Source organism: Pezoporus occidentalis, unplaced genomic scaffold (genome assembly GCF_034315485.1).
Source record: "Pezoporus occidentalis ecotype Australia unplaced genomic scaffold, CSIRO_AGI_Poc_V1 ctg68, whole genome shotgun sequence".
NCBI classification, from domain to species: Eukaryota; Metazoa; Chordata; class Aves; order Psittaciformes; family Psittacidae; genus Pezoporus; species Pezoporus occidentalis.
In genome coordinates this window covers 3,943,142-4,015,230 of record NW_026916030.1, presented here as the reverse complement: position 1 = coordinate 4,015,230, position 72,089 = coordinate 3,943,142, and the positions used below count along the sequence as shown (strand labels likewise).

General features: G+C 42.1%; 1 long non-coding RNA gene across 1 annotated transcript; it reads left to right on the top strand.

The window, feature by feature from the left end:
• The first annotated feature begins 36,595 nt into the window (after nucleotides 1-36,595).
• On the top strand, nucleotides 36,596-66,501 carry LOC134175469 (uncharacterized). Its single transcript, XR_009969019.1, has 3 exons — nucleotides 36,596-36,699; nucleotides 43,253-43,388; nucleotides 65,557-66,501. It is a non-coding gene; the product is annotated as an uncharacterized LOC134175469 (long non-coding RNA).
• The last annotated feature ends 5,588 nt before the right edge of the window (nucleotides 66,502-72,089 follow it).

Here is a 72,089-nt window from a genome sequence, read left to right as displayed (position 1 = left end):
TGGGAGCAATCAGCACAGCTCCTCTTGTCCAGGGTCCCCGTTAGCCACTGGGAGCTGCTCAGGGTGTGGAGGAACTGAACTGTCCTTTGCTGATGAGTGAATATATGTTTGTATGTATGTATAAAAACTCAATGTGTTTGTCTGGGGGACATGTAGAGTGAAGTAGTCTTTCAGAGAGATGCCATAAGACTGACTTCAGAGAGAAGTCAAATAACAACCTCAGTTAGTCTGAATTTGGAAAACAGAATATGTGTTTGGTGTATGAAAATGGATCACTGTCAAGAAGCAAATACCACAAAGATCATACCATTATTTTTTGGTCACTGAAGAAAGTTATTTGGTACTTTGGAATAAATAAATTTGTCTTAAATGATGCAGCCCAAGGCAATCCTAACTAATAATTGTTTAAAAAGGTATATAAAATTCAACAAAAAGCTTTAAAGAGAGATATCTTAGACACAATATCAATGACAGGGGAGAATAAAATCGACTTTGAACTTGTTGCCAACTGCTAGTCACTTACTGAAGTTTTATAGCATTAGCTTAGTAGTGGCAGCTTTCTGTATCTGTCACATCTTGTTTTATTTGCATCAGAGGCTATAATTATATTCATGCAAACTTTACCTCATTTTAAAAGCTGAAAGCAGCCCCTGATTTATGCTCCCTACAAGGCAATTCTTTCTCTTCTGGATGTAATATGTCACAAAAAAGTGAAGCTGCAGCATTGCTGCTATCCCTCTGCCTCCTCCATGCATGCCTTCAGGATACTGCAGATCCATTAAACAGTGACAGCAAGCCCTGGCTTCTTTCCCCTCTCATGCAGTGCTCACACTCAGGGGTTGCTTGAGCCTTTGCAGTAGAATTTGTAAGTGATGACTTCTCAGAAATGCTAAAACATGTTCCTGAGAACCCATACATGCCTAGTCCTCTGTGCTCGCAGGAAACCCCCTAGGGGTACAGCAAGGCCTAAGAGAGTAACCATTTGTTCCATCTCATTAGCAGAAAGGTGAAGAAAATGAACAAACAGTAGCAAGAAGCACAGAATAAAAGCCAAGTGAAATGGTGTGCTTGACTGATCTGACAATGGCTTTGGGGACAGTTATCTCTCTGTACGTATGGATGCAAACTAATGGTATGGTGAGGACTGATCGGAGGGCTGTGAAAGAGCCCTGGTGGAGGCTGGGGACAGTGCTGTGATTGCAATGAGGCTGCAAGTGTAAATTTTAAGGTATGAGGAATGGGGAGGGCATGGGGCCATTGCAAACTCTTCTGCCCATACCCTGTCTGCTTTTGGCAAAAGCAATGACATCCTTGTTTGATCTGTAACTTTGTCGTGCTTTAAACCCAGTCAGGCAACTCGTTCACTCACTCCCCCCCCTTCTTTCCCTCCCCCTACTCCTGGAGGGACGGAGAGGAGAATCAAAAGAATGCAACTCCCACAGGTTGAGATAAGAACAGTTTAGTAACTAAGGTATAACACAAATCACTACGGCTACCACCAGTGATAATAATGATAAAGGAAATAACAAGGGAAGAGAATACAACACCTCAGCACCAGCCGACCGATAACTCGCCCTCCCAGCCCGACCAAGCACCGACTGATACCTCCTCCAACCCTGCAGTCTGCCAGCCCTTCTGGGTAACTCCCAGTTACATCCTGGGCATGAGGTGCTGTGGTATGGAATACCTCTTTGGTCAGTTTGGGTCAGGTGTCCTGTCTCTGCTTCTTCCCGGCTTCCCCTCCTCCCTGGCAGAGCATGAGGCTCACAAAGTCCTTGGCCAGACCAAAACATCCTTGTTATCAGCTCTGTTCCCAGGCCGAAAGTCAAAACACAGCACTGCACCAGCTACCAAGACAGAGAAAAATGACTGCTACTGCTGAACCCAGGACAAACTTCACTCATAAAACCTCTAAAATAAATTGCGGGCAATAAAGCTTTTCTCAGAGAGCAGATGCACGACACCATTGCTCCCCTTTCAGAGGTGCTGATATGAAGAATTTTGCCTCTAAACTACTGAATCTTCTTGCAGTATCTCTTACTTCTCTTTTACAGAAATTCAGCTGAACACCTGTCAAAATGCCATTAGCTGACTAAAAAGGAATAGCTTTTAGCTAAAAGATTAAAATGAAGATTTATGTCCCGTGATGCTTCTCCCTAGGGTCATTGCCCAAACTTCCATGCAGAAGTGGGGTGACACTCTCTCCTTTCCATATGTATGTTTTGACAACTCCTTCTTCAAGCTTGCTGCTTAAAGCTCCTTTAAAAACAACTTTCTGAAACCATTTACTGATGTCAGTAAACATGAAGACAGCTTCCAGTTGCTGAGCAAAGACTTGTCTGAGGTTGGCTGGTATGTAAGAAAGAAATATTCAAATAGGAAAGAAAAAAGAGCCTCTACAAAAAAAAAATCTGAGCTGAATAGTCACAGAATATATTTCCTATGCGTAAATATTGCATAGCTTGAAGTTTCCAAATGAATCAGGTTGTTACATTTCTGTAGAAACAACCAGAAAAGGAAAAAACAACCTTAGAAACTATCCCAGTTAGTTACAACACATGGAAATGCCAGGCTTTGTGACTTCTTGCTTCTTTTTTACATTGTTAACATGGATTAATGGCCTAATCACCTCTCAGAATACACAAGTAGCAATCATAATAAAAGAAGAATTCAGGGGCCCTGTCCAAGAAAGGGTCCTTGGATGTTTGTGACATGGGAATAGAAGGCAGTCCCTTGTCCTGAGGCGCACAGCTGAATAGATAAGACAAGGAGTGAGAGTACAACTGGTGTTGCTTGACTGAACAGGAACCAAGGATCGCAGAGTTTAAGGGCTTGAGACAACGTTAGCTGCAAGCAGGGTCAAACCCAGACAATTTCTTTCAAATGTGAATGACACCTGAAGTGATTGACCCAGTACTATGGAGAGGGGTGTTATTGGCCCCCCAGCAGAACTCTTAGCTGTCTCCCCTGTTCAGCACTTCTACCACAGAATGAGCCATGGTGTGTGCATGTGTGTGTGTATTTACTGGAAAATAGAGCTTTTCCAAGTGTGGAGGTAACTGGGAGGAAATTTCCAGCTTCGTTTTGAAGACAGTCTCTCACATGCTGCCTTCCAAAATCTCAGTAACTGGCATCTCCAAACTGTACAGCTCATCGGCTTGATCTGTATTTAAGAAGTTTCTGCCTTGTTTCTTCCTTAGCTGATATCCCTGTTTGGCATTTAAAGGACAGCAATTTCTTTGCTTTATATATTAGAATTAGAAACATCCCAAGCACCTGTCCTGTGACACTCAATGTCATTTTGGAGTGCAGCATCACTTCTCTGCTGCTGATAATGTTCTTTCTCACTGGAGTACATCCACATAAGCAATGTCTGCAGCAGTATCATAGAGTTAATATTCACTGAGTGACTCAGGAAACCTTAGAAGGATTAAACAGCAGAGAGTTTGCTGAATGTTTTGAAAGACTTGGGAACAGTTGTTAAATCTACATGATTCATCCTGTGCATCAGCTTTCCCTGCCTATATTTCCTATTAAATGTGACAAGCCTGATAAGGGCATGATTTTATCTGTGATTTTGGTGCATGTACAGAAGTGAACATATGGTTTCTTGTGGGTACACGTAGGGGTTAGTTAAACATTTACAAAGAGAAGGTGCTCACTGGGGAGAGTGTGGTGTGAGCAAACCCCCCAGGCTGGGCAGCGAGCCTGTGAAGCTGGGCCTGCACACTCCTATGTTACATTGACCCGTGCTCTTTGCGTAAGTCACTTGAATGTGCAAGAAGCATGGCCTTAACAGCAATGTTTAGATCCATTTGGCAGGTTTCTTCTGAGGTCTTGACAGATACCTTCAGAAAGGGAGCAGCACCGGCTGTGCATCAAACCCCTTGCATTTCTGAGCTCCCACTTGACCCGAATTCTCCAGCATCTCCCCAGGCAAAAATGTTCCCTTCTGAAATCCCCATTCCTGCTTCCAGTGTGTCATTTCCCAGCAGCTTCCCAGACCCTCCGTGGTTGTGGTGAGGTTTCTGAGGAAACATAGGTCATTCAGAGCTGCAAGAGGAGCAGGCCTCCAGAGCCGATGCCCAGCGAGTGGGGCTGAGGAATTTACAGCCCTTCTAATGCTCACACTTTATTTCTCCCCGCAGTTGTTGTTATTGTGCAGCCATGTGAGCCTTCTGTGTTGTGTCAGCCAGAGACCTCGGACACAGGAGGAGAGCACTTTCCAGTGCCTCGTTCATTGCTATTATTCTGAGTTCCCCATCTCTGAACTCGGGGGATATTTCAGCTCCCTCGCAGGGTGTATTGATGTCACGGGTTCAAGTGTTGTGGCTGCAGTGAGCGGGGGGCTTGTTCCGGGGGGGGTGAAGGTGTGTGCGGCTGCCATCCATCCTGCAGGGAGGCATAAACCAGAGCCAACCACCTCTGCAGCCTGTGCTTTCCTGCTCGCTGCTGACCTCGGGCCAGGGGGAGGGGGACTGACAGCCCTTTGCTGTTTGCCTCCACCGTCTTAAGACAATATGCATTTCTGCATTGCTCATAAACAAATGTATCTAAAACACCACACTTTATATCCACTTACAATTCTGAATACCTTTCCATTTATCTAAAGCTTGCTGAGGTGAGTTCCTATAAGGGAAGACTTATTTCATTTCCATGAAATGTTTATATTTTCTGGGAAGTTTCTCTCTCACCTCTTTAAATTTTACTGCAGTTGGCATGCAGCCTGCAGCAGGGTCCTCCCAAGGAAGCTGGTGAGGCAGGGAGGTTCAAGAGGGACTATAAATTTCAAACTCTCTGGGTTAGAATAATTTAAGTGCACCAAGTTCTTAACCTTAAAGGATCAATACTGAGTTAGTTTTTTTCTTGCAGTGCTGTAAAATTTGAGCTAAGGAAAAAAAAATCACAGAAAAAAAATTCCCAAACTAAAACCAACACCCCCCCCCCCCCCCCAAAAAAAAAAAACAACCCAAACCCAAAGTAAATAAAGATTGGACATGAACAGGGGATTGATCCTGAACTCTGATTCTGGAGTTTCAAATTATATTGTCAGAAGGATGTCTGTTTTGGCTGTTCCTGAGAATAACCATCTCAGGAAGGTTTTCTTTACAAAACAATATAAAGACCCGTGACCCAGTACTCATCCTTGCAAAATGGATGTAGTTCTCTTTCTGCGTCTGATTTCTTTGTTTAAAGCCCAGAAGGGACTTGGCCCTTTCAGCACTGATTTTTGGAGTGGATTAGGGCTGGCAGATATGATATGTCCCCATGGGTGATGGGGCTGTGGCTATACAGGCCACTTTTCCACATTTCACCCTGCTGCAATTACATTCTCTGGCTAGTTTGCTGAGTGTCCAACTTAATATCAAGCACATATACGCAGGTTTTATGTCTTCTATCCTCTCATATGGCATTCGTATTAAAGGAGGCACTGACTAACCTGTTTTCTTCTCAGAATATTAATGACTTGCCTCTGAAATCTCCAGCAGTATATTCAGGCATCCATATTTATTTTGGGGAAAAAAACCAATACCTTCAAATTTGGCTTTACACAAAGCATCCCCATGCAGTATAAAATCTCAGATGTTGTTTACCCAATAGACATGTAAGGTAAAAGCATCTTAAAAGAAAGATTTAAATACCATATCCTGTTTGCTATTTTAGCCAGAACCTGGGGTTAGAATTTTCCATATATTTACTGGTGACATCAGAGGCACCTAAACCAGCTTTTAAAATCTTATTTCAGCAGAATATGTGAGATCGTCAATCTAATATGGGAAATATAGGACCCTGAGGTCAATACCTGACAAGTCAGTACGGGAGAAGCTATTTTATAAAATACAAATTCATGTTTAACCTCTAACCCTACATACAATCTCCAATAATAATTTTCACTCTGAAACAGTTTGGTCCCACGGCACTCCCCCAGCCTCCAAAAAGCACACCCATCTTTTATGCTCACCAAATGCAAAGGTTCTTCATTGCAGATAGTATTAGACACCACAACATCAGCTATGTTGCAGACTTGAGTGCAGTGCTTGTGGTGGTACCTGCAGCTGCCTCTGGGGAGGATGGTGCTGAGTCCTCCCTTCCCCAGGGAAAAGTGACAGGGGTGCCAATTGGCAAGTGCCAATACAGGCTATATTCACAGCAGTATTTAAACACTTCATGGTGCTGGAATTCATTCATACCTATCCTTGAAGTGTTCCTTCCTGCCTACTCCTGTTTAGCATGGCTACTCCAACCCAAATGGGTCTTTGCTTGCTTTCCTATCTGGCACCACTGGAAAGCCCTTGATCAACCAGTCTTCCCAGTGGAAAGCTGCATGACATAAGAGACACTATTGTGAGTCTGACACAGCGGACTGAACTTGTGCTGTGGTGCTAAGTGGTTTACCCTCTTGTTCCTCACAGCCTGCCCCACAATAAAAAGGGGGACCTAAATAAGAAAGAGCAAACCAGAGTCACAGGGAGTGTTTTGGGTCTCTCCAGGAGCAGCTCTGTAGAGAAAATTCCTAAGTTAATCTTCTGGATGCCCTCACTTGATCTGGGATTAGAGAGATGAAGTTCATTTTGGCATTTTACCTAGAAACTCCATTGGTAGACGCCAAGAACTGCTCACAAGAAATAAAAGGATACCTTGTGTGATAGTGACAAGGCTTCCTCTATAGAAAGTATCATCTTTACAAAGTAGATCAGTGGCACAAAACCACCCAGTATGCACTCCACTGGGCATTTCACATAGTCTGCAGATCCACCTGCCTGGCTGCTGCTTTGTCTGGCAGCACTCAGGGCTGTACCCAGGGAAGACAGAAGGTATGCACCACCTCTCTGGCATGCTGGGCTGCAGGTGTGCAGTGATGATAGCTGCTGATCCTGCTTCCACTGCTGTCAGTCTCTGGAGGCTCAGGGCAGCCAGAAACACCATCTCAGAAAGGCACTTTATTTTCCATGACAATCCTGGCTTTGCAGGCTTTAAGAAGCATAACTGAATGCAATCCAATCTCTGTAAAAGGCTAGGAACAAACTGTACTGACACCTCCATCTTCTAAGTGCTTGGAATACAGGGTAGAAGTGGCAGTGTTTCTCCTGATAGAAACATTTAAATTGGAAGAATTCAGCTGGTGCTGAAAAGGGACAAAAGAAACCAGTGTATTAGATTTAGCTATTATCTAGTAATCCTATTCTGTATATTTTCTGCCAATTTTTTCTGGCATAGTTTGTAACTCCCAGAATCATCTCTGGGCAGTGAAACTACAAATTCATACTCAGAATCCCCCGTTGACCTCTGAATGGACTTTCTGAGGAGCCAAAAAATAGCAGAGGTAGAGCAGACTCAGTGTTTGTGGTGCTTCTGGTCATGTCAGTTTTAGGTGAGACTGGTCTTACCCATCATCAGCCAGAAACCAATGCTGAAACCAACAGGGGCCATTTACCACCAGCAGGATCCACAGCTGGCTCCCCAGTGCACGTGCGGTCACTGCCTGTGTGTTTTATCCATAAAAAAATACCCCAGACATGGTCTAGCTGAGCATATTCTATGATTCTGCATTCAAGCCTGCCACAGCCTTTCCAATAGCTGACTGACAGCATGGCAGGGCAAAGGTTTGCAAAACTGCAGCCTGCTGTTCTGCAGGAGCATGGCAGGAGCCAAAGCAGAGATCCATGCTAATGTAATTTGTCCTCCCATAGCTTTCAAGATAAGAAGGGAAATGTGGTATTGATTTACTTAGTAAAAGTTACACCCCCCAACATGCGGAATCCATCCCTGCTTGTCACTCAGTGCTGCTCTGCCTTTTTGGACAAGACCGCTTGTATGTGTGAAGTTATTAAGCAGAAACACATTGGCCAGCCTGACTATCTGAGCCAGCTTCATCAAGGGCAGGTATCACGCCAGTTCAAAGAGCATGTGAAAGTCCAAATGGCACTTGGCAGTAAGCTGCAAATCAGGCTGCAGGAATGTATACAGACACCTGAATCTAAAGAGACGTATTTCTATTCCTGGACATAAATCCCATAAGATGGTTTAATTAATGATTAATTCAAGCTGTTTCTAATCCATGGGTTGTTTTTTTTTTATCCAGCAAAGCTAAGGAGTGCTATGCTTATGAGCTTATACTATGGAGAAACCCTTAGAGAAGAAAAAGCTTAGGGTGTCTATCCACAGCTATGTCTGTGAATGTACCAGGAAGCAATGCAAGGAGGCTGCAGCTTGCTAAGGCTGAATAGCCACAGTAGGCTCTGTAGGGAAGCATCTGAAGGTAGATGCTAGTAAGCTATATGATAACACTGAAAGTAATAAATAAGTGGGATTAGTGAGACAATTTATAGGCCTGTGAGACTGACAATGGTCACAGGAATGATCTACATCAGCTGATATGAGATTCAATCAATAGGAAGGCAAAAGACAAAGCTGTTATTAATGCCAATCGCCTGGGTTATGAAAAATAATGTTTGTCAACTACCTGTGATTTTTTATTTTTATTATGAGAAAACATGGAAATCCATAATTGACAGTTGATGTGAAATGGGGATTTATCCTGGGGAAGGCTGGTCTTTGTATTTCCCCTTAGTATTTGCTGGTGCTCATGGCTGGGCAGGGGATGACAGAACAGCAAGAGTTGTAGTCTGCAGTAGTGAAACAGGAAGAACATCATCTGCTTTGGTACCATCTGCCATTTTGTTCAGGAAAGCAGAATGTCATGAGTGTGCACAACACAGCAGATATTGTACATGGAATCTGAAGTGGAAACGGGGAGTTTTTACTTTCCTTTTGTTTGGCATTGTAGCTGAGGCTGGATACCTTATTCGTGTGTCTTAGTTCAAAGAAAATATGTGAAAGAGCAACAGAGAAAATCACCCAGCTATGGAAGTGTTCTGAAAAGTGTGTCTTGAGCTTTTGCACACCAGTGCAATTGTCTTGCTGCCTTCCCTGCCTACAGGGTTTGCCTCTGCCTTGGCCAGCCCTTGGGGGATCAGCCTTTGGGCCAGGTCCTCTTGCAGAGCTCCACAACAGCAGTCCCACTGCAGGGAAGCTCCTTTGTCAATAGGATTTCCCTGATGTTCTACAATGAAACATAGTATTGGTGAAGAGACTTAAGATGGGACTTGTTCAGGTATTCCTCACCTTTCTCTTGCAGCTGCCATCTCCTGACACTGCTGTCATCTTAACCATGCAAAACCACAATTTGAAATCCTTTCTGTAAAAGAGATTTTCTAGGACAGTTAACAAAGGTGCTATTTGCAGAGGCCTTGCTTATGTGAATGCCTCTAGTGAGAAGGAGAAGAGAAAGGGACACGGAGGAAATACTACTGGGAGCACAGTTACTCTTAAACTGAATGGTTTTCACAATTACTCGGGGTCCAAGGATCATATATGAGCAACAGCTTAAATTTTCTTGCACACAACTTACTCTAACAGCAAAAATTTCCTTTGTAGTGGCAAATAATGTGAGCTCCAGAGCAAGATGCAGTGTTCTCTCAGGTTACCTCTGCTGTGTGATCTAGCATAGCAGAATGAGCAATGCAAACAATAAATAATGACAGAATCAAAAAGCATGGAAGCCCTTTTCCTGTAACAATATATATCTTTTAGTGAAACACTCTGATCTCACAGAAGTAGTGCACCATTATGCCCCTGAGGCCACTCCTCTGATTCCACATTTTATGGACTAGCTCTTTATTCCTGAATTCAGCAGATGCATGGCTTATAGCTGGTCCCAGCATGGAATGCATCACAAGCAGCTTGTCTATTACAAGTGACCTGCAAAAGAGAAGAATTAGTGTTTTTATCCTCTGTAGCATTTTTAAGGCTGAAAAAGAAGACTTGGAAGATTATTTTTTTTTCTGGATCCCTCTTATTGCTCAATATTGAGTATCTGGAATATAAAAAACCCCGAAGACCCATCATTCATTTATTTTTCTGGTGGAGGGGTGGAAACAGAGGATGATAGTGGAAATCCCTGGGAAGGACTCTGCTTGAACAGTAAGACAACTAGAAATTATCTACAACTGCTCTCTGGGATTTTGGCTGAATAATCCTCACATGGAATTTTAAAGGCTTTACTAACAGTATGATTTTTAAAATAATCTGCTTAAATTTATGTGGAAAGTTTGATAGGGTTTTTTTTCCCGTGATTTCTGTTCAAACAATCCTCAGTCTTTTCCTTTATAATATGAGATTATTGTATTGCTTGTTATTATAGCATAATATACACTAAGTAACCACAGGAGCCTTCTTATGTCCTTAAAAGTGGTCTATTGTACAGCTGTCCTGTTTGGAGTACATGGTCTATGTAACGGTTAGAAACACAAGCATTACAGACCAATGGAAACTAAAGGCCCACACTGTCCAAGGGGCTTTTCTTGTCTTGACTGACAAGCGTCTGTCTCCTATGGAAATGAATAAATGAATACAAGTTAGTTTCTGGTCACTTCTGGGTTGTGTTTCTGATAGTGAGTTGGCCATGAGCAGCAAAGCTAGTCTACTGTATGCAAGGTCATATTGCTTTTTGGCAGGTAATGCTGAACTGGCCACTGCCAGAAGCATAATAAACTCCAAGAGGACCTAAGCAGCATTACTTCAGCATCTTTCCACTTCCAATGTTTTTCATGTTGTTCCAATCGCAGAATCCTGCATCTTAGCCATAACAATATAGGTTGCTTTAATGGCTTTCTCCAAATTTGCTTCATCAACCCCTTGTCCATTTCTTTCCCAGAGCTTATTTACAGCTCAGCTTTCTCAGGGCTTTTGGACAAGTATTTCAAACAAGCATTCTGGGCCTGGTCAAAGCAGACACTGATGTGTGAGGGGGATGCTGAATGAAAGAGATTCCATGTATGCGTGTGCCCTAGCTAAACACCACCTGCATACTGTGTCATGTCTCAGCTGTGGCATTGTATGGGGACTCTGATTTCCACTGTAGACTGACTATTCTGTAACAAGACACCAAAGCATATGGCACAAAGCAGAGTTAATATTTTCTTTGTCTCTTGTTTTCCTTCTGCTGGCTCCAGCAGCCTTCTCTGGCCTACCCACAAAAGCCAGCTTTGTACATGAAGACACAGCAGTCCAGTGCCTCTATAATTCCTGCATGGAGATAAAATAAAAGGAGAAACAGTGGGAAGCTGTGAATTAAGGAAGACATTATACTGTGGTATATTTACTGAATGAATGTGTGCACCCTAATCAGGTGTATTCAGGTCTGATAGAAGACAGGCATAATAGAGAACTGATAGTTTTGATTCCTTCACGGAGAAGACTGGAGCTGTGTTCTGTAGTTAAGAAGTACTGATGACATGAATATTTAAAGAACAGATATGTACTTTTTGAAGTCAGGTTTCTTAACTCACATGTCCTTATGGAGAAGTCAAACCATTCTAAAAAGCTCTATATTACCAGATTGCCCACTTTGCTCAGAGTGCTACTAATATCAAAGAGTCTGAAATTCTCTCTTTGAGTGTTTGTTGCAGAATGCGTACTGCAGTTTACAAAACAATACTGTTTAAGAAAGATAACATGATGGGGAAGGGAGAAGGTGGTGAAAGAACTGGTTCCCAGGTTATGGAAGAGTCTGATCTTGGTTACCTGAAACCATATGGGCATCCAAACACAACAGAACTGCAGCAGGAAAAGGGAGGGAGAGCTCGTTTCTTCCCTGGAATGGAATGACATGTCTCAAACTAACACTTGGCCAAGAAGCTTTATTATTGTTGGTGTGATTTCAGAGTTATAAGGAAAGAGTTCTGAGTGCTGATGGGGAGGACTTGCACTCTTGCTTCGTGGTGCTTAGAATTTTAAACTAATCCCTTGAAAGAGGAGCACAATTGGAATCACAGTTCAATGTGTTGATTCTTCTCCCTGCAAAGTCTACAGAGAGCCTTACTAAAAGGGGGAAAATCGTCTGTGTGGCCTTGAAACCTTATATAATGTTTCTGTGTTGGGCCAATAAAAAATATCCTCACCGTTATTTTGTCTGAGCTCAAGTCTTGAAGGAAACGTTGGGCTGAGTAGGAAAAAAGTTCTACAGTTACAGCTCTTATAATTCTCAGAGCTTTCCCCCAAATACCCCCTACTTCCAAGCCCTGTCTCCAAACACTCAAACTGTGGAAGTGATAACCTGCAGACTTGGCAGTGTACATGACATTTTACTAAGGGAGCTTACACAAATATTATCTCAAGTGAAATGAGGGTTTAATTCTATTATCTGTGGCTTTTCTTTCCCTGGGGTCAAAAGTACAGAAAGTGGTCATGTTGTCTTTATAGCCCAAGAAACAAAAGACCTGTTTTTAAACCAAATAATTAGTCATCCAGAACTAATGTCCCACAGCACTAACCACTAAGGGGGTTTTAGAGTGATCTGAACCAGTTTGCAGTTCTCCAGACACATCATTTCAGAAGTGCTGGTAAGAACGCATTGCAGGGGATTCTCTGGAGATGGCTGACACTATAGTCAGGGAAACAAGGAGCAGGGACTCTGCAGGTACTGTGCAGAAACCCTACAATAGCTTGTTTTCTGGGACAGACAGAATGCTGTTCCTTATGTTACACTGACAAATTCCATTCCCTGTTGCTTTGTCTTTACTGTGCAGGTTGCAGGTGTGTGGCTGTACATGGCACAGCAATCCCGCTCAGATGTGAATAGTGTGTGGTCTGGCATTCTACAAGGCATCTTAAATTCTGCAACTGTGATCAGAGCTCTTTGGAAGAAGAAACCTTCCACTCTAGCACCCAGAATGGGGACTGGCATAGATCTTGCTCTTTGATTTTGACTATTCACTTGCTTTTAGCAGTTCTTGTGCAACACAAAAGGAGTCCAGAATCAGTTCTCTGCCTTTTAAACTGTTTGTGATCCAGATTTGGAAATTCTGGAGTTTGCAAAAGACTGCAAAGTACCAAGGGAGATTGTTTAGCTATGGAGTCCACACACTGATTATTATTGCTTAGAAGAATGACTCAAATATAGCCAAAGCTTTCATAATGCGTCCATCTCAGATATACATTGCAAGGCTAAGAGCTGGATCTTCTTGCTCACTGTAGGTTCTCAAGGAAGAGGTGCTTAGTTAGTTTCAAATTGCTTACTATTTTCTCTTAGAAATCCCTATTTTATTCCTAGCATCCACTGTGACTGCATACGACTGATCAACAAATTTTACAACTATGTTATTGTACTGGGTTGGCTGGGATGGAGTTACTATTCTTATAGTCACTGGTATGGTGCTGTGTTTTGGATTTGTGACCAAACCAGCCTTGATAAGTTCATGTTGCAGTTATTGTTGAGCAGCTCTTACGCAGCATCAAGCCCTGTTCCGTTAAACTGTCTTTATCTCAACCTATGAGTTTTTGCACTTTTGCCCTCCCCATTCTCTTCCCCATCCCACTGGGGTGGAGCTGTGAGTGGCTGCGTGCAGCTTAGCTGCCTACCAGGGATAACCAAGAACACTTATATGGCAACAACTGAGACTTTCAACTCATATCACTTGTCAGGTACAAACTGCAGTCCTCTCTCAGAGCTCAAGAGGTACTCTCTCCTACTCCCGAAGTCATCTCAGACCCAAAGCCATCTCAGAGCTTTCTTTCAGATTGTTTTTATCTCAACACTGCATTGGGAGCTCTGAATGAATGCAAAAAAATCTGTTTTAATGACAAAGAAACTGTAAAATATGTTTTGTTGACAGCATGTGCTAGAATAATGAGATCCAATGCTACTGCTATGGCAGTTACAAGCAAAATAGACCTTCACCCTAAAAGATATTATGCAGACTGTTTGTTCAGATGGCACACTGTCCTTTTGGTCTAAAGCTATTACTTAAATTTTCCACATAACAACTTCCCAAAGATGCCTTTGAAAATTTCTAAAGACAACATGTACTTAATACTTTAATATAAGCAGGTTTGATTCAATACAGATTGTTCAGAAGCACCAAATATCTGTGGATGTATCTTAGGTTGTATCTAAATCTGTACTTCCGTGCATAGTTTTGTGTCTGAAAGCAATCCCAAGCCACATGGTCTGTGAAACAGCACAATGAGCTTAGTAGAAATACGAACCATGTGAACTATGATGCCACTAAACCACAGATCTTCCTTTTGTCTGTTTTGATAGCCCTTGATCCTCCAAGGACGTGGAAGTATTTTTCAGTCCAGCAACTGAAAAATAAGGCCACTTTGGATTCTGGAAAGAAAAACATTCTGTTTAAATCCATCCCTCTATACTTTTGTTTTCAGACACTGTCTGTCAGTCTAGCCTTTGAAATTAGCACAAATACCCATGAGAAATATAATCCTGCTCAAGGCTCTGAATCAAATACATTGCAGCCGATAAATAGTTGCCCTTTGACTTCCAAATGATGTTTAATCTCTGAAGCAGGTACAGTAACCTTGGATAATCTGCTCATCAGTTTTCTAGGTTAAATAAATGGATATATTAGTTTCCTCTAGATTTCATTGTTCTGTAATAGCAATGGGAACATAAGATCAGCACCACAAAAAAGAACCAAAGATTGTCTGCTGTGCTTTGTGGAGTCTGTTAATGAGCCTCAGAAAAAAGGATCTTTATCACCCTTAAAGTGACTTTGTGATGCCCAGTGAGACAGTAGGCATTTCTGGGGTGAAGAAACTGCTACAGGAGTGTTATATCTGCCTTGATCAGATTTAACTTGCTAGAAGAATTGTTGACTGTTAGACTGAAATACCATGTGCTTAGTCTAGGGTCACAGGAGAAACTGAGGCTGGCACCTTTACTCTGCTTGAGGTGGAAATGGCATCACTAATTTCTCTCTTCAGGGTTTGCCTGTTCGATGTGTCTATGCTGGTGTCCCTGACTTTGCACAGTAACTTGCTGGAGATTAATTTACATGGAAGAAAGAACACTATCACTTCAGATGTTTAAAGAAGCATTATAAAGAATATTCATTAAAAGACACTTTTACATAACATTGGGCATGCTCAGTAGGGAGTTCTTAGTCAATCAAAATAATGTGAGCATATTTAGGTGAAAATACTTTGAAGACTCAGATTCAGTTCAGAATGAACTGCGTGGTTGACAGAACCCGTTATACAGTCTGTCGTACCCACACAGCACCCGATTTTAATGTTTGTGAGATTCTTCATTTTTATCAAGGAAAATCACGAAACACAAATGAAGCTCATCTAGTACAAAGTGTTCTTAATGAACCTTAAGGACACAGAAGTCCCAAACTGTGAGCCTTTGTGTTCCCGAGATGGTGTCCTACTGAATTATCTATTGGTATGACACTGTAACATATTGCTTTGAATGCAAGTGACAATAACCAGCTTGGCTTCCTTGTCATGCAAGTCATCAGAACAATTGGAGCATGTGCAATTACCTGCCTGAAATCCATACTTATGTAGGACAGTCAATGGGGAAACTGTGTAAAATTCTTTGTTTAATGCAATTTACAGATCATTTGGAGAGATGATTTATGGAATTATAAAGGTCTGACATTCACTGACCACTGAATTACCCTTTAAATTATTCAGTACTTTGGAGATTATTTGCTGACCTGCTGTGACCTAACTTGAGTTGACTATTGCAGCAATGAAGAGCACTGCGGGCTGCTGCAGTGCAAGCAGGTCACATGCAGATTTTACACCCTGTTGGTAGTAAAAACAATTCATTGAGTCCAAACTGGTTTTGCAATATAAAGCTATTAAAAAAAAAGCATTAAAGTCAAGGTCATATCAGGTCAAGAGTCCCCAAACCCTCTTCCAAAAAGAGAGCAAGCTTCCCACACCTCTATTTTATTGAAGCTGAAACCAAGTTAGTCCTTTTGCCAAATATAACAAGCAAAACCAGGCATTTTTCAAAAGGCAGCAGAGGTGCACCATGCTTCTATCAGCCTGAGCGGGCAGCAACCACCTTAACCTATTAAGGAGGTTTTGTGAGAAGGAAAGCAGATGGGATATGCTTAGTGGCAGTAAGAGTGGCACCAGCTCTCTGCTCCAGAAGCATGTGCTTGCTACAATAACAGGTAGCTATGGCATTTTTAAGTTCTTGGTTGACAAGTAGGTCTCTGAAGCCGAAGAAGAAAGCAACAGGAAATCTGAGCTGTTTTTGTCAGTGTGATACTCGGACATGAAATAGTCTTTCTGTATCTATAGAAAAAGACATTTGAAAGCTTTGTAATTAATTTCAGATTCTGGATGTTTACACACATTGGAAGCTTGACCAGAGGTAGACTTGCCCAGTTAGCATATGGAGAAGAGCTATTACTTTGATGAATACTTGCGAGGAACTGTAAAATAAATTCCTTCCTAGATAAGTTAGAAGAATGTGCTTTTTAGATTGTCTATTGCTCCCTATGCCACACTCTCCCTGTGTTTGAAACGGACTCTCCTGCTAAATATCTTGATGTGCATTATACTTACTCAGTTACAGTTTTGCAGGTCCTCCAAACTCATGATCTACAGGTATCTGGATTTCACAAAAGCAAAATACTCTTTCCTTCTCATCTCTTTCCATCCTTCTGTGCACAGTCTGCAGGGGAGATTGCTAACACTGTGAACAACAGTAAGGACTACAGAGTTCTTGGTCTATGCTGCTTGGGATGTTACAAGTAAACCCAGGCACAGAAGCAAAAGGGCTGGAAGCATTTGGGACAGTATGCTTTCTAATCATTATTTGTAATGACAGGCAGCTATTGCAAGAGCTTCTCAAGCTGCTGTGCTAGCCCAGCACTGAGAGGCAGAGCAGGCTCCTGGTTTGTGACAGAGTGACCTGTGACACTCAGGTACCAGTTACCCAGGGACCCAAAGCAGTATATGGCATTAGGCTGGCTTAGCTCCTGAGTTCCCCTTAGCTGCCTGTGTGATGATACAGTGAAAGTACCAGTTGCTTAACAAAAGTCAGGTACAGGGAAATGAAGGACTGATAACATTTTGTATGAAAAGCCACCCTGATCGATAGTCTTACCTTGAGAAAGGATGAGGTGTTAGAAAGCTTGTTAAGACACTTTGGAGAGTCTGGATGCTTACTTTCAATTTAAAGTTCCTTGGGGCAAGAACAGGATCTCACTAGGCATGCATACAGTATTTAGCAAGAGGAGCCTGCCTGATCCTGCCCAACCTGTAACAGCTTACTTAACCACATGTAGGTGGGTGGGTGTAAATGGGCTTTGACACTTGTAAGTACTGCATCTTGCTAAAAGCAAGCTTTTAAATCAGTTTATTCTGCTGTAGCCTGTGTATGGAGGAAGACAATAAAATGCAAATTTCTGCAGTGCCAGATCAGTTCTGATTGAAGGAACAAGAACTAGAGACCTCAGTGGTCTGCCTACAGACACAAAGCAAGGACTTCTAAACTTCTGGCTTCTACCGACCATTAATCAGTTTGGGCCACATTCTGTCCTTAGATATTCTGTAAAGTGAATGCTCTTTCTTTACCTCTCAGATTTGTACAGTTCATATGCAGGAATGTCAATCTGTCATAATGCAATACGGATATTTTGTTCTTTCATACTCGGTGACTTCGGTTACAGGTACTCTGATATGAACTCCTAAAACCTGGGCTGAGGGCTAAAATTTCCCTCTCTTTAATGATGTCTGATGATGTTACACAGTCTGAATTTGAAATACCTATGTTTCCTCACTGCTCCTAGCCTAAATGTAAACATCATAGACACTTGCATGCATGCATGTTTCATCCATAGTTTGAAATACAGCTGCATTTACTATAGAATGTTGTGATTATTTTTAACTCCACTCTTCCCTCAGTCTTAGGGAAGTGTGTAAAACAAACTTCTGCTAACTTCCTTCACATTGGTTATTTGATTTAAATTGTCACAGCTGTCATACGTAATTGGGATAATGTGGTTTTTTTCAAGTATATAGCTATAGAAGACTCTGAAAAACCTAAGATGTATATAAATAACATCATTACAGTTGAATTAAAATAAAAATATTCACTAATTCTTATATTTACTGAAGAATATTTTTCAAATTAAGTATTATTTGAATAATGAATCCAGTTTTTATTTGTTTAAATATTGCCTTTGTCCAACTTCACAGCCTGTCTTTGGTGGTTACCACATAGTCTATGTGCCCTTTCCCTCTCTCCACTTGCATTGATGAAGGGGGCACTGAGAAGCCGGGGTTGTCCATGGAGCTGTTACAGAGAGAAGGTTTATTTCACAAACTATCTTAGCCAGCATCTATGGTTGTGTTTTCTTATTTTTTAAACAACATATTGCAATTCTGGTTTGCTTGTACAGATTCCAGACTATGCTCAGGGCTTTTTATTCTCCTGCACTAGAATAACTTGGTTTCTAAGAAACTAAGTTTAATTTAACATACAGTTGGCATAAAACGCTCTTTGCTTTATTTTCTTTCTTAAGATCAGTTGGGGGCAAGGGCTGAGGGGTTTGGGTGTGATATGAGGTGCCTGATCAATCTTGCCAATGTTTGGGATTAGGAATTGACAGCTCAAACTCAATCGAACAGTTCAATTCTGTGTCTGTCTCTGTAGTGTCGGTGTTGGTACCATCACTAGTCAAATGCAGGAATTAAAAGCCAAGGGCTCCAAGTCACCGTTAGGTGGTGCCCCTGCCTTTTGGGAAAAAGGAAACATAAAGGCAGGACGCAACAGACTCTGCTCTCCTCATTCCAATTATGCAAATAGGAGCAGCTCTAAGAAAGAACCTGTAAGGGAAGATTAAGTTCTAATGTGTGAATAAATGAAATATATATAAATATTGTTTTAATGGGAGATATTTTGGCTGCTAAATGGTTGGTAGGAAAGAGTTGCTTCTTGACTTGAGCTCAGCTATGATGCTCTCTGCCAGATCCAGGATAAGTGTTGCCCTGTTGGCTTTGCACTCACCCTCACCAGGGCACTTGTCCAGTGCGTTTATCTCACACCTCACCTTTCCCACTGCAGTTCATGCCAGTTGCAGAACTCCAGCGTCCAGGAGGGTGTCTCTCTGACCCACAGAGAGTCACTTCACACACCAAAGTGTGTTTTCTTCTTCATCATCACCTAAGCTTATATATTTGTCTGTATTGTTTTGGGGTTTACCAATTTACCTGTTATAAATCCTGTTGGAGTGACTTGCCCTATAACCTGCTGATAGGAATGCCACGCAATAAAATGACTTCTTTACATTTATCTCTTACTGATGGGTTTTAATTTTGTTATTGCCTGCCCCCTTGCCTGGTGGTGACAGGATATGCCTGTTATTCAGCAGACCAAATCAAGCTAGTGATGCAATTTCTCTAGTTGTTAGCAACCCACACAGCTCAACGTGATGTCTTTTTGCATGTCATCTGCAGACAGCTGGCATTGTTTGCTTTATTCTGAGGCTCAGCTCATCGATGAAGTAAATGAGCCAAATACTGAACCTTTGCTAGTGACCACCAGTGGAATGAAACTCAGAGCTGATGGCCACCTGAGCACCTCTTTAATCCCAGTCCAGCAAAGGCACCTGAACAGCTGCATCAGTTGAAAGTATTTTGGCCGCAACCAGGGAAGGTTTTAGGAGAACCATTTTTCTCTGACTTAGCAATTTTTGTTCCAGCTGCTTCCTAGATAAATTCTACTGTATAGCTGAGAAAATGGCAGGTCAGAGTAGTGGTACTGCCCAAGGTATTTCACCCTGGTTTGGTTTTAGACCTTATTTTGCTTTTCTGAACCTTTGTCTCCTGTGTATGGATCCAGGACATTCTGCCCAACTTCGCAAGAGCAGCTGGTAAGAGCAAAGACTTGAGGAGGTGCCCGGTACTCCTGGGTTCCAGAGCAATTCCAGCAAAATCAACAGCTTCATTTGTGCACATCAGCTTTTCCATTAGCATAATTGAGAATAATGAACTGAACCAACAACCCCAAGGTTGACTAATAACTACAGCTTCTCTGGTGATGAAAAGCATTCCATATCCTATTATTAGCAGATCAATGGGAATAACTGGCAGACATACAACAAAAGCTACTGGTCGCAGAAATTTCATGACGGTTTTCAAGTAAAATTTCAGCAGCTCCAACTTTATGATTTAAATATCATCTCTCTGATTTAATCTCTTGAAACATTCAAAATTACCATTATTTTTATAATTTGCTTTCCTACAATTACAGAAATCAGGACCCTGTATGTGTCCTATCCTCTTATTTCTTACACTTGCATTACTTTCACTATCCCTGTGCCTGCTGCTACAGAACCTACATGCCAACACTGTCACTCTGATATCAGTATCAGCAGAAGCAGCAGCTGCTGCCACTGTGTGCTCCTTATCTGAGTGAATTCCCCACCGTGCTGCTCACACTCTCCTGGAGCCGGTACTCAGATTTAACCAGTAATCTCCTTAGTAAGAGAGATTTTCTGCAGTTCTTCTGGCCTCACTGTTGGGGAAAACTATTTTCTTTCCTGCATGTCTGCTGAGCATAAAGCTGCAGTATTCAGCTGGAGTGAAGGAACAAAACAACTGTCATTTTCTTTTGGAAATAGATATCCAGTCACCTGCAGAACTCAGAGAAGCTGGTACTGGGGACTGGTGCTTCCTCCACTTAGCAGGTTGTTGGAGGTTCTACCTGGATGAATGGGCAGCTCCTCTGCTTCACCTCACACCTTCCCTCTCAGCAGATCCAGGGGTTTTGAATGGGCTTTGTGGGGAGAGCTGCACAGGGAGGGAAGGCAGGCTTGCTCCTTCTGGCACTGCACAGATTGCTGCTGCAGGTGATGTGTGCTCTGGTAGTCTCGGGACTGGGAAGATGATGTGAGTTTGGATGGGGCTGGTAAGGCATATGCACAGCACACTTAGCACTGTGCTGAGCAACAGAACTCATGAAGTCCTCGTGCTGGAAATGAATTGTTTCAGCCCCCTCGAGCTCTGGCAAAGATGGTACCTAAAGGCACAGGTGAGGAGGAGTGGGAAGAAGTATTCACTCTGAGACACTATCACTTTTATCCCTCTACTTCTCCCTCCAAGATTTGCAGAATCCGAGACAGCATTTTACATGCAGTTCAAGCTGGCCATTCTGATTCTCACCCTGATTGGAGTGGGGTGAGGGCTGAGTAGGATGTGATTAGCACTATTTATTCTTTATCAGTTCTATTTATTCTGTGCTTAATTTTTTAAATACAGCCTGCTCATTTTTGGGGTGATTTCTCTTTTCCCTTTCTTTAGGTTCCCAAAATCAGTGTAACTAATATGGAAAGTACCTTGCACTAGGAAATTTGCAAGTGCAGATGCAAATGTCTCTGGTGTTAGTCACCTGAACCTGAATCTGACCCTGACCTGTGTAATGACCCTGGATCTGCCTCAGTGCCATGGACTTGCCTGATGATCTGGACTCTTTACTGACTCCAGCTGCCATCCTGGGCTTGTCCTGCTCTGTCCACCCTGCTCAGTTACTCCAGGACAGCCCACAGCTAAAAAAGCCTCTAAGCTGGCAGCCATGCTGTCACGCTTGGCTCCCATCCCTTAGCAAGCATCTGGCTGTCATTGCTTCTTGACACCTGCCACATTTCTAATCTGCATCATGTCTCCAGCTGTGTGTAGCTGATTCTATCTCTGGCTTCTAAGTTGGCAGGGATATTTTTAAACAAGCTCCTCTGAACTTCCAAAACCTGGATTTGACGTTTCTGTGGGCCACTTGTGCCTTCTATTTGAGAATTTCCTGGGAATTCTAACTCATCTTTTGCCCCAGGAAGTTTGCTGTGCTGATGCTATGGTGAGTGGCTGCCGTGCCTTAGCAGCCTGGTAAGACTGTCCCTTTGTTCCCAGACTCTGGTGGAAACAATACTCAGGAATGTGGTTTGCACCTGTGTCCTTTCTCACATGTCATCTTTGGAGATGAACTTCTAGGCTGTGTCAAACACAAACAAAAGCTGTAGTCATTGCTGTAGGATTTTCTTTCTTGAACCTTTTCCAAACTCACTAGCTTGCATGTTACTTCATCTGCAGGTGAACAAGAACATTCTCTGGGGCAATAGTATGCTCCAAAGACAGCAGCAGTTGCGTTGTTACTGCATGTCTTTAACATGAGGATGTGAACCCGCCCTGATGCCAAGTGAGACAAGAAAGGTGCTGTGACAGGAGGACTCTGAGAGTTTGCTGTCAGTATTAATCTCAGCAGTGCAGCTCCAGATTTAACCAGAGCTCCTCACTGTGGATGGGGAGAGATCCAACTCAGCAGATACTTCACTTGTCTGCAATACCAGGTTTCTACTAAATGAGGGCACAGGGGTAGCTGAAAGGAAAAAAACTACTTCTCAATAAGTATGGTGCAGTTAACATCTGGCCTGTGTTCCTTTGAACACAGTTCATTGAAGTCCATTGTTTTCTTTTGTTGAGCCTAATTATCATTGAGAACAAGTTCTGGAATTTTTAAGTCGAAATTGCCTTCAGCTTCTGTGAAGATGGGCATTTGTGTCTCCTGTTCCTTACCTTGTTTGTAACTTTTTTCCTCATTAATAGTTCTTTGGTCTAAGTGAAAAGCTGACCTTGTACAGTATGACTGCCGTGCCATCTCGATTTAATCTGGTGCTGGAGGCACCTGGTGGAGCTATTCATAGAGATGCTAATCTGCACTACAGACCCCTTAGCACCTATGTGCCCTGGGCAGGGAGGAGAGAAGGCCCTGGAGAAAGCTGGTGGTGCTGCTCCTACTGTACAGCCTGCAGATAAACTTGGAAGTGTGTGTATTAAGCTCTGAGTATCTCACCTAGACTCTGTGTCTAGAGCTTTCCACAAAACAGTGCATGGATATTTGGTTATTAAAATCTAAACTGTGGCTGTCAGGCCAAGTGTATGGAATCTGCTTCTGAAGTCACATAGGCAATCAGTTTGCACCCGTAAATCAGCCCAGCCAGGTGTTTCCTCAGTGCATTCAGTTTTTTCACAATTCAAAGGGCTGGCACAAGTTACAGAGCCTTTGACTTATGAACAACCACATTCTGGTGGTGGGTTGAAGGTGGGGGAAGTGAGGAGAGTTTCTGCCAACAAGATCCTGAGGGTCTCTGGGTCCCAGGAATGACCTGCTGAGTGCTCAGGAGTGCTGAAGCTGGGGGGGGGCAGAGAGACTGAACACAAAGGACTCTCCAGTGGGGAAGGGCTGCTGTGGCCAGTGGACCAGGAAGCCTCTCAAAGGCTGTCTAACACCAATAATCCTGGGCTGAAAGGCATGGGCTTGTTGAAAAGTGTCCAGAGGGATGATGGTAAGAGAGAAAGCTGTGTTGCCTTTCAAACAAAACTTCCCAGGGCACAAGAATACTTAAACTCTAGTCTTTGCCCAGTGGGCTGCATGTCTGGAAGGCAGCAAGGAAGCCTTTACCTGTTTAAGTAACCTTAATGCCATCCTTGACGTGTTGGAGAAGTTGACATTGGAGCATGGCTTTCATTGATCCGGCTCCAGAGATACTAATGGTCTTTATAGAAAGCTGGTCTGAATGGGGCAGGAATGTCTCAGGTTCCCCATGTTTCCATCAAACCCCACAAAGCCTCAGGGCTGGGCTACCTTCTCTGAAATGGGTGTTCTACCCGTTCCTCCCTTGCTTGCTTACTTGTTTCTGAGGCTGTGGTAACGATCCAGTGAAGGAGATGAACTTTTCTATGATTTTTAAAGTCATTCAAGACAGTTGCTATTTTCTGCTAAGTAAAACAATAACTCCTTGCAGTTGAAAAACTTCAACAGAAAAATAGTTTCATCAGAATCTCCTTTTTGACAAAAAGCCTTGTTATAATAAAATCTTTCCTAAGCGGCATCACTGAAGAGGCTCCTAGCCCTGTGTTTGCAGTCGTGTCTTCTGTTTCTGAAGGCCTTGGCAGGAGAGGAGACAATTTATATCAAATCTTGGCTTACTGTAGGCTGACTGTGCTGCAGGTTGACTTGATGGAGTAGGAAAAAATCCACCTCTTGTGGAAATTTTTAACGTTCAGACATAATATATTGAAATGTAAAATGCATTCAAATTAGAGACTAGGTGTAACAGCGTTAGTGGCTTACCGCAGCTGGAATTCAGTGCTGAGCAAGGGAACCCAGCGCAAGCCTGCTCTAATTTGGATCAGATGGCATGCCAGAACATGTGTGCTAAATCTGGAAGGTTTTCTGTGGGTATGGTAGGGGGTAGTCTACACCACAATAGCAGCATAGATCTGCAGTGGCCAGCCCTGCTCTCTTCCATGAGACCTAGGTATCAATAGGTGGGTCATACCAGTAAATGAGACATGGATCTCAGCAGGTTGGCCTAGGTAAATGATTGTGTGTAAATAAACAGGGGGTGTAAAATACCTTCTCACTTTGCCAAGGAAACCTGGGCTCTCCCAGCATGGGGCTGGCAGGGCGTCACCGAGGAGGTACAGGCAGGATGGTGGCTGTGTTCTTCAGCATCAAAGGCTGTTACAGGGAGGTGTCTTTGGCAAGGGAATGAGCCAGGTCAGGCTGGTTTACACCATTATGGGCATCTGAGTGTTTCCCAAGACATGTCCCCACCACGCTTCAGTAGCTGTGGCAGCTCAGGTCTTGCACATGTTTCCCTCACTGCTCATGCTGCCCTGCTACAGGCTGAGGGAGTCTTGACCAAAGCCTCACGCTGCTCTCCAGCAGCTCAGGCTGCTGGGCACGGCTGTGTTGTAGAAATACCCTGTGTTTCTGCAGAAGAGCAGCTGCCCATCCTGCCAGGGTGCAGCACAGGGTGCTTGCCACTCTCCCAGATGTTTTGCCCAACTCTGAATCCCGCTGAATATCCAGCACGTGATTTCCATCCAAAAAAGTCAAATAGTGCTTTGAATTACCAGAACATAGGGGGGGAATTCTTTGGCGTCACTCACAGAATGTAACAGATCTGATGTATATGAGTTCACAGCAGTTGCTGTTTCACTGGTCTCTGTGCAGAGATATAACAATTAGGCAGTGTTGGGCTGAGCAAGGCAGCAAGATTAGATTTGGGGGTTTCAGGCAAGGCAAAGCGTTCTGGGTCTTTTGCTTTGTTTTGCTGCAGAAGTACAAAGTGAGTCTCAGCACCTTTCCCTCTGTATGGCTCAGAGCTTTTGTTGCTGTTGTTTCTCTTTGATTTTCAGTGCTGTGTGTGACTTCCATCAAGGACCATCTGTACTGTGCAGCCGGGAATCAGAGCTGGTTTCAGTACGCTCCCAGCACAGCTCCTGACACAGACTGTGAGGCAGCACAGCAGGAGCTGTGCACTGACCTGCGATCAAAGGGAGATGCTGCTCTGCTGGCCCAAGTGCCAAGTGATCGTGTTTTAGCTTAAGAATGTCAAAATAATATGGAATAAAATACGTGAGGAATGATCTCCCATTGCTTGTGAAGGGGAGGAGGGATTCCTTCTTGCCTTCCTGCAGAGGCCTGTCAGAGCAGAGTCCTGCTGTGGGAAGGTGGAGAAGGAAAAGGCAGGAGAGAAGAGGAAGGGCAGGGAGGAGTCAGATGGAGGGGCGGTGATCTGCAAAGGAAACGCTGCCAGTGGTGAAGCACAACTGCAGAGGAAGCGTTTCTGAAGGGAATTGACCCTCTCCCAGCTCCTGGAAGGCTGCGGGAGTTGAGAACAGGTTCTCGGCAGTCAGGAGGATAATGTTTAGTTGCTACTGACAAATATCACACCTTCTTCCCTGCTATTGGGGGGGAGGATGGCCCTTCTGACTGTGTATTTTAAAGTGCAGCTTTTTGCCCATTCACTGACCTTGGCATGTGAGCCTGGTGGGGTGGTGCTGATTGTACCTGTACTTACGTGTTAGTGCAATATTGATAGCCAGTGCTGCAGGTTCACAGCCCAGCTCCATTGCAGGTACACTCAGGTGCCATCAGGGCTCTCTCCATCACTATCTCCTGCCAGTATTTTGTGCAGGAAACAAGAAAGTTGGTCCACGTTTTCCATGGCCTCCAAGAAGAAATAAAACTCAACCTGTAGGAACAGACAGCTTTTTAACCACAGGCCTGTTTAACCTAGCCACAGCAGACAACTTCCTCCTTGATTCTGACAGTTCTTGAGTTCAATCTTCAGCTCCATCTTTGCGTATTTTGGAAATGCTCTTTCATGCAAAAGAAAGAAAACTGCAGTTGTTTTCTGGCTTCCTTGTCAGGCCAGTTGGGCAGAGAATGAAGTAATTTGTAATGGGGTCACATTATCTGCTATTGCACTCTCTGCTGAGAGGTGCTGCGGGACACGTACTTACTTCTGAAAGGTTACTAGCTCTTGCTAATTGCAGCTCATGCCCCAGCTGAAGCAAGCAACAACATTATCATTTCTCGTTAGGTGAACTTCATTAGGCAATTCTTGCCTTCTGTGTTGGGCAGTGCTAGAAGTGTAATGGTGCACGTATGCAGTAAAGGCGAAGAGCTTTAATGTAGAGAGTAACCAATCAGAACATTAAGTGAAAAATTATTTTTGAACCCCCTGGTAGTGCTTTGACACAACTGTTGAGCTTGGTTGGACAATTGGGCTTTAGTGCTCTCTGTAGGTTTTTCTCAAGCAGCTAGGAAGTGCCCTGGCATGGGGGCAGTGAAGGAAACTCATCTGACTAAATTTCATCTAATGCTCCATGAAATGGCCAAGTGCAGATCTGAAAGTTGCATGTATGTGTGAAATGGGAGAAATCTGACCACTGTCCCTACCCACAATGCAATAAACCTCTCCCACTAGCAGAGTACAAGACTTTTATGCTTTAATAGCTAATTACAGGCAGGAGATTCATTCAACACTATTGATAACATATTACTACCTCCACTTGATACTTGTCAAGAAAATATTGCACCTGTCTCGGAAAGGAATTTTACCACATCCACTGAAGTGGGAGAATTGTAAAGTACCCCCATGGTAAATAAACACTGGTATCAGAACCTGAACTAAGCATTTTAATTTATCTTTTTTGCATTTTGTGCCTGCTTTCTTTACCTAATATGAGGACTCCAGGGATTAACTTTCAGCAAATAATTTCTATGACAAATTTATTCTCATTTTCTGCCTGTGAAATACCAAGAATGTACTGTGCTTTCTAAAAGACTAACTCAAATGCTCTTCCATCTTTTGTGCTAATGATTATAAATATTTGGAAGTCAAGATCTGCTGCTTAACAGGAAGTGATCAGACAGCTTCTGTGGTGCTTCTAGGTTTTCTTTCTCATATAGATAAAGAAATCTGGTGCAAAGACTTTTAATATATGGAAGTTCACTTCCATGTGAGACCCCACTTTTGAGACCCTACTTGAAGTTCTGTGTGCAGTTCTGGTGTCCTAACATAAGAAAGACATGGAGCTGTTGGAGCAAGTCTAGGGGAGGCCATGAAGATGATAACGGGGCTTGAGCACCTCCCGAATGAAGACAGGCTGAGAAAGTTGGACAGAACCTCAGGTAACATGGTCTAGTGTGAGGCATCCCTTCCCATGGCAGGGAGGTTGGAACTAGATATTCTTAAGGTCCTTTCCAGCCCAATCCATCATAGGATTCTATGATTCTATGCAAAGAATGTGTCTGATGGTCCCATGTGTGGTTGCATCCTGGGAGAAGAAAGAGTAAAAATTGCTAAAGTTTCAGCAAATTGGTTTACTTGGAGTTTAACTCCTCCTTGCCTTGATCTAGGATCCCTGCTAGCTGTTAGTATAACCACAGCTGATGCCTGTGGTAGACTCACTGACTCTGCCTTTCTTGGTCTCAAGTATCCCCTGTAACTTCACCTTTATTCTGCTAAATAATACAGCCCTTTGTCTGCAGTTCCCCTCAAGACATTTCAAGCAGTTCTTAGTGTCAGCTGTAATTCTGTCAGTAACTCAATCCAGGATGGGCTCTCACTGTTTAGCAATGCTCTTGAACTCTGTAGCTCCTTGAAAGCAGTTGCTAAATTAATGTAAACAATGCCCTTGGGATAATAGACCATATGACTTTTTTATTTTTTATCTGTAAATAAAATAAGACTCATTTCCAATGGGAATGCCACTGGGCTGGTAACGTGATCCCAGCCTGGGCTAGCTTCAAAGTCCACGTTTCTTTATCAGAGGAGGAGTCAGTCCTCAATCTGAACCTGATCAGGAATTCCACACTTGGAAAGAGCAGCAGCTGGGATAAAATATGGGAATAAAAATATGGGATGAGACATCATATTTTCTTTTCTTGAGAGGCCAAATGTGATCAATAGATGGTTTCAAGAAAACAAAGCATGTGGAGAGCTGCCAGTGTTTCTGTGTCAGCTGGTGAGCAGTGTTCCTGCTCACCCAATTCTTGATAGATTTGACAGCCTGGATCAGCTGCTACAGAAGAACCGTCCTCCCGACAGCTTTCTGTGTGGAGGTGAGCAGCCTCTTCCCTGGTCAGGCTAAGGAATAAGGTGCACCCACAGAGAAAATGTGACTACCTGGGTAACTGTGTTATGCAGCACAGCAATAATTCAGTGCCAGGATATAGGTAGCATTCCTTTAGGATATATCTGTGCTGATGAGGAAATCATGCTTGCAGGCATAGGTTTTATGAAGACCAGCAAATAATATCTATGGAAGAGATGTATCTTCTTTTAACCTGAGCAAACATATGTTAATCCCATCGGCTTTAGCAAATTACTCACTCCGAAGCTACCAGACTTGGCTTCCATTTGCTTTGAGAAGGTACTGCCGCATCCTGACTAAACAAAGTTTTGAGGCAATCTAATCCCCCTCTTCCCTTTTGTCTGAAAAAGCAGACATGGAGTTTCAACTGTGACACAAATACTTGTCTGAAATGTCTTCTTTCTATATGAAATTTACTCTGCAGCCATCAGTGTGACACCTGGAACCCACCAGCTTAAATGGACAGTAGCAAAGCTTCTCCTAGGATCTTCAAAATAGTTCTGTTTCTGGGGTGCAGAAAGCTGTTCTGGGGTGGGAGGGGAGAATGTGGGGGAATATAGCTGACACTAAGAGGTCTTATCTTTGGCAAAGGTACTTGTATTAGCGTAAGTAATACCCTGACACCTCTGTCATGCATCCTGGTTCTCAAATGCTGGAAAACACAATGCCTAAGCATGCTCAGTACACTGCGTGCACACTTACCGAAAGCGGATTAGGAAGATTCTTTATAACTTCCTGAGAAATTGCTCTCCCCTTCAGTAAGTTTTTACAAGTGTCTTGGATGGAATTTTTAGGATTTTTCAGGGTTCTTGAGACTGTTAATAATACTGCACAGGGCCTCAGGGAATGAACAAGATGATCTAACAGGTTGTTTCCATCTCTTATTTCTGTGTCTCTTTGATTTAAGGATTTTCTGCATTTATTGGCTGCTGCTTCTCTTGGCCACTTTATACACTGTGTAGTGATTTTACCAATCATAGGTAATGGCAGAGGCTACTTGAAACACCACGTTGCCATAGAAACACAATAGCATCTAGTTGGGTCTAACCTCTCGCTCGCCTATATCAGCCCCCATGGGAAGCAGAAATTCAGCCCTTAAAAATTAATCAATTTGATGTTAAGTTTTAGAAGTGATTTTCTTTTGGTTGCCTGGGTTTCCTGCTGGACCTTCTCCTGCAGATTTAATTATTTACGCTACTAATGCTATATTAAAATTACAGCAGCTAATTATTAGCGCCAGTAACACCATAGTTACCAGAACCATCATAACTCTTATTACTTCTATTGTTGTTATTATTGTTTGTTTGCTCAAAAGACTAACTGGATTCCAGTTTCAGTCATCTACTGATGCAACCATAGAGGAAAACTTTCAGGATAATACAGGAGATGTGAGAGCCCAGGGAGACCTGGACAAGACCCTGGGGGATGAGTGAGGCTCATTCCCGTGCTGGAATGTGCCTCAGCCAGGGGCCTGGTGCACCAATGCCTGCTTGGTCTGTTACACTGAATCACGTTTCTTGTGCTTGCAGACGCTGGTCATAACTGCTTCCCAGCCTCCTGCAACTTCTGCTTCACACACAGTACTGCAGCCTCATCTTTGGAGATGTATGACTCAAGACTGGTTTTCCCCCTTTTACTGAGGATTTTCAGATTCTTGTTCCTTTTTTGGGGAAGCGCTAGCCATCGCAGGGGCTGCAGCCTGACACAGGCCCTGTATGAGCACCTTGTCATGATTCAGTGATCACTTCAGCCTATAGAATTCTGTTATTTTCTCCTCTTACTCCCACTTAAGAATAGGAATATTTGCAGGTCACAAGGGACTGAAAGCACCTTTATAATAAAAGTGCTGGGGAGCACTGTTCCTACAGTACTTGTCTCAGACAGGCAATATGACTTTATAATTGGGTGCATAGAGAACAGTAATTTCAGGTAATATTTAATAATTTGCAGCTTCAAGGAATCCATGGGAACCAGAGCTTTTTGTTGTATTCAGTCCTTGTGAGTTGTGATGTTTGGATCAGTTTACTGACATTGCACACCCTAGTGAGCACGTACTCTGGCATCAAAGAGCAGGCTAGTGCTGTGATACTTCAAACAGGGTGGGAAAAAACATGCAGCTATTGTTTTAAATTGCCATTACTGATTACAAAGAGATACCAAAGGTCTCTGCTGGGTGAGTTCTGCATCATTAAGAGCTGAGTAGATCCAGGCCTGTGGAAGATTCTGTACAAGGAAAGGTACGTTACTAGAACTCCTGCTTCTTCCAGTTGCTTTTCTACAGCAACTGCTGCTGCCAGAGAAGGCTGGAGAAGAAAACAAATTATAAAGGATTCGCAACATGGATGGCTTCTGGCAAACAAATAGCGTGTCTCAGCTCACTCAGAGGTGACATCAGGTCTTGCAACCCCTTTCTTGTCCTGATCTATTGGAATAGGAAGTCTTTAGGAATTTTACCCAAGAGTAAATTCTGAGTAATAAGTAATTCTGGCTTTTACAGAATTTGTTTAAACTCTAGGCCAGTAGTTCCTCACGGTGAGAACACTGACAAACTTATCTCTTGTTAAATAAAGGAATTCCATGAGGGATAGGCCTCTAAAGAATGGTTTATGCTGCAAAAGCTTAGTCTTGCCAGGACTGGATTAGGAAATCACAGATGTGACTGTAGGGCCCCTGTCTCCTGTGCTCATGATTAGATCAGACTGTAACCTTTCAATACAAAAAATGGAATCAGAGTGCATCTCTGAAGATTAGGAGACAACTTTACAATACCAACGGAATACAATCAACTGCCTCAAAGTATAGAGACAGCTGCCGGTGTTTAAGGAGAGTCTTAGGCAATAATTTGGACACTGCAAGCACTCCTCATGTATTTCCAATGAGTGTTTAGCTCAAGACCAACAGCTAGCAGAGGATACCTGTTCCTTTCTAGCATGGAGTCTGTGCAGCCAGTAGGAAGAGTGCTGATGGCTTGGACATGATCAGAAGCTAATTGATCATGCTGCCTGCTTAGTGGAAATGCTGGGAACATGCTACTGTTCCTGCAATGGCACAGAGCCCAGGGCCCTACCATGACATGTTGGTGCTGAGCTTTGCTGACAGTCTCATTTCTGTAACAGAAATTTATATGTTTTCCTTTTGTAAAAAGCAACAGCTTTTTTGATGTCCTTGGTGTTGTTAAACTGAATTTTATCTCTGTAAAATCTGTATGTAGCTCTTCTGGAGCTTGCAGTTCATCTGCCCGCTCTGTATTTCTACGTTTCTTTGAGAGCTCCTATTACTTTACCCTTCCCTCTCCAGGCTAAAGTGTTTCTGATCTGTACCAGCCCGTATAAAAACCCAGCAAGGAGAAACACTCTCTGCTCTCTTTCCATAAACTGGTAAACCTCTTCCTGAGACTTCACAACCCTTTGGAAGCACACAAAGTACATTTCATACTTTCCAGGTACAGTGCATGAAAATTCTGCTAAGTAAACACTATAAAGTAGGTTTTGAGAAAATATTAGTCACCATTATGCAATTCCAAAACCAAAACCACAAATAAAGTGCTAGTATATTTTGTTTTATTGGTTGTGACTGCAAATACTTTGTACACAAAGGAAACCTTTGAAAACCAACCAGCTTACAATTGTATGCATTTTACTCTTACAAGGCAATTTGTCTAGTAATCTTAGTGTTAATTTTTTTCATCTGGTTGATCCACCGGACAGCAATTTCTGTAACACATCTGAAAAACCCACAGAAGAACCCACAGAAGATGATTTATTGGGGATTTTTTTTGCTTAGCTCATTCTCCTTTTTTTATTATTAAATAATCTTACCTGCCCTTCTTTTTCATCTTTGCTATTAAATATCGTGAAAATGATGTTTTCATACACTGTCCTTTCAAAGCTTTCGAAGTAGAGACAAGCAATGTGCACTCCATTAGAAAAGAAAAAACGCACCAAGTATCTAAATCCTAATTTTTGAGGCCTGCCAGAGCTGCATCTGTTTAAACATGTTACTTATGTGCATGTGTACAGTACAGGAAGCTGGAGTGCTTCTCAGAACTGCCTCGAGTTGTATCTTTTTTATTCTTCTCTTTCTCAAAACAATTTTAAATCTACAAGAAAGGTCAGGGGAGGTCACGATTCCTGACCCAAGGCTGAACTGAGGTTGCCTGTACCGTCTTTTTGATGCTCCGACCAGGGTCACTGAACTGGGGGTTATTATTGGCTCCCTGTGTCTATGAGGCACAGCCTATCCCAAACAATTTTTAAATTACCACTGGCATGAGACTGTCAGGAAGGATAGTAGCTGGGAATGTCTAGACACTGCCGCCAAGACAAGCTCCCCTATAGTGGAGACACCGTGCACCGAGGGGGGTCAGAGAGAGGGGCCGGGAAACTGCCCTCGAGCCCCCAGGCTGAAAGACAAAACTCCCACCATGCGCCCCGCAATTTGCTCCAGGGGTTTAGCCAAAGAATTTCAGATAAGGAAATCTATAGGCCTTACAACTGGGAGAATTTTTAACTGCTTTATTGCTTTCCATAGATTCTAAAGCCAGCTGTCTGCTTTTATGAGCTCTTTAAATCACACATCACGGTATCTCTTTGCTTCAGTCACACTAAACTGTCTCTGAATTTATACTGATTCTTCTTGACTTTATTCTTCAGAAATTAACATTGAGCTATGATTTTAAGGTTGTAGCAAAGAATTCGTGTCCTTCTGCAAAGCTACAGCGCTTTCCAGCACAGGTCAGCTGTGTTTTCTGGTGTGTAAAACACAGAGAGGTCACAGGAGATTTTAAAGGGCCTTTTTCCTGGTCATCACCCTGCTTAAATAAAACTGATAGGGAAAAGAGAGACTAAGTCCACTTCCTAACCTTTCCAACTCAGTGTCTGTGTTTTTACCTTGGGTTTCACTGGTTTGTTTTTTGGTTTTAGGTAGGTTTTTTAAGGAAATTTCATCCAAAATGTGCTGACAACTTATTTAATAATGCTATTTCCAAATTTATTCATATCACAAGTCACACATTAATAAGCACCATATTATTTATAACAACAGTACTGTTATTTTGAACTTTATACTGAAGGATATTTTTAACAGAAAAATGCCCTTATCAGTCAGGTTAGATTGTATCTATTACTAAGATTTCACCCCATTTGAAACAAATCTGAAACAATATTTTTAAATAGAAATTAATTTTAATTGTGAAGTTATTGTTTATTTTTAAAAGCTCTGCCTTCTGACAGATATTTAAGAGATATGGTGTCTGTAATACCTAATTTAGCTGCAGAGAGCAGAGGTATCTGCCATAATGCTGCAGTTAATGAAGAGCTGATAAAAGCTCTCTGATTCGTGGCTGCATTTAGGATGCAGCTGATGTGACCCTATGCACAAGCACTTTAGACTTTCCTCATACTTATCTATAACGAATAAGAAATGTTGCACAAGTGAATATACCTTAATCTGTCACTTGCAGCTTAGTTTGGGTTAGCAAGGACCTTAAAGCTCATCCAGTTCCAGCCCTGCCACAGGCAGGGACATCTTCCACTAGAGCAGGTTGCCCAAAGCCCCGTCCAGCCTGGCCTTGAGCACTGCCAGGGATGGGGCGGCCACAGCTTCTCTGGGCACCCTGTGCCAGCACCTCAGCACCCTCACAGGGAAGAGCTTCTGCCTAAGACCTCTAACCTCCCTTCTGCCATCTTAAAGCCGTTTCCCCTGGTCCTGTCACTACAGGTCCTTGTAAAAAGTCCCTTTCTAGATTTCTTGTAATCTCCTTTTAGAATTGGAAGACTGGTCTATGGTCTTCCCGGAGTATTCTCTTCTCCAGGCTGAACAACCCCAGCTCTCTCATGCCCTTGGAGCATCTTCATGGCCCTTCTCTGAACTCACTCCAACAGCTCCACATCCCCCTGTATTGGGGGCCACAGAGGTAATCTACATGCCAGTGGGTGAAAGACTTTCCATTCACATTTGATTTCTTAACCCCACATGTCCTTATTTATACTGTGAAAGATTCAACGGAAAGCACCTAACACAGCAGAACTCCAGTTCCCTGTTACCTTAGGCACATTGTAGTTAAGCACGCAGCAGACTTTAACACAGAGCAATAAGGACATCAGTTTGCTTAAAATGGAGCAGTAACTTTGTTTAGCGCACCTGCTACAAAGTGCACCCTCTCAGCAACTGAAACCTCAGTGCTCTTTGTCATCAAGTAGAAAACAGCCTAACACAGTCACAGCCAAATTTGCAGCATAAATTAATTTACATTTCAGTCATTAGCTTATGTGGAATTTAATAACAAAAGAAAAATAACCCCAAAAGATAATACTACCCATGCTAATAAACTTTTAAAAAAAATCAGTGGCATTAGGGAAGTGACAGTTTTTACCTTGCTCCCAGCAGTGATCTTTCAGTTAAGCAATTATCACATCCATGCCTAAGCCACAGACTGAGGACTGCATATGAATGTATGGGATGAAAGGAGAGATACTTCCACTCATGTACTGCTGCCTTTGAGCCCATCCAGAGCGTCACTGAGGGTGTACTGCAGGACAATGGTTTACAGTCACTAAGCTTGTCACAGTCCTCAAAGGTCACAGGTAAAACTCTGCTTTTGAGGTGGCATTTTGACAGAAAGGAGTAGCTGTGATGTGACTGTTCCACATCCTGCTGGTACCCCAGGGGCTTTTCCTACTGCCAGCTGTCCACATCTGGAGTAGCAGTGGTGGGAGAAGACAGGAATACAGCCTGCTGCAGGCTCTTGATGACTGGGGGGAGAAGAGCTGTCACACAAAGTCTGAGGACAATTTTTACCTCTTCTTTTTGCTGAGCTATACTGGGAAATTAATGCATAGTAAGTAACGCACTTCAAATTCCCCACATAAAGGTTAGCTCATTCTATGGACACAAAGATTTTTAACAAGACAGTCTTGTTCCTCTGTTACTTCAGTCCATTTTTAAAATGGTCTCTCAGCTGTTGAGGAAAAAGATGCTTTTGTGCCCTCAAAGGGAGTTAATCAAGAATAGTTGAAGCAAGGCTGGCTTCAGGAGTTTGTCTTCATGTGCTGGGATTTTCAGCCCAGGTAGGACTACAGGTCAGTGTATCTTGCATCTCTTCTTCTTACATCCTGTAATAATGATATAATAAACTAGCTTTTTTCTAAAGTTGCATTTGGCTGTGAATAATCCTATTTCAAACCAAGCCTCTTTATCACAAAGTCAAGTACAACTTTGTGTGGCAACAGATCCCATTTCAGAGGATGCAAGAAAAATCAGACTGCTTCCCTTAAGGCAAATGTTTGCTGAGAAGTATGTTGCTCAGCTATGACCTGCCTATTACTGCTTCAGCCTGTTAAGATCAGGGTGTAAGTGCACATGCTAATAAGGAGTCTTTTGTGACTGCCTTCCCTGCTCACCCTGACGGCTCCTCTCTGGGCCATCACATCAGAGCTGGGCCAGAGGTGTTCGACTGCTAGCACTGCTGGCTGGCCACCAGGTCACCTCTGACTTCCCTGAATTCTATGGCTGAATGAAGGGATAAACTAGTGGGTCAAATGGACCCAACCTAGAGTTTTTTTCTAATTCCCCACTTGTTATCTTCCCTATACAAAAACTTCCCTTTGACATGCATTACGCTCAGAAGGATTGACTCTTTGCAGGACTAAACATTTCCTCTCTTCCAAAGAAGACAGGAAAACATTTGAGGCAAAAGCACAAGAACTGTTATGCTCTGTGGCATACAGATACTGCCAGTTTCAAAAGAAGAATAACTTTCCCCAGCAGAACTGTTTCAACTTTTGAACTGATTTACTTAACAACCAGGTCCTCGCCTTGCAAAAAACCCCTCACCAGTACTGTGGCACCATGCTCATCTGAAAGCATTTCCCTGTGAGTCACAGCTCAGGTAACAGTAGCTTCTGCCAATATTTCTAATGAAGCTAGAGAGCAAATAGTTCCTCCATCCATGAGTAACAGCACTATAGTGAGCCTTTTGCACTGTGAAAGCCAGAGGTAGACTCCTTGGCTAGCTCAGCCCACAGTATTGCTTGCTGCTTCTGTCCTTCCTTCTAGAAGGACCTCTGCTCTGGAGAATCTCATTTATACCAACAGCATAACCCCCAAATAAACAGAAGTATCACAAACCACCATGAAGAAACTCACCAAGCAAACACACAGGCTGCTCTAATGAGCTGACCTCTTACAGCCCAGCTGTGGCAGGCATGAAGTATTTATATTACAACCTGGTGCACAAAACCTGAAAAGAGGCACCATTGGTAGGTAATTCTCACCTTAACAAGGGAAGTGCTCTCAGGTGTGTGGGGTGGGAGGGAACACTGGTTCGCCCCAGTGCTGTTAAGATGCTAGGAGTGGTCTGTCTGTTGGGTTTTGCTCTAATACACCGGTGGGGTTTGTGGTATGGTTGCTGTGCTTGTCCTGTGGGTAAGTTCATGGAGAATTTGTAGAGCATTAAATATTTTTCTTGGTTCTTCTTTTTTTCCCTAGGTGCTTGTGTGAAGTGTAGGAGTAAGCTCTTTGTGCAGATGCAAAGAGAAGCCTGTGCTCTGCTTTGTAGGAGCCTCATCTGAGGCTGAGCTGTGGTATCAGGAGGCTGGGGTGGGCAGTGGGGCTGCTCAGAGGCAAAAGAGGCAGGGATGACTGGGGTGGTCTGTGGAGAGAGAAATATCTTTATTTTCCTCATGTGTTCAGACTTGTTGAAATTAAAGGTAAGAAGTCTGAGTAAAAGGGGCTTCCTTTAAAAAGCTATAGTGTTCACCTATGAACTTAGTATCTCAGAAAATCCTGGCATTGTTTCAGGAGTCAGAGGAAGTTTTGAAAGGTGTGTGGGTAACTAGAACATCCAGAACACCAGAGGAGATGTTGCACTTCTCCCCTGGGCCATGTGCTAGTCTATGCTGGGAGCTGGGATGAGGTTTCTCTGTGGGTCAGTGTTGGGATCTTCTCTGTACTGGCTGTGATGCCCACAGTTGAAGGGAGCAACCACCACTGACTCTGCTTTATCTGGCAATTTTATCTACCCATGGCAGAGACCAAACCAAAATTGTAAGGCAAACTCTTTGTGCTGCTAAGGAAAAATTCATGTTAGTTATATTCTACAGTTACAAAGCACCCATATCTAACAGAGGGTATAAAGGAGCTTATGAAGAACCATCCCAGAGCCTTTTCCTGCCCAGGGAGCTGTGGGACTGTATTATCTGCAGGTTCTTTCCTTCTCTTTATTTATTCTTTTCCCCTCTTTTTTCCTCCCTAGTTTTCCATATTCTTGTTTAGACATAGGGTTACTGTGTCTCTGATTTGATGCATGAATAATACACTTGATGGGGTGGAAGTGTGTATGTTCTTTTTTCCTCAGAGGCTGTATCTTGCCCTGGTTGGTGTTCTCTCCTGGGCAAATATCTCAGTGTTATGGATAGCTTAAAAATTCACATGGAAGTTGCAAAATAATTGTAGCAAGAGAGTGAAAGTAGCAAGTAAGAGAAAATGAACGTTTCTCTGTAGGTTTCTCAGTCACAGAAACCCCATGCTTTTAGTGAAGAAATACACAGCAAGAAGCAGAAAGTTGCAGGGTTTTTTTGTGGTTTTTTTTTTATTTGGTGTTGTGTTTTGCAGGCTTAAGTGTTTTGAAATTAAAAGAAATCCCTATAATGAATGTATGGAGTAAAATGATAATAGTTTATGTAAGAACAGTTGTCCTTTAACATCGACTTTTGGAAAGACTTTCACAATTATCTCACATTTTGTATATGAAATCGCTTGCACACCTAAATGCAGATCAAGCCTTAGAACATGTTGGGGTTTTCTTTCTTTATGGGGTCTGAAAACGTCCAGTGAAAATAACCACACTTGAATGGTGCCAGATTGTTCCAATCCAGGTCACTTGATTTAAGCTGCAGCATTTAGTCTGCTGTTTTCATGCTTGTTTTGTTCTGATTTCTGCTGTATTGATTACTGTTAGCTCACAGTAAACTAAAGCTGAATGCAAGTGTGTACAACAAGTTTTGTCTCCCTTCATAGGCTGCAAAGTAAAGACTTTTTTTGCCTAATCCGATCAACCCCAAAGCATTCTTATTACAGTGATAATTCAAAAACAGGATCTTTTCATGGAAGCAAAGTATTGTACTCTATAGCACTGCCATAGTGTAATTTCACCTATTTTTGTTGGACTCCTGTATCCTGATTTTTCCTTTTTAAAGTATTTCAGCATATGATAATATTCATATTTTATGCAGGGGAAAAAAAGGCTTCAAATAACTAATTTTCATTCTTTAAATCATAAGAGCAATTTCTGTTATAATACAGCAGTTAGAATTTGCTATAAATCAAATCCATGCTAATTATATTGGGTGTGATTTAAGGAATCTAATTCCTATTATTAGCATGTTTAATAAAAAACCCTCTGAATTCTTCCTGTGCATGACTATCAGATCCGTTTGCTCTTAAGATTTTCGTTTCAAGTCTAATACACGTTTCAAAATAATTAGTATTTTATTGATCTTCATAGTAAGCTGTATTCGGTTTGAAGCTTCACTCGGGTGATACATTTTAAAACAAGGTGACAAGAGTCTCGTTAGATCAAATGCAGACTAAATGCTCCTAAATGGGACAATCCCCCTAAATCATTAGGGATAGCCAGTGTCAGTCTCTTGCCCTCTCACCTCCCTCCAAACTTGGAGGATAGAAGCTGATTTCAGCATGTAATAGGAAAAATTAATTCAAAAAGCCTATAGAACTGGATATGCAGTTTGACACTAGTCATTCAAGAGCAGGGATTCCTAATGTAAAATTAGGGCAGTAAAGTGGCTTTGTCACAGTTTCTTGTTGTGCTGATGCTCCAAACAAACACACTGCATGGTACAGAGAAAAGGCTTTTAAAAACCCCTTCTTTCCCTTAACTTCTCGTCACTGATCGGCTGTGATTGTGTACTTCTACCTATATGACTCAAATTACACTTCTTTTACTCAAATTTTAAACTCTAATGAGGTGAATTTGATCGAACGTGTTCTTGAAAATGATACAAACAAAATGATACCCGAAGAATGTTAATACTTGACAACGGTTTCTTCCCTTTAAATATTTTTTCTTTTCACCCATCTTTTTAAGATGCGTTCAAATGTAATTTGAATTAAAGCAGATTCTGTGATGAATTGCTTTCATTAGATAATACAGAGTAAACTTCAGCAGGCTATTTTAGCATTTTTATCTCTATCAGTGCTGCAGTTCAGCAGACAAATTAGCATCATATCAGACAATTCTCAAAGCATTCAGTTTCTAAAATCAGCATTCTAAACCAGCTACATTATTTTCATTTTTAGAAATTAAATGTTATCTCATACATTAATTTATTGGGGGAAGCAATAATAGAAACGTTGTTTCAGCCCCACAGATTTTTATGTTATACTTTGATTTTGCACAAGGTATATAAAGTGTCCGTTTTGTCTCTCTGTGTTCAGTCTGAATTTAATATTAATTCCTATTGAATCAATTTCTTCAAAGTCTGTAATAAGCTGATTCTTTAATTTTAATGTGGGTGAGCTTAATTTTTCAGTGGACAAAGAAGCTTATGATAAGTAGTTGTGAAGTTAAATAGAAAACCCAGGGAGCAATATTTATGAAGAAGGGTGGCCAAATGCATTTAAAATGCAGACTATTTAAGACATTGCGAACCAGTAAATCCTTTCTGTTCTCTGGTTAGCTACAGCAGCAGCTGGTGATTTTTCAGTTTACAGGTACAGTATCAGTAGCATAGCATTTATTTTGTGACAAAGGAATATAAGTTGCCTTGGAGATTTTTAATTAACTCTTCTCCTGTAGCTCTGCCTGCTTATCATTTCAGTAGTTATTTAAGCTTCACATCAGATTTTGGATGTTGTTCTTCAGAAATGTCTTCTTAATCTCCCCAAATTAGCATTTCAGCAAAACAATGTTTCCATAATGCACCATTCATTCCACTTTCTTTTAAAGGTACAGTTAGCATTTACAATCATTAATTCAGCCTTGAAAAGTAGAGGAATCCTAAAGAGGGGAACCTGTATGAATTCTGCAGCTAAAACAAATGAGTGTTCTCATTCTGAACAAGAGAAGTCATGGTGATTACTTTCCTACCTTTAATCAGACTAAGATACTTCTTAATCAGTTTTTCTGATTTGTTCTTGTCAATAAATTCAGGTGATTAAATAATTTGTTGAGGAATTGGGATTGCTCAGACTATTTAATGCTGTATTAGCAGATAAATTTACCTTGCAGAATCTTCACTTGCTTATTGCCATTTTGGAGAGGCTAATTCTCTCCACCAAGTGGGTAAAAAGATACATCTTTTTATGTACATAAACATAAACAAGAATAAAGCTGGAAGAGACAGAAAGCACTGCTTATGACAGTCACATACCCAGATGTAAAAATCTTTTCTCTATACTGTTCTTTTTAAAAGTATGAAATTTACTATCATCAGAGCTGTTAATGTCATTCAACTAGCAGCTGGGCTTTAGGGTTTTTTTCAGCTGAATTATAAATGTCATAAATGCTTCCAAGAATATAGAATCGGAAGCCTTTTCTACCCTGCAAATGGAGGGATGAGTTTAAGCAAATATGATTTACAGATACAGGGTTAATGCCATAAGCTAGAGGGAGCTCCACCACAACGAAATACAAAGGTTCAGCTTCATTTATCAATGTGCTCTCCTGGCTTTGTCTGCTTCTGAACATAAAAGACCCAGTTTTATTGCAGATATTATCTACACCATTCTGTGATATGAATGTTATTGTTTAAACTGTTGCTGAGACATAAAACAGCTGAAACCCTCTACCAGCACCATATTTATGCCAAACCTTTTGATAAATACACAGTTCTTTTTGTTCACCATCACTGTCTTTGTCTTCATCTTAATACTCAGCCATCTTTAATGAAAATGCATCCTCTATAAATCCAGGGCACAGATATGCTTCAGGAACTGATCTTGTACCCTTAATTGTGCAAGTTAATGTCCATCAGTGGTGCAAAAATTCTGGGCAAGCCCCAAGCTCAGTGTCTGCAGATCCTAATACCCTCCTGTTTCCATTATTTCACAGTGCTCTTTCCAAAGTAGTTTACACCACAAATTCACACTACTGACAACCTCTTTTATTCCAAAAGCCTGGACTTTTAAGGAATAATCAGCAAAATGAGGTTAGAGTGGCCTGCTTTTAAATGAATTGTGGCTATAATATTAATAACCTGTTTTCTACTATTGAGCATCTTGGAGACAAAGTAATCCATTAATAGTCCCACTAATTTTCTAGTAAGCTTGTTACCTGTTCCATAGTATTGGCTGAAGGACAGTATTTGTTCATTATTAATTTTAGACACAATTTCAGTGGAAGTATTTTATTTTCATCTCTGCCTCACCTCTGCACTGAAATTTCCTAGCCTACGTCTGAGGTCCTTCCTTCTTCCTGGTCCTTGATCTAAGCAGATGGTATTGCTCTAGTCATAGAGATAATAAGAAAGCACCTAATATCTTCTCATTGATTTTTGTTAATGAAATACCACTTCACAGAGAAAGCAACAGCTGAAACCATCAAGGCTGGGCTGTGGCTGTGTGAATGAACTTCATTTTTGTCTGTATTGGGTGTGTAACTCATAGTGAATCATTTATTAAATGAATTTGGCGCCTTTCCTGTTTGTGGAATACCCACAAGCAAATTATGACCTTATTTCACTTTTTTGGAAACCATATTATTGTTTTCTTGTGTGAATTTTAAAAACTTTCAGATGTAATTGACTGACTCTCTCCTCCCTCTCCATTAGCACAATGAAATGTGTTTGTTGGGCACAGTGTTCTTCCATTGGAAAATAGGAATAAGCTCTCCAAACAACATTGCTGCAGATGTTTTCTTGGTATAAATTTAAAATTGCCTCATCAAAACCCTTGTGTTTATCTAGCTGCTAGTTAGCTCCTTGTAGCTGTAACCAAGTAACTGCAACCTTAAAACAACATGTAGGTGTTAATCTTAAATGTGATTTGTTTTCTACGTTTAATGTTTCTTGTCCAACTTCTGAAGAATGCCCAAATGTGAAAAGCAGGATACCTTTGTCTCCTATATCTTATGGGAGATGTGGACTGATTTCTGCTCTTTTTAGAAGTTGTGGCAAGTTTACTGAGTTGTCCCTTACCCATAGCTATACAACTTTGCAGTATTTTTTATGCCTGTGTGCTTTTAAAAATCAATGTAAGAAGAAAATGTGGCAAAAGCTAAAGTGAGCATACGAAGCCTGAGATACGAAAGCTCTTTAAGACGCTGACAAAAAATGGAGACTTCTCCAAAATGGTTAAAAAAAGAACATTAAATGAAAATTCACTTTGGATTGAGCCTTTCATGGTGGAGGTACCACCTCTACACGAGCCGTTTGTAGAGTGGAAATTCAAGTGTTGTGCTGCACTGGTGCATTTTCCAGTTTCCTGCAGTGGCTGTGGTTGCAACATCAACCCAGTCATTTACGACTGCAGAAAGAAAAGTAACCTCCATTAAGCATGGGAAGAGTGCTCCCCAGCACTGAGGATGTGTGTTTTGTGAGGATCCTCAGTAAGCCTAGTTGTCTCACATGAATGGATCAAAATCTTTTAGAAAGCCTATAATTTAGGAAGTTTATTCGGAGAACTCTAATGACACTATTGTCATCACCATCAGATGCTGTCCCTCTGCTATTACTGAGGATTACCCTGCATAATGAAATTACAGTTCTGCTTTGCAGTGTTTTCAGGAAAGAGGCATTTGAGGCCAGATCAGTAAGTTATATATAGCAGATCCAATTTGTGTTACAGGTTTACAGTATTGGTAGAGAAAAGAAATAATGACCTACCATGACTTGTCAGGAGTATCAGCTCAGGAACTGAGGCACAAATACAATGCAGTATTAGAATTAGAGGCTTTTCTGTCTCTTTATAGGTTTTTAAACTTTATTGATAGAAGTCTCTTCTTTTTTCTTTTTTTTCCCAGGGGAATTTCCTTCTGCATTGCCACCAAGTCAGTCACCTGGAAGCAAAAAGGCACTCGTGTTCTACCTTGTTACCACCCTGGCCATACCCCTGAATATCTGCAGTACGGCACCAGTTTTGCTGAGGAGATGGCAGTGGTGAGTAAACTCCTAGAAATTTCCTTATGTCCTGCTTCTTACATGACACTTAAAGGAGAGGTGCATGCTTCATTGGCAGTTCTTGGGTAACCTGTTGTCTTATCTTCACTGCCACACCCGGTTACTTTGATAAGCAAAGTAATACCCTTTACCATGTTAGGGAAGTTTAGATGAACCATCATTTCAGATGGGCTCCTGTATGTGAAAGTAACTGAGATTCTAATAGTTACAGATTTGATATACTGATATGAAGACCCTTTCATTTCTAATTGAAAACACAAACTGCATAAAATGTTGTTTTGGTTGGGCATCTTGTTCTAATCTGAACTGATAAGAGTATTCAGACTTAAGTAGCTTAGGCTGCTATCAAAACTGATCAAATGGATTTGCCAATCTAACCGACATCTATTCATACTGAAGCTCCCTGAATTCACCTGATGCTTCCTTCAGAAAACATTGTTGCCTGCAATTAGCACTGTAGATTTTGTGATGCTGAATTTCCCCTTGCTTCTTTGTATCTTTTGAGCTTTAAATATTTGCTAAATACTGGAAAAAACCCTGAGCACTGGGGGTGGGGGGAAATTCCTTTACAGAAAACAGTTGTTTTGGTACCTGGCATGGATAACATTGCTGTCCTTGTCCATTTCTCATTAATAACCTGTAAAGGGCAAAGACTAAGCCAGGTCCTGATCTATTGGAGAGTTGGTCTTTCTCTTAACTTTAAATTCATTAACAAAAGGCACAGTTCAGCAGGGTGTAATCTAAACCTTAAAACAATAGGAGAGAACAGTAATGCCTTTCCTTGTCTTTGGATCCCCATTGGTAGTCTCAGCAGAGAAAACATTATGTTTGACCTCACTTGCAGCACTGTCAGATCAGAATAGCAGGGCTGAGCTTGATTCAGACCTCTGCTGACACTGTTGATTATGCTTTGGAATGACAATGATTTTAAATTAGATCTGACTTGGATGCCAAGGAACAGACAAAAGGCTAAACCAGTTTCTGTAGCTGTCAGAATATAAGGTGAGCTTAGACTGCCCTTTTCCGGTCTCTTACTCTCCCTACCAGCTCAGGGGAAATAAGTAACCCCTAGTCTGGCAAAGCCCTCACAAACCCTTAGCCTTTCACCCTGGAGGTAACAAGAACCTCACAAGGCATCTCAGGGTGATGCTTCAGCCCAGGACAGTGACTGCTTTGCTAGAAGAGGGTGGTAATTTTGGCTGCTGAAGAGCTTTGGGATAACCCCTTACTCGGGTGAAGCCCAGAAGGTTTCTTGACTGGAGTTCAAGCCAATGAAAAACATTAAATGCCTGCTTAATGTGCTGTGTGTTAGGAGGAGGTGAAAAGGATATAAGGCTCATGGCATTAGCTCCTGAATTTTTTGGTGATCCTGAGTACAATTACTAGGCAGTAACATGCAGTTCTTCTGGATTTATACTGCATTTGCTATCAATTGCAAAGTAGATATGATGCTAAATGAATATGTAGATATGATGCATAATAAAGTGATATCCTGTTTTGGAAGCCTTTCCCAGTGGAACTTGAACAGCTAGGAAAAAAAACATATGCAAGTCAGTTCTTTTGCTCTTGAGTAAGAAGGAATAAAACCCTACGATGTGCTTTCATTTGGGAGCAGCCCTGCTTTCTTTTACCTGTCAGTACCATGGAAGGTGTAAAGTCTCTGTTGTGATACCCTCACTGCATGCTATTTTTCTGTGATGTGATGTAACAGCTCCTGTCCCAGGAAAGCATAGAAACATCTGTGTATGGCTGATGTTGAGCCAAAGACAGGGAACTCTCCCTGTCTCCATAATTGTAGTGCAGTTGTGTGTTGGTTTGATTTCTACCTTTGTTTTCAGTCACCTGGGAAAAAAGTGGTGTGTCAATGTTCCAAGTATGTGAAAAGCTTGCTACTCAGTGGGGAAGTAAAGGTCAGCATATTCCCAAACATCAGCTGTTCAGTGAAAAGATAGACTTCTTTTACAGGGAAGGTCAGATCTTGCCTACCTTATTCGTTACTGATTCTGAGTGGGAGTCTTGGCTTAGTAAAGAGCACAGGGTCAGGGTCTGCTCACAGATGGGACCTTCTGAATGCTGAGTGGTACAGTTCTGATAATGGGGGAAGGTGCTGAAAGTTTTAGCAGTGATGTTAGTGACTGCAGGGCCAGTCTTTACAGTTGCCTGCATATGGGTCAGATCTTCACCTTAGGGGGCATTAATGGAAAGACTATTATCTGCTTCAGTGGGCTCTGGAGCAGGCTCTGGATGAGTGGCAGATCCTTCTCAATAAGTATGCAAGAAATGTTTATCCTTCTGAGAACTCTGACTACAGAAGTGGTGTTAATTTGCAGGTCGGGACATTTGTTTCCAGCAAAATGCCTGAACTTGTTTCTTCAAGGACTCTAATTTCTGTAACACAAAGGCAAAATACTTAATTTGTAAGCATCCTTAAGGATCTCACAAGAAAACAGGCTTCTTAAAGTATTTTTTCCTCTCTCAACTTGAAATAAACTTTCCAGAGTAGGTGTTCTAAGAAAAATATTTTGGGGGTAACAAGTAACAAAATAAAACTGATGTTTTCCCAACAAGTCAGGGCTGCCCACAGAAATGTTTACTAACATCTGACTTGAGACTTTGTGGTTGTTCTTCTGTATCATCTTAAACATGTAGTAGAAAGGACTATTTCTCAGTTCTGTGCCTTTTGATAATCACCAAAGCCTTTTATCTGAGGAATTCTCTCTTGAAAATGTTTTTTTGTTTTATTTATTATTTAATAGTAAATATTTCAATATTAAGTTATTACTGGTTTTATAAACAAATGTGCAAGAAGCAAATCTTAGAATATGTTACCAAAGCCCAGGAGCTAGCCATCGTTTTGGTGTCACAGTAATGAATGGCTGGAGGAAGCAATGCAGCCTGAAAGGCTTTCTAAAAGGTAATTTTAGAGGTACCTGTTTGACAACCTTCAGTTTGTTTTCTGAGTTTGTTGAAAAGTCCTGCTCAAAGCCTTTGTGAACTGCCTTAAAACAGTATTAGAAGCTTTTAAACTGTGTTTGTTTCTTTGGCATATATGATACTGCCTTTGCCTTCTGATACAACCACTTGGGATGCAGCCTCATAATGCAGGTTTCCTGTCATACTGGCACCTCGCAGGTTGCCATAGTGACAGACATAAGAAACATTACTTCAGAAATGTTGCTTTATTACAGTTAAAGTGCATTTTGAACAGGGATCAGATTTCAAGTTACTCCCTGTGTTTTATGTAGGAATAAGCAGAATTACTGGCTTCTACTAATAAGAATTAGTTTGAACCTGCACATCCCCCAACATACGTTCAAAAGTATGTTGCAATGTTCTGTATGTGCTTTCCACCACTTTTAAGTAAAATAGGCCAGTATTCCGCTCTTTCTCTCTCTTAGCACATGCACAAATGCACTTTGCTGCTTTGGTACTTTCAAAACTGCCTCTGCTTTCCAACAGTCTGAGAAGTGCTAAGTCATTGCTGCCTTTGACGTGCTGTATCTTTTATTTATAAAGAGCATCTTCAGACTCCATCGATTTTGTTCACATTAATGTAGAAAAGACACAGAGGGGGACATCTAGGGAGATTTCTGAAGTATTCCTGGCTATGTTGTGTTCCAGCAAATTAATCAAATAACAAGCATTTTGTAGGCAGCAGAGCTGCCTAGCAGCCCTGTGCTGAGCAATCTCTCAGATCTAAGATGGGCTTCCCCATGTGAACACGAAGCCCATGGAGATTCAAGCTGAAAAGCTCATCAGCCATCCTCTCCCCCCGCAGTGCTGCTCCATCACACAGCTGGGGCAGCCCTGGGGCTATCAGCATCCCACCTCTCCACTGATTAAACCTATCCCCACCATTTTGCCTAATAAATAAGATGAAAGGGTGCTCTGGCGAGGGGGAGGAGCTGGGGCACAGCTTAGAAACAGGTGAATTGAAGGTTTGCGGCAGGAATGTTCAGCCCCCGGAGAGCTCTCTGCCATGGGCTCCTCTTCCCCACAAGGCAGATGGCTGAGGTGTACCAGCAACATTACCTGCCAGCTAGTGAACAGCACTCTGCTCTAAAGCACCACTGAAAGGCCTGAAGTACTTCCTTTTAGGTATTTGGAAGTGTTCATTTAAGTGGATGTACAGTGCTGTACAGGACCGGGCTCTCTTCATCCATCTGAGAAGCAGTTGCATTGCAGTGCACCTTGTGCAGGCACGCATGAGTGCAGAGAAATGTTAAATCTACACCTTCTTGAAAGTTGCACCTCTCCATTCCCTCTTAAACAGTGCCTTTCTGTACGCAAGTGGTAAGCAGTCAAACCAGTTTGAAAGTACAACTCATGCCTCATGACCATTGCTGACTGTGCATTTAAAAACTTACACCACAAAAAACGCCCATGTTACTCCCATGTCTGATAGTTGTCCTGTCCAGAAATTCCTTCATAGCACAGCTGGCAATTGTTAGTACCATTGTGATGAGCGAATTGACTTCCTAACGTAAGAGGAATACAGGGCAGAAAGATCCTACTACTTTTTGAAAAAAAGCTTTGTTCTTTTGACATCTTTTACTTTCTGTTTCTAAAACTCATAGGCAGAAATTATTTCTGTGTAGACAGCAAAGGCTAAAAGCCATATTCAGATCATATGCCCTTGTGCATCTAGTTACAATTATGCTGATAGCTCATACTAACAGTATAGTCACAAAGTAAAATGTTGATTTCGAGCCTATCCAGCACACTCCTTCCAAAACATACTGTCCAAGTCAGATTCCTTCATAAGAGAATAGCCTTACTGTTCTAACAGCTCCTTCCTTCCCGACTGCTGTGACCCCTTGTTCCCTGGGTTGGGAACTCTAATGAGTTACTCTAGAATTCCCCCAGTGCACCCCATGCCGTGAATGTTAATGGTGTTCCTATTACAGAGATTAGACTTCTTATTTTACTTCTTGCTCATTCCTCATCTTTCTACTTAAGCAGACATGACCCTATTTCCATTTACTTAACACAGGTCTTCAATTACCGAGACAAGCAACAAGCATTAGCATTGGATGAATTCTTGTCTTGCATAATTTTGTTTTCCTGCCCATCAGTTAGTAACTGGGCAAAGAGGTAGATTAAAGTGTAATGCTCCAGGTGTGCTGTGACACTAGAGAACAGTAAAAAGTAACAGAGGGGAAAACATCCCTATTTTCTCATCTCAAAAATGTTAAACCTCTCTTCAATTGAAACTTTACTATTAAAAATAAGAGCAGAAACGTGGCATGGAGAGCTGGAGACCACAGCTTCAGTTTGCACAGGCATAGTGGTCATAGTGGGATGTGTCCATAGCTGTGACTGTAGGGAACATCAGTGGTTCCTCTGAAGGGTGGTCCTTGATTTGAACCTTTTTATAAAGAAGGTGGACCCAGAGGCAAAGGGAATAATTTACTGCAGCTCGCAACAAAGCCTGAAGAAAACCTGTATCAGGAGGAGTTACAGCATCAGCTTGCCACAAAGAGCAAAGGGTTTGGCACTAGGAGGGATGAGGCGGTGCCCTGGCTTTTCTCAGGTGTAGGAAGTGGGCCCGAAAGGAAGCAGAATGGGACAGACTTTATCTGATGGTATTCTCTATACCCTCATGCAAACATTGTCTTTTCTTCCCTTATATCCCTGCATGAAACCACACACTTGTGGTTTGCTGTGTAATTAGTTTTGGTGCCGAGAGAAGACAAGAGAACTTCTTGTTAGATGGATTAAAGGGATCTGTGCTCTCCACCGTTTGAGTGACAAGAACCGTGTCAGACCAGTCTGCTGTCAAGTGAAAAAAAAGTGACAGCGCAGTCTGAGCAAGACAAGTTCTCCCACTCTGTGAGTGGCAAGAGGCAGGCATAAACTAGCCCTGTCAAAGAGCAGCCACAGGTGACTGGGTCAAAACAACTGGGGCAGAGCAGATAGAAGTCAGTTCTGAAAGCAAACAGCATGATTCCTGCTTGGCTTAGTTAGAGCTCTCCTGCTGGGACTTGTGTCTTCCTACCAGGAGAATCAGACAATGCTTTCGGGTCAAAAAGAAGGAAGGGGAGGAGGTTGGCACCAGTTTTGGACAAATATTTTCTAGGTTGCAGCCACCAGTTTAGAGCAGTGTTTACATGTAATAACAGTAATTCTTGTGTAGTAAAAGAGCATGGAAGGTAAAACATTCCGAGAAACACAGAGTTCCCTTTGCTTGTGGTGCAGCACCAGTGTATCTGAAATCCACCCTCCAAGCCCATGAACACCTGAAGCCAGAATAAAAGGTGGGAATAAGTGAGAGATCCACTTTTACTTTTCAGTTCCTAAGAGTTCTGCTAAAAACAAATGTTTCTTAATCATGCTTATTGCATTAAGGGCATTGTCCAGAATAGTTAGTTCCCAGCTTCACGGACCAGCAGCATGCCAGGAGTATCACAGTTATTCAATATCCATATCCTTCAGGTGCTGCAGAAATAAGCTGATGAGGAATGAATGCTCCAGATTTAGATTAATAGAATTAATTCTGTGCTGAAAAAAACTTCCTCTTCTATGGAATTCTACCGTAGTTCTGAAATCCACAAACAAATCTGCCTTTTCTATCTCTAACCTGTATAAACGTATACACAGCTTAATGCAAATTTTACCAAGCATGAAAATCAGTTCATTGCAATTACATGGTAAAGAACAGCTATGAAACAATGGTGTTTAACAGTTTCGTTCCAAAAGGCTGGAAAAGGGACACAGAAGCTCTTGCTAGTGCAAAGCATGTGCCCACCTGAGAGCCTTCCCATTTACCTTACAAAGCACTAACACAGCACCTTTCCCACAGCCTGAGGAGTGTGCCCAGCTCGCTGTAGGGCAGCTCCTTGCGTTCTTCCCATGCACACATGCAACTACAGGCACAGACGGCTATGTCAAATATGCATCTGTAGCTTTAAAAGCATCAATAGTGCTTAGGCTGCAGATGTGCTGAGACTATATCTGACCATGTGGACCAGCATATTCTCATTGTTACCTTTACGTTCTGCAGATCTTTGTGATCTTTACCTGTCATGAATCATATTATACCCAGACTGTCAGCTCTTCAGGGCAGCTAATAATGATGGCAACATCAGTTTAGATGGGCTCATACATAGCTGAAAGATGTGTGCCAAAGCAACTGTTGTGAAATGTATAAGGAGTAATAGGGCAAGAAGGGCAAAGAAAGAGATTTAAATGCTTTACAGAAGAACGAACAGCTCTGTAATACTAATGCAGGAGATGAGGAAATAAATCATTTGGTGATGATCAGCAAAATAATGGCATGAAAATAACCAGCAGAGTGACCACAAAACCAGACATGTGCTGAGGGTGAGGCTCAACATAGCAGCATCCCAGCCATTTGATCAATGGTAAAAGTGTTGAAGTTGAGAATTGCATGCAGAGCTGTCAGGGCACATAGAAGCCATAAAATCTACAGTCTCTGGTTAAAAAGTGACAATTGTCTTTTTTCTTCTTTCTTTTTTTTTTTTCTTTTTTTTTTTTGCACCTTACTCTGACTCTAAAATGTGGACAAGTTCATACAAGAATATCAGAGGACCTAGAAATCATTAATCAACAATACCTCCAAGCTATTATGCTTAAAAGTGTCAAGACAAAAATCATGAGTAATGATTTTCTGCAATACATTTTCACAAATTGTTATAAGAAACAATACTTAGATCGTCTTTTCTGGACTGCACTTCTTTCCTGCCTGAAAGAAAGTAATATATTAAATCACAGTGATATCTTAATGGACAGATAAAAAATGCAAAAAAAAAAGGATGGAAGATCTCGGAATAAGAGCTTGCCTGTAGTGACTCGGAGCTCAATAGCAGCAAGGAGTCAGTCTGGCACATTGACAATGACTTTCACATGTTAGTTACAAACCAGAGGAGGGCTTTTGCGTTCATTTGCCATGTTGTGAAGCAGCCTAAATATCGAGAGTCAGGCTTTTAAACTGTCTTGCAACTCACAGAAGCCTTTGAAAAACTGAGATTTGTGATGGACAACTGCCACTAGAACATCTTCATGAACTCTTAGTGTGTTGGGTTGTCTCTAATTTAAGAGCGTCTTTCAGGTTTTCTGGCCAGGAACTTTAACTGAAGGCATGCAGGTATCTGGTATTTTCCTGTTGCCTGCAATATGATGGATGAACATTCAATGCTTTGCATAAATCTTGCTTCTGTTGCCTCCTTTTTATCATCAGAAAATAGAAGTTCCTATTAAAACTTTCCTCACTAGGAATTTCTTCATTGCATTTGAGATAAACACCTCAGGAGAAACAGTATCGTCAGGAAAGGTCAGAGTGGTTGCTCTGTAAAACATCTTAAAAATACCTTAAAAAATATATTGGGATAGGTCAGACAAACTTTTCAAAACTCAAATAACTGGGAAATTGTCAGCCTGTGTCAATTAAACGATTTTACATTATGTTATCACCTGAAATAACACTCGGTTATTAGTATTCTGTGTATTTTAAAGCCTGCAGTTTCTACTCTTAAAACATAGTACTAGGAAGGAAATGGGACAGCTAAGAAGCTGTATCTGGGTGTAGCCTTTCATGAAGACCTGACTGCATGAGGACAGTGGGTTTGGAGATGGGGTGGCGACTGTTTGCTGCTGCTCCCATCCTGGCCAATGCTGTCATCCCCACTGGTGTGGGCACTGCTGTGACAATGGCCCGGGCACAGCCTGCCAGCCACAGCCTGATGTGCAGGTGGATGTGGAGCACCAGCACCCCTGGGGAAGCAGATGTGTGTGCACAGTGCATGCAGTCATGCCTGTGGGAAGCAGCCAGGTCCCCCCCATGGGATAAGCCCTTCACTGGTGAGCACCCTGAGGGCTCCTCCTGAACATTCCTCTCTGTGAAATGTCAGTCCTTCACACCATGCTGCAGTCAAGGATCCCATGTCCTTATCTTGACATTAAAGAAATAGATTTAATTGTCAGACCTCTTAAACAAGCGTTTAATTCCATTCTGTGGGGACTAAAGACACTCTTAAATAATTGAGCGGCTGAGAGATTGGTTATTTCTGTTTTCATTGCCCGTATTGATTTAAGTGTAGTTAATCCTTTCAAATACCCATGTCACACGGGGCCTGATGGCTCTCTTTAGGGCAATATTGTTCCTCTGGCTAGATTATTTGACATCAAGCATTGTAATGTCACAATAAATCCTTCATGTGGGCTGTTCTTTTCAAAGAGAAGTACCAGATGGGGACTTTGCCTCTTACATTAAGCTCTTGGTTTTACTAGTCAGAAGTTGGGCTTGTGAATAATTTTCATTAAATTTTCTTTTGTGCCTCATAAAAGCTACCTCTGCAGCAGTGACATTAAATAATCAGAAGCCCAATTAAACAGGCATGTGGACATAAAACAAACCAAGGTGTTCCCCTCACTGCAAATTAAATATAGTTGTGTGTAAAATAATCTCATTTGGGATATAACCCAATATAGAGCTTGTGGAATAGATTTTGCAGACAGAAATGGGGATGGCTGAAGCCAAGATCCAGCAGACATGTTTTACAAGTCTTTGCAACTTTTCTTACTTCTAGTTAAGTCCTAAATCTGTCTGTCTACTTTAAGCTCCATCCAACCAGTTGACTGATACTCCGCTTGTTACTTTAAAATGGATCCAAATGAACCCAATAAATATCTGTTCTCTGAAACTTCTCTTAGTTGATGGAGTCATCTTTGTTTCCTCCTTTACTGTGCTTTTCATCACGATGGAGCCTTTAGAATAACTCTGGCATTAGCTGACTGAGGAAAAAGCAGAGTAATGTATGAATTACCCTTGAAGCAGATCTCATCTTTGCTCATGTTGCTCACATGGATAACTGCTGTAGGAAAGAGTTTTTAACTTTTTTGCTTTGCTTGTCTGGTCCTCCCTTGGGTATCAATTGCTTTGTCTGTATTCCTTCTTTGGTTTAGACTTATTTTGAGGATATTTAATGATCAACTGGTAAAAAGCCTGAATGGTGTTTCTTTGGCTCTGTCTCCAAAGAGTTTACTGTCTAACTACTGAAAATAACAGCAGGAATCATAGAATCACACAACACTGAGGTTAGAAGCACCTCCAGAGATCATCTAGGCACCCCACAGCTCAAGCAGGACCAGCTAGAGCAGGTTGTTCAGGCCTGTGTCTAACTGAGTTCTGATTATCTCCAAGGATGGAGACTCTGCCACCCCTCTGGGCAGCCCCTGCCAGCGCTCAGCCAGTCTTACCATAAAAAAGTATTTTGTTATGTTTAAATGGAATCTCCTATATTTCCTGGGTGTATTCCTCCAGGGGCACGACTGCAGAGAGATCCTTCTCCAGGGTCTCCATTTACATTCACCAGCACTTGTTTCTATTGCATTAATAGTCACTTAGAACATTAAAAATCCTTCTTTATTTACCTGAGTACTAATGTACTCCATGAGCTCCAGCAGGAGCTCTGAAAGTTTATTGACAGCCTTTCTGCTTCCAGCATAATTTGCATCCATGTTAGCTAGTTCTGAGCCACCTTTGTTCCCTGGCTATGGCCCATATCTTAAGCTTTTCCACCCATGAACAGGCTGGGCTGTTGAGATGCAAGAATAGCTGCAAGTAGGCAAGCTCAGCGGCAGGCAAGAAGATTTATGGTATTTTCCTTCCTGTGGTAATTTAGTGTGAGCTGCATTGTGCAGGTAAGAAGCAACAGCATGAGAACTCGGAGAGGTGCAGCCATTATGTACCTTTTCCATGCCACAAACAGAGGGCATTCAGCTATCAGTGTAGAGTGATTCATCCTAATATCAAGGATCTTAATGCTACCTGCACCAGCAACCTTTATATTAACCAAGGAAAAGTGGTTATTTATTAATAAGAATTTCTGCTTTTATTATGGCTTTTTTTAGTAACCAGATGTGTATTTGAATTCCCTGAATTTTATGCATCATCTGGATGCATCTCATTGCATAACCTTTTCTGGCAAAAAATAGTTTGGACTGGCAGCTAAAAGGAAACAGAGGGAATCACTGGTAGCGTTCAGCATGCTCCAGAGCCTGTTGGATTGTCCTGAAAGACTGCCCTAAGCAGATCCAAAGCAGAGGGGAGCTAGCAGCCATGCATGACGCTGGAGTTCCTTCCTGATCCCAGCTCAGGCAGAATGCTGTTTTTCTACATCTCTGAGTAGTGAATCTCACTTGGACTCACTCGGGAGGTAGAAATGTTTCTACATCTGGAATTAGAAGCCATTGGTAAAACCTGAAGGAACAATGAGCTCACATTTATATGGACACCTACCAAAACAAAACTTGGTTTTCTACTTGAAGATAAAAGGAGGTTTTCACAGTTGAAATGCAGCTACAGTGTATTTGTAGCTGCAGATGGACATCCTTTTCCTTTATCCTTACAACAGCGAGTGTCGAGCAGTAGGAAAACTCTTGCCCGGTGTTTTTGATGGTTTTGATGTATCTGAGCCTGTCATTGGTGCACAACCTCCATGGAAAAGGTCCCCTCCCTTTTCTGCCCTTTGAATGATGTTTCCCTTCAGGGGTATTCTCTAAAAAGTCAAAATATGTGTTCTGTGTGGTGCAGTGTACAATAAATCCCGTGAACTCCTCCCCTCGAGCAAGCTGAACAATCCCTGCAGACCTGTGCAGGCATCACCAGCCCATTCTTAATACTCCAGAAGTGACTTTTACAATTGGTCTGGTTACATGGTATGTTGTGTGATAGCATTCTTCATCTGAGGCAAGAACGCACTGCTGAACAGTCAGACAGCACGTGCATAGGAAAAATCACTATCACTGGCAAAGCACAGCATCTTGGTTTGATTGCGCTGAATTCCCTAACGTCAGAATAGGCATGGGGAAAAGCTGCCGGGTTTGTTCAGTGCCCTAAATTAACATGCTGAACGGGACAGTGAGCAGAGTCATGCCTTGAAGATGATGCAATGGTTGAGATTGACAGTCAGGAGCTTCACCTTGTCTGGAAATCTTCTCAGCATGGATAAAGTTACCACACACATATCACACCAGATTCCTGCTTTTCTTCCTCAGTGTTACTAATGCATACAATTTTACAGGATCTAGAACATTACAGGGGTGATCCTTTTGGCACAGCGCTGCATTTTCATTCCCAGTTGCACAGGACAGACATCATCTTCTTTCTTTCCCAGTTTTACTCTGTTACTTTGAAGGCTGAGGATGATTTTCAGGATTATCTTCAGATGCAGGATTAGGTCAGACTTCAGATTTCAAAGGTATAAAATGGTCTCCAGAGGTACACTGAGGTCTTCAGGGAAGAGAGATTCAGGATAGGGAGGATGCTTCATATAGTATTAAGCAATATCTTTTCACTGACCACTTTGACAGTGGAGATCTAGTTCCTAAGAGATCCACAGCAAAATACAGTTTTCTTTATATTGACTCTTCAGCATGGAAAGCGGACACTTGGGCCTGAATGCACAGTGTATTGCAACCCCAGCTTTTCAAACCTAACTCAGTAGTGAATATACAGAACTCTGCCAGCAACAGAAATGCGTGAATTCCTGGCACATGTGAGTGTCCAAGCTGGACTGTGAAGCTCAGCACAGCCCTCTGCTTTGCCCTTGTCAACCTTCTCTTAGCATCTCTGCATTAGCTTTCACTTCCCTTTTGTCACACAGGCTGCTGGTCCACTTGGAAAGTTGTTCTCACACTACCAACCTTTAACAATAAAAATACGATCTCCTTCTTCAGCAGGAGCAGCTTCCATTGTCCATGTTAAATGACGTTAAAATCTGTTCCTTCTAGATTGATAGATGTCTCTCATGGCTGCCTTCTTTCTAAGTAGGAAAATAATGTCCAAGAGCAAAAATGTGTTAGAACAGACAGACAAGGAAGCTCTGCAAACCCACATAAGTTTGTGGTTTAGGCTTTGGTTTTGTGTGCGAGGGTACAGATACTCATTACACTTGTGGGTTATACCAAATGAGTTTCACTTCTGTTCACTGAACAGATTACATAAAGAATTGGTGTCTGTTACTTGTCTGCTTGGGGTATTTACAGCAGAGTGATATGCACAAAACCTTTTTCTTTTCTTTACCTATTAATTGCTATCCTTCCATTATCTTGCCACATTGCTGCCCTAAGCTCTTTCTGGGTGGTCATAACAGATCCGGGATCTGCAGCGAGGCACAGATAAATGTACAGTTCAGCTCTGTCTTTCTAACGTGCATTTGATCACTGGTTTTCCCAGTTAATTTTAAGAAATACATGTTACTGTCAAATCCTGTCCTTATTAAGTAAGAGTTTACATATTTGATGCATTTTAAAATGACATTTTTAAGAAGTTTTCTTAAGATTATAATGGAGACAGTCTGTCAAGAATGCAGCAAGCAGCAGCAGAGGGGAGCATTCCAACGGCATTACCAAGGCCCTGTGCAGCCGCACACCCAGCACGCAGGCTTGGCTTCGTTATGCCTAGAGGTGTAAGAATAGCTGTGAACAGCTAATAAGAATCAATGCTATTGGAGACATCTGTTTCAGTTTTCATTTTTCAGTGTTATTAGTGCTTATTGGTACAAGGCTCAGGAATGCAGCCAATCCCTTTGAAGTGAAGTGTATTGTAAGGCTAGAGGCATTGTGAGCCTTGTTGATGACCCTGTGTGTAACCTTTCAATTAAACATCCGTAATGCACGGAATGAGAAAAGACCTCCTTAAAAGAGAAGAGTGGGATACTGAAAATCACACTGCTGGCATTTTAGTATTCATTTTGGGGTTTAGAAAGTAATCTCCAAACATATAACAGGTTCTTCAATTTTTCAGGATTCTTTCGTTTAAAAAAGAAAACCTGTCTCTCCATTTATGTGAATATGCCACTGTTCTTTTAGTTATTAATGTGTAAGGAAAGTCCTTAATCTGTGCCCAGTACAAGTAACCAGAGAAAAGGTCTGTTTGCCCTAAACCTAGAAAATAAGATGGAGACCAACCAGAGCTGGAGTCAGCTGCCAGCTATGTCCTGTTTCCCTCAAAAACCAGCCTTCCTCACATGATGTTCAAACAGCATGATGCAGCTCTGGTACCTGGCTTGTTTTAGTTAATGAGACCTAGTGCTGACTGAATGCAATATTGACAAGTAAACACAGGTGAACAGAAGCAGAAACAGCCTTAGGGCATGGGGAAAGCAGTACGGTAGGTGAACGGTGGCAATGGCACCTTCATCACTGTTCTCTGCTTCCCATTAGCAGTGGGAAGAATCAGGAGTTTTCAACAACTGGTATGAAGTCTGAACTCATTAACTTGTGTTTTTTTCCTAGAGTGATTAATACAATTACTTAATTGTACTTACATGGAAAGAGTTACAAATATTACCAAAAATCAAAATGTAATAAAAATGGGCCAAGAGGGAGATGAGAAAAGTGGCAGAGGTTAGTTGGCCTCAGAGATGAGACGTTACAGCCTACACGTAAGTGGGAGAGGAATTACTTAGGATCGTAAAAGCAAGAATGATGGAAGGAATGAATAATTGCAAACCTTGGGCTGGCAGTGAGCTCTGCTGTGCTGTGAGAAAGTCTCATAAGCAGAGGGTGGAGTACGTCACTAAGGATATTTAAATCAATTAGAACAAGGTAGAGTAGAAAATGTCTCCTCAAAAAAATACATATCTTACTCCTTTGGGATGAGATACAAGATGTTACAGTGCCAGTAAGTTCACTGTGTTTTACAATAGGCCACCAACATTGCTGCTGGGATGTAGTTTGGCCTCAGCTGTTAAGAGGACAAGAAGAGTGGCTTCAGGGCTGCCAAGCAAGAGTCCTGACAAAGCCTGCTCCTGAAACCTCCTGTGAGACTCTGACGGTCTCCCATGGTGAAGCAGCAAATGTATGTGTGTAGAGAAGCATCATCTGGGTGTAAAGTCTTTTTGGCTGTCTAAATAGGGCCTTCAGGGAAAAATTTACAAGGGGAAGTACATGACTAGAGTGGAGGCTCAGCAGTGGTACCCCTGGCTCTGCTGTGGTGCCCTGGAGGCTAGCATCCTCTGGGCTCACGCCTGTGCTGTCATAGCTCATATTTTCTGCAACTTTTACTGACTGTGAGAACATGTGAGCAGTGATGGATCAGTTCTCTGCCCGTAACTCTACCCAAGAAACATGTCTTTTCTGATGCCTGAAGTTTCCCTGGGACATGACACAGTGCAGCATCCACCTGCATTGTGTTTTATTCGTGCTATTCCAAGATGGACACGGGCACTTTCATTGAGTAAAACACCATTTTCTGCCACCATTATGTGCGCAGCCTCCTTCTGAGGCCAGGCTCTTAATCCCAGCCCATAAAACCCTCTGGCAGATGCCTGCACAATGCTATACAGGGACAGCTTTTGTGAGCATCAGTAGTGTAAACTTAAATGTGTCCTCTGGTTTCTGTCAGAAAAGTGACAGACACTATGGGAAACTAATACTTATTTTAAAGACGTTGTTCTCGCAAGGGCATTACTTCACTGAATAAAACCATGCATTTGCACAGTATTGTCAGACCCTCACCCACCCTTGTTTAAAGTCATAGAATCAAGGTCAACGCTTACATAAATCCATTAACTTCATCGGATTCATGGAAGTGGATATGGAAAAAGTTAAAAATTGCTTTTAGTAACTCCTGATGGGTTTTAGATGGGAGGGTTTTCAGCACCATTTAAGCCTCTGCTTGCAAAACTCAAATGTGTTTGCTTCCTGTATGTATGTGTGCATTCTAGAAAATGCCAGCTGTTACCTGCTGGTTAGGGATACACAACAACACAGAAAGCATTTCTATTATGCTGCAGATAGAGATTTAGTTAAAAGTTGTCCCTGATCAATGCGTGTTTGCAAGAATCCTTGAATAGCAACAAATCAAGTAAAGCTACCAAAGAAATTTTTCTTCATATGGAAAGAGGGATCTATGATATTTTTAATGTTTTAGACACTGCTGAATTGCAGTTTCCCAGTACAGATAGTGAGGACATGTTTTAAGCCAGGGACGCTTTTTCTCTGATAATCCATATAGGAATGCACTTAGATTTTCATCACCTGATGACTTCTTGCAAAGCAACACAGTGGCACATTGGGAGAGTGGATAGAAATGCGGAACAAAGAAAACTAGCCCACCGTGAAAGTGGAAATAAGAAAACTGCACATTCCTATGCCTGGGGCTTCTTCGCACCTCAGTATCCTTAATTATGTTCCAGGGTATTTTGGCGTTCCTTCTATTTGCGTTTAGATCTTTCATCAGGAAGTTAATGTTCTCAGAGCAAGTAAGATCTCAAACCCCATAAATCCTAATGTTTAATACGTTAACGATATAGAGATAAGTATTTAATTTTGCTTTATGCATGACAGAGAAGCCAATGACAAATAGCACTGAGTAATATTTATGAGTTCCATGCCTGGAGGAATAATAAGCACCTTAAATTATTGTAAATTCTGACAAGGCACATACATTGAAGACTTTATAAAACTTTCTGCATGTAACTACAACACTGTTGTTCTCCCTGCCGCAGTTCAGCTCCTGCTACTTCCAGCTGCTGTGATCACAAAGCAGTATCTTCCCAAGCCAGAGAAATTTGTGGGGAATGTCTCTGACTGTCCTGCTTGACGTTGTTCTGCCCTGCAGGGCCCAGCTATATTCTGAAATGTGCCATTAAAAGGGCAGTAAGGAAATCTGTTTGGGTGCTAAGGAAATCACTTAAAGTTATGTATGTCCATCATGGCTAGAAACAAAATAGTGTTCTTCTTTCCTTCTTTTCTTTCATTATTTGTGTATTAATATTACATGTTCAACATCTCCCCCTCTGGAATACAGGTTGCAATCCCTTCCCACTTACAACACTGAGGCAGGCTCCTTTACCAGTGAGCCACTGGTATCTACTAGAAGCATCTAGGATGTAGTTTAAGGAAAATCCGAATTCCTATACATATCAAACAAAGAGCTGGTAGAGCATTTGTATGCATTGCTAACTGTTCAACTTCACAAGTTTCGCAAGGTTTAGCTGCAGTCAGCAGTAGTACTTGAGAAAATGGGACAACTCTGCCAGCCAACAAATATTTCATAGGCATAGAATGTTTGCTTGCTGAATGACAGCTGGAGGAAGAAACCTTACACATCCGTGAGCACAGCTGTAATTTCTGTAAGCATTTTAGAGCAGTTCAGCAATGAAAAATCAAGAGCTATAGGAACAGAAGATGAAATATAGCAAAAGGAAATCTCTAGGAAGCCACCTAATTTCTTTTGGATTTACAATTGGATCTTACAATTGGATTCAAAAGAAACCGCAAATGTACATGAAGGTATCAATCTGTATGTGGTTCCTAATGGAGGCAAATTGAATCTGCCTTGGTAAACAAAGAAATGTTTATAGATACTAACAAAAGAGGATGACAGCCTTGTGTAAAATGACACAGTTGTCAATTACTATCATTAACTGTACACTGCAACACCTGAAAGAAGTTTTCCAATGTACAATTTTAAGAGCATTGTAGTCAGGAATAGCTGCCAGAATGAATGACAAGTAACCTGTGCAGGAATGAAAATTGGGTTTTCCTCTGTTCTAAAAAAGAATAAAAAAGAAAAAGAGGAAGGGAACAACAGAGAACTGGCTACTTTAACTCAAATAGTTTTTCTTTGAAATACATGTGTAGAGCAGAGGCAGTGATTGGCATGTAAATGGGCATAATTGTGTGACTGGGCTTCATGACATCATTTAACCAAGCATGATGAAATGACGCAGGGTAGGAGGTGGGAATTTTCCTGTCTGGAATCATGTTTAGACTAGTAGAGAGGTAGTTCCCCCATTTCTAAATACCATGTCATACCACTGACCTACTGCACTACATGCATGTGAACCCCATGCAGCCCATGGACTCTGTGTAGGAGATGAACAAGACGTATACACCAGGATATTCAAATCCGCTTGCAGAAGTGATGTGCTGGCAGAAAATGCAGTAGCAGAACCAGTGTCCCAGTCCTGCTTGGCAGGATTCCCTCTTCTCCTCCCTCATAGTAAAATCAAACTGTTTGTTAAAAAAAACAGTAATATACCAAACCTTAACAATACCCCAGAACAATTCCCCAGAGCAAGCATCCCTTTTCCTCTTTCCCTTAAGGGCAATTTATGCAACCTATACCTTGGATGGGACCGCTTCCAACAGAAGCTGAGTTTTGTTTTTACTCCGTTAATCAGGCGTGGCAGGAAACTGTTACCAGTTGTGCACAATGCATCTAGTTTCTTCCCTTCTCTGTTCCAAATGTGCTTGGACTTATTAAGGTACAGAAGACTTTGAGAAATGTGATGTTGTGGGCTTGCCAAAATAAACCGCAAGCAATGATGAAGCAATAATGTATTTAACAAAGTGTCATAGAAAAGACAAGCTGCAGAATCTATTTGCTGGGCTGCTATCTACACTTCACTGTCTGCAGCTGCGTAAAACAGAATCCTTGTATTTACTGAGTATGTTATACACACGGGACTGGCCCATGAATTTACCCACATTCAGGTGTTTCAGCTAGACCCTGATTTGGTTATAGTTCCTTAAATTCTGATACCAGCTGTTGAAAATAGGTTGGATAGAGAAATACTTGGTCACATCCATCCTTTGATAACAGTAACAGCTTATTCTTGCCAGTATTATTAGAAGAGGATGTGAGCTAGATGTGGCCATGAAAGGAAGAAAACCCCATCAGTTCAAGTGCCATTTCACTTATGCCAGGACTCAAGGCCGTAAACTGCCACTTGCAACAGAATCCTAGGATAAGGCATTTAATTCTCCTTTTGATTTCCTATTTGGTTTTTGTGGCTATTTGTTCCAAAGGAAGATATTGACCTTTGCTGAGGGGCAACCTCATTGCCCTCTAGAGCTTCCTGAGGAGGGGACGTGAAGAGGGAGGTGCTGAGCTCTTCTCCCTGGGATGCAGGGACAGGACATATGGGAATGGTTCAAAGCTGCGTCTGTCAGGGAAGGTTCAGACTAGATATTAGAAAACATTTCTTTACCAAAAAGGGTGGTCAAACTCTGGAACAGGCTTCCTATAGAGGTGGTTGACGCCCATACATATCAGTGTTCAAGATGCAATTGGACAATGCTGTTAATAACAAGATTTAACTCTTATTCATGCTGAAGAGGTCAGACGGTGGGACCAGATGATTGTTGTAGGTCCATTCCAACTGAAATATAATACTGTCTTCCATTCTGTTCTCTCCATCTGCCCACACTGCAGTTGGACCATGCTGCTGCGTGTAAAGCTGTGTTGAGGGGACACAGGGGAGAGGTGATTTCACAACTAGCCATAAGGCTGCAGGTGGTACCAGGGCTCCAGACCATATTGCACACAATGTTGTTGGTGATGTCTAGAAATTATGACCATGTCTAATCAGTGAAAGGCAATTGTGCCTGCTATCTGGTTCCTGGGGCAAATCCTTCACCTCCTGCTGTCATGTCACTGCATCCACACGAGTGAGTGCCCTGCTGCTAGTGCTGGTAATGCCATACCAGTGCTGGAACCCAGGAACCAAGTTTTTAGAGGGAGATGATGATGTCCAGGTCATGGTGCACAGGTCCTTGTAGTGCTGATGCAGAGGCACAGTGAGACACGAATCACCACTTGCTTTGGATATTGCAGTGAGATGAATGGTGCAGCAGGGATTTGAGGGAATGGGCTGAGGAAAGCAAGAAGGACATGTGACTGAGAGAGTATTTAACGTTTCAGTGTGCTGCCTGCTCAGCTGACACAGCAGCATACACAGCCTCCCCTCTCTGCTTGTTGATTTGTTTCCACACTTGGTGTCTTCCCATTCAAGACTGGTTTACTAAAAATCATATGGAAATACATGTATCTAATTCTAAGAATGTTATTTTTTAGTACAGTGGAGACTGGCTGTCTCTTGCCAGCTCTTGCTATGTTTTGCATTTTGGGTGAGAGATGTACATAAAGGGTCTTGAACAAATAGTAGCATTCTGTTGCATTCAGTGCCCATCTGTAACTCATTTTCAGCTCATTCGAAGGCTTGAACTAATGAGTGTGCTGAGGACACTCAGAGCAAAAATAAAACAAAATTCAGAAAGTTGGTGAAATGCTGTTTTTCTTGGCAACAGGAGGGAGCAGTGACTACCACAGGGAGATGCCTGGTGAGCAAGGGAATCATCCTTCCACCACTGGTGGATGAGCACCAGTGTGGGAGTGGGACTGAGAAGTGGGCGAACTCCACCTCAGCCCCGTGCTGGAGGAACATACTGCCAGCTACCTGTCATGTGTTGTGTGGGGACATGCTGCCCCTGGGTGCCCTCTCCCACTCTGTTCAGCCCATAACTAACATGTATTCTAATGCTTTCCTTCCATTAACATGTAATCAATAGAGACAGTAACACTGCTTTCCTGAATGTAATGATGCTGCAATATTCTGCAGGGTTATTGTTTACAATATTAGGCCTTAGAACTCTTGCCTTCTTCTTGTTTAGCAAAATCAACTCACAGTGGCGTGCTGTTTCTCAGTTATTGGCATCACTGAACAGTCCATGAGCAGTGGAAATCACAGGGTATATTTTTTCCTGTATTTTTGTTTTTTAGTGATGAGTTCTGCTTCAGTGTAGTATTTTCCAACTGTGAGCAGCTAAGTGGAGGGTTTGGGATCAAAGAGCTATTGAAAAATGAAAGATTTTCATGGAAAAATTCAAAGCAGAATTGTGAGGAAATGGATGATGGAACAAACAATGATATTTTCAAGGATAAGCAATGGTGATTGCACTTCTCAGCAGTGGTTCAATCAAACTGATAATGATCAGACATGTGTCTGATAAGACGCAGGTTGTTGGAGGAGATTGCAGTGAGTAGGAGCCACTCATATTCTCTATCCCTGCACAGCGCCAGCCCACACTGCTGGAACATCTCCTTCCCCTTGGGATAGCTGTGGGTGGGAGCTGCTGGGTGTGCTGGTCAAGGTCAAGCACCTCAGAAACTGCCAACTCCTCTGTTGTTGTCTGAGGCTGAGCATGGGGACACATTGGGTGGTGGTAGTCATAGGGTTGGTATCAATCCACTTTTGGGTCAGGTCTAGGCCATGGCTCAGAAAGTTTTTACTAGCATCCATTTAATTTAGGAAAAATTAATAACGAAACATAAAACATTTGGTTTGTCGGAAGTGTTGCAAAAACATTTTTAAAAGCATATTTCAAAGCTTTGCTTAAGGAGGATGTGCCATGCTCTTGCCTTTCCTCAGTGGTTTAATAGGATGTGATGAGGATGCTGTCCCTCTCCAGCCTCTGCTAGAATGATAGAGTTACCTGAATAGGTAGTAGGAGTTTTAAAGTGTTCAAAGTAGGGGCAGGCTGGTGACCAAGCAAGGTTTAAAACTTATTAGGCTGTATTTCTCTACTCTCCAAACTAATGAAAGTATTTCTTTGCAAAGAGAATTTCCCTGCACTCCCAAACAAGTGTTGCAAGAGAGTATTTAAAATATTGCTGTTGCTGCCTTCTAGCACTAAACCTAATTAACTTTCTTTCATGTCTTGGAGGACTGCACATGCTTGTTTTCAGGAGGGTGGCAACACACTGGCACTGCCAGGAGATCTGTGTCAATGTGTGAGGTACCTCTGCAGTAAAAACTAGATGACAGTCAGAAGTTGGTAGCTGGTGCTTATAATATAGACCCAAGAAGCTAAGATTGACATTTTCTGGCAGCAGGTTTGTTGTGGTTAAATATCTTTTTTCTTTAGCCAAGGAAAAATACTCACACAAAAATTACTTGATCCACAGCAGAAGAATAGGATTAGCATCAGGAAGGGGTGTCTGGTGGCAGGCCTCCATGGCACAAGTCTCCGTCCCTGAATGGGATTCATTCTTCCCCAGCTGAGCCGGTGGGAAGGTCTTGCTCTTACAGGAAAGTGCACAGACTGCTGCAGTGGTGTTGTTTTTGCTCTCATGTTATGCCCTTTTGCAGGGGTCAAGAGTTCTTCCATAAAACTCACTCCAGGCTATAGGTCCTAACATAAGTAGCCTATGTTGCCTGTCCTCCCAGAAGGGATCTTATAGACGGGGTGCTGGAGCCCTCATGAAATGCTTGTCAACCCAGCACTGTTTGCTTATTCCAGGTTCACTGGAAGGAGACCTCACTTCACTCTTCAGCCTGTCGTGGCACAGGTCTTTTTTCACTCATTTTCTCTATCCCTTTTTTTTCCATAGCCATCTCTCAGTGAGATCTCTCCAGCATCCAGCACTGCCAACCAGCTCTTCCAGGCTGTGCAGTCTGGCACAGAAAGAGACAAAGCCAGCCTGAGTCATTTACAAAAACAGGGTGCCGCCCATTATTTGAGCAGGCTGGAGTGGACTGCTGCTGGGAGATCTCGAGTGCCAAACAATAAATGAATCCTCTCCGGTTAATCGTCACCCTGCCAATGAGACGGAGGTTGGTTGCTCTTGCAATGAAGGACAAAAGTCTTTTCTTCTGCTCTTTGTTGCCTGTAACAAAGCTGGTTGGATGCAGCTGGGATCAGGCCCACAGCTGATCCTCCTCTCCCCCGCCCCTGGGCCATTCCTTTCAGCTCAGCTGGGGTAGCCCGGACAATAGGGAAGCTGTGTTTGCTGCATCTCAGGATGTTAGGTCTATAGTTTGGACAGCCCAAGAATATGTGTGTATTCTCCCCATTGATGTTCAGGGGCTTGATACCTCTTTGTTTAGTTTGCTTTATTGAAAGGTAAAACGGAAGAAGGGATAATGCCCCCGCTTAGAAATATAGATGCATGGTGACATAAAAGGGATGAGAAGGGAACATTTCAGAGATGAGACCTGAATCCACGCTCCTTGGAGTGGGGAAGCAGTACAGGAGGGAAGCAGTTCTACCAGCTGTGCTGCCCTGCTGCAGGATTTCCCCAGGCAGGATCCTGGTCCATGTTCAGATAACAGGCTGCGCTGGTGTAAGATGTCGAGATAATCTGCCAGTTCCTCCTGGCCCCTGGCAGGTAGCTCTCCATGCAAGAGTGAACAGGCCAGTCTGACTCAGCTGCAAACGCACAAGCCATCAGAAAATGATGATCAGAAAATAGTGCTCTCCATTTTCCGGTGTTGGAACCTTGCTTCCCCGATGTGTTTGATGTTGGTGCATTCAAAGTACAGGATAATTTTTTCCACTCTCTGTTTCTGTATTTTTGTGGTTACCTTTCTCCCAGCTTGGGAGCCAGCAGGCAGATCCTAGCATGTCCATTTTCTACCCACTAGTGCCTCAGCAAGAGATAGAGGTAGCTGGGCAAGCTATGCCTGTCTCGTTAGGACCTAGCCTTGTTACCTGCTTCCCTACATTTCAGCATGCTGGGCCTTACAGGAAATCACCACACAGTAATTTATTTCCGTAAAGCATACTACTACAAAAAGCATCCCAGCATCTAGCTACCTTTCCCCCAGTTTGTCATACATCGGTGGCTAAACTTCATTTATTCTGCATACCACTCAAAGAAACTGTCTGTGTTCACATGAAAACTTAGGGTACAATGCCCAGTGCTGTGGGTTAAATAAAGTATGCCCTTTTCCAGATCATATCCAGGTAGCTGAAGAAGGGTCAAACCTGCAGTGCTCTCCTTCCCCTTTCTCCCTGATACTGAGTAACTGTTTTCATGCCTTGTGTGCAAAGCATAGCAGAGACTGATAAGCATCTCTAAAAAGATCATTTAAGTTGTATTTACCTATGCACACAAATAAAACTTGAGACTACACAGGCAACATCACATTCTCTGGCATCTAATGTTAAACATATGAATGGCTCTTAGTCCATTTACTATTTTGGAAGAATGTATTTCCTGGTTTTCCAGGTGTCATTGGAGTATTGATAGTTATTGTGTTCTATCTGCATATCAATGCTTGTACTCCCTCGGCAGAAGATGCTCACCTAGAAGCCTGCGGAAATCGAATACATATTCAGGACTCAAAACAATTCTTGCCTGATGTATTCAAACACAGCAGCAGAATTTCATCACCTACCTCACCACCAAATTCTTTTCAGATCTTATCTTTTCCAGTCATAAGCTAAAAAAGATGCATGATACAATATCCTACCAGTGCTGCAGGGGATGTGACTCCATAGGTAATTTGTGAGATAGATGTTGGGAGTGTCCCTAACTAAAATTGTTTGAGGATAAAATTACTGAGCACAGTGCTGAAATGGTGGATCACCCACTGGCCTGGTCTAGGATTTCCAGAGGGCTTCTAGGATCTATGTGCCAAGCTACTACTGAATATCAGTTAAAACCATGTTTCTAATTCAGTTCTCTGAAACTCAACTAATCCTTCCTATAACATTTCTTTCAGCTTTTGGATGGTTGATTGCATTAAAAAACTATACTATAGACTTTGATCATAACAGGCAACTTTGCTTTAGCAACCAAAGTACGAAACACTGATAACTGGGCTGACCTGTTTGCCACCTGCTGTACCCCGGGTAACTAGATCCAGAGGAAAGTCTTGTGCCTCTGTGCCTAGTCAGCTCACACTATGTGGATGCTCAGTAGAGAGCAGGAAAGGGAACATGTCAGGCCACAGGCAATTTTATTTTCCATACGGTGTTCTTCTGCGGTTCTGCTCTGAGGATTGAGTGGCAAGAGAGGAGGGGAGGGTTGGAGATAGAGCTTGTGGCTGTAATCTCAGTTTTCACTGGAGCACTGAGCAGGTGGTTATTTTAAGAACCAGTCTCTTCTTAGGGTGTGCTTTCTCACTGTCTGAATAATGCTAGTTCTCCCCTAGCTTTGCACTGAATTCACAGATAACTAGGTCTGAAAACTGACTGAAAACCACTCAAAGTTTGCCCAGAATCCAGGGAAGAAAGAGTCCATGGAAGTATTACAAGAAAGGAAATATTTTCTGTACGGGAGAAAAAGGTTGTGCTGGGTTTCACAGCAAGCTCGATTAAGTGCCACATTTGAAAGGTTCATTTATTTTCAGGTTAAGTGGAACATTATGTTTTTTCAGATTCAAGGTGTTCCCATGGCTCAGCTCCTTACCTATATGTTTTCCCCTGTTTGTTTGCCAGCCACGTAGTTTTTTGAGCTCCTTATCCTCTTTAGCCTCCAAGTGAGATCATGCACAAGAGCAGGATGTAGTTAGTACAATGGTAGCATGCTTTATTAGAATTCCGTATGTGCATAAAAAATCCACTGTGGTTGATTAGAACATAGTGCTTTATAGTTCTTTATTGCAACTTAAAACTTTATTCAAAAGACACTTTTGAAAGGGAGAGAGATTATAGCTACTGTCTATGGCATCATCTAGTAACACTTTATTACTAGTGGATTATATACAATTCTTCATAGAAAGTTATTAAAGTATAAATTGCTCTTTAATAGGGAGTTATTAAACCACACAAACCAGAACCTTAATGGGATATTTTTGCAAATTAATATTTCAAATAAATATTTGAACTATATACTATATATATGCTACTGCACCTTTTTAAATGGAGGCAACATTTCTGAAGTTTAGACTCTTTTAAACCATTGAATTGTTTGCTGTCTCAGTGCCATGTAAAATAACATGTTGCAGGATCGAGACCATTGCTCTGACTTCCTTAGGGATACTCCACTGTCCCTATGATTTCCCTTCAGCTTTGTGAGGTACTGGAGAAGCCACGTGGCTCAGCTTCATGGGCTCAGGTGCTGCTGGCAGCAGAGCCACTCCTGAGTGGAACAGGGCACAGTCCAACTATGCATTTAATAACCAGCTTCATAAAGGGCATTGCAGTCCACACAGAGCCACAGGCACTGCTAGCACGTGTATCCAGGCAAACAACTAATAACAAATCAAGAGACAGAATACAAACGTGTCATATTTGCAGATGTAAGTGATGGTGGAGAATACTGACATGGCAGTTTAGATGGTAGCCCAATACTTCCTGAAAAATCAGATACTTCACATGTACTTCACTTTTAATGCAGATTGTTCATCTAGGAGCAGTCATCATAGATTAGATCACTAATGATATAATGTGAGTCTTTCTATTCCATCCTTAGGGTGCCAAGAAACTCCTACACGCTCTTACAGTGCACACCAAAAAAAAGTAGTGATGTCGCAGTACCACACTGCTGTAACACAGGACTTGAAGTCAGAGCTCCCAGATGGCAGCAAAGGTATTATGTAGGGGTCTGGTATATCCCTGGAAAGGGCAATAGGTTAAAGTGAGATGTCATCTCAGTCACCTCCTTGGAACAACTTGTCCTTGTGTGTGACATGCCGCATCTCTTTCTGGCCTGGAGGATGCAAGTCCTGAGTGCTTTCCAAAGCACATGGGACTCCTGGGCATCCACAGAGCATGGTGAGCCAGGCTGTGGGCATGGCTGCAGGCACCCCACAGACATCGTCCAAGAGCAAAAATGATGCCATTAGCAGGCATAGCAGTTTGCTTGCTGCTACACATCCTGTAATCCTTTGGGAAGAAATGCAGTAAGAGTTATGATAGTGAGGAACTGGAGATTAACTTCTCTGTTTCCAAAAAAGGCTCCCTTCACTAATTGCAGCTGAGAGTATTCCTGACAGCCACACAAATACCCAGTCTCTTCTGAGATTTTGACATGGTTTGGCCTCAACTGCATCACATTTTAATAATCCAAAGTTTGAAAGAAGCAAAAAAATAACCTACTTTGATAATAGAGCGCATTATCTTCTTAGCACATGTGAAGGGGACGGGCAGGTAGGGTGTGTTTAGTCTCTATGCCAGTTTAGAATGAATAAATCTAAAATTTCTTGACAACAAACACTGCAGTGCAACAGAAAATACAAATATTTATGTGGGAACTCTGTGGAGAGAGTATGGACACTTACACATGGACATGCCCCCGTTTTGCCCCATTTTACTCATGGAGACTGAGTATATGGAAACAGAAATTTTATTCATGGCTCTGAGTGGCACAAGGTGTTTGAAGCTAGTATGATGTGTTTGATATGGTTGAACAACAACTTTGTTCATCAGAACTGCATTTCTAGAGACATCACAGGCAGCAGCTTCTGAGGCAGGATGCATATTGGCTGATTGATGAGAGAATACAACAGATCCTGGAACAGCAACGATCAGTCAGCCGTGTTACGTGGTACATGCACTTGCATTTCTGACCTCAGATCAAAAACTAATGCAATAGTGGATAAGTTGTGTGAAGAACATAGCTCAGATAGGGTCTGATCAGGGGTGGGATTTTGGGAGCCACCCTTTGTCAGAGGTACTCCATCCAGCAGAGAAGCCAAAGGCTGCTTTCTTACCAACAACACTGCAATACTAACATGAACAACTTCATCAGATGTTGCTAAGTATGTGGAGAGCTTAATGACCATACATACAGCAAGTCAGAACATCCATTTTGAGGCATGATTCTGGTGCCTCCAAGATGAATTATCCTGGAGACATGCTGTTTTCTGATGTTTGAACAAGAGCCAGGCTTACCTGTATTTGCTTTGATGCGTTAGAGCTTTGATACCCACATCAACATGAACTCAAATTACAAGAAAAATTTGGAGATTCTTATCAGCTTATTATGGCAGCTATTCATAAAAATCTCCGATAGAAAGAAGTTCATATGTGATGTTTATAGACACTCATAGAAGCACAGGCAAGGGGACGACAAATGTCTGATGCAAAATAGAGTTGCTGATGACAAAAAAAGAAGCAGTACCATACCTGCATGTAGGAATGATATAAATTATGACACTTGTGAATCCCTGCTCCAGATCTGACTGCTGCTCTGGGAATTGCCATCTCTTTCTGGCCACCGCAGATGGCAATGTGAGTCTTTTTAACAAAAAAGGCAGGAAATGGCAGTTGGTTTCCTGACAGAGCATCGCCAACATGGCCTGTGAGCTTGGGACCTGCTCACTTATGGTTGCTTACAGAAGGACAAGGTCTCTGGTACAGATTTACTTTCTGAGTGTAGGTATGCTGAGGGAACACCCAAGCCCAAACCCTCTGGTTTCTTTGTGATACTTGATAAGAGGCAAGAGTTACTGTCTGAAATTACCTGCAGAAAGCATTTTCCTGAATTTGAGTTTTCCAGCATCAGTAAGGACAACAGAGCTGTTAGGCCCAGAACTGCTGAAGAGCAGATCAGTAATACCCCTTCTCCCAGAAGACACATGAAAGGAAAGCTAAAGAACAGTGTGAGAGGGAAGGGAAAAGAGCCACTGAAGAAAGGCAAAGGATGTTCACAGGCTGAAGAGTGTTAGCAGAAGTGACCATATGAAAGTGAGCTAGTTGAGTCCAGCAGTGGTGTCTCTACTACCAGCTTGGCTCTCCAAATTTTGTTTTCCATGTTAAACAAAACCTTCCTTACAAATTCCCCCATCGTTGCTCCTCTTGTGGTTACTTCAGTGAGTGGATCTGGACCGGAGGGACCATGCTTGCTAGAGAGGGAGCCTGCTTGCTGCCATAAATATTCTTCTCATTGCTGCATCAGGAGGGAAAGGACTTGCCCTGAATTCTTCCAAGCTAACTATCTGGAGAATGAGCTCACACAAAAGCCAAGCTGTGCAAGAACAGGAATGTGCCAGTGATCCTTACTTTGCAGGGCTGAAGGGTTGGAGAGAAGACTGTGGAACACAGTCCTGCCCTCCATCAGCATCCACAGAATTGACCACAGGGTCTTTGAAGGCATTTTGAATAACTGGAGGGCAAGGTTTTCCTTCTGCTGGCCACAGTGTTTGTACAAGAAAGACCTGCATGTCTGATGGAGAAGAAGAGAATATTTGTACC